Source organism: Ictidomys tridecemlineatus, unplaced genomic scaffold (genome assembly GCF_052094955.1).
Source record: "Ictidomys tridecemlineatus isolate mIctTri1 unplaced genomic scaffold, mIctTri1.hap1 Scaffold_1579, whole genome shotgun sequence".
NCBI classification, from domain to species: Eukaryota; Metazoa; Chordata; class Mammalia; order Rodentia; family Sciuridae; genus Ictidomys; species Ictidomys tridecemlineatus.
This window is the reverse complement of record NW_027521384.1, coordinates 839-70,157: the sequence shown is the minus strand read 5'-3', so window position 1 is coordinate 70,157 and position 69,319 is coordinate 839. Positions and strand designations below refer to the sequence as shown.

General features: G+C 53.0%; 1 pseudogene; it reads right to left on the bottom strand.

Annotated features, from left to right (window-relative positions):
* Window positions 1-44,251: 44,251 nt before the first annotated feature.
* Window positions 44,252-46,655, bottom strand: LOC144372755 (syntaxin-3 pseudogene; annotated as a pseudogene).
* Between the last annotated feature and the right edge of the window lie 22,664 nt (window positions 46,656-69,319).

Genomic DNA, 69,319 nt, shown 5'->3' with positions numbered 1-69,319 from the left:
CATTGAGCTGCTCTTTCTAATAAAGTTGGTATTTCTCATGGAGCTGGTCTCTCTCTTATGGAACTGGTTTCTCAATGGAGCTGATCTCTTTCTCAGGGAACTGGTCTCTCTCACGGAGCTGGTTTCTCTCATGGACCTGGTCTCTTGTCTTGGAGCTGGTATCTCTCTCATGAAAATGATATCTCCCCAGGAGCTCGTGTCCTTCTCTCATCTAGCTGGTCTCTCTCTCTCATGCAGGTGGTTCTCTCTCATGGAGCTGGTCATTCTCATGGTGCTGGTCTCTTTCACTCATGGAGCTCTTCTGTCTCATGGAGCTGGTCTCTGTTTTAGGGATGTGGTCTTTCTAATGGATCTGGTCTCTCTCTCGTGGATCTTGTTTCTCTCATGGAGATGGTCTCACTCTCATGAAGCTTGTCTTGTCTCTCATGGCGCTACTCTCTTTCATGCAGATGGTGTCTCTCTTTCATGGAGCTCGCCTCTCTCATGGAGCTAGTTTCTCTCATGGACAGGGTCTCTCTCCGGGTGCTGGTCTCTCTCTCTGAGAAAGCTCGTCTGTCTCTCATGGAACTAGACACTTAATGGAGCTGGTCTTTCTTTCTCATAGAGCTGGTCTCTCTCTCACAGAACTGGTATCTCTCCAGGAGCTTGTCTCCCTCTCTCATGGACCTGGTCTCTCTCTCATGGAGCTGGTCTCTCTCTCATAAATCTTGTCTCTGTATCTAATGCAGCTGGTCTCTTCTATTGAGATGGTCTCTTTTTCTCATGGAGAAGGTCTCTCTCATGGAGCTGGTCACTCTCATGGAGCTGGTCTCTCGCTCTCAGGGAGCTGGTCTTTCTCATGGAGCTGGTCTCTCTCTCAGGGAGATGGTCTCTCTCATGGGTCTGATCTCTCTCTCTCTTGGACCTGGTGTTACTCTCATTGAACTGGTCTCTCTCATGGAGCTGGTCTCTCTTTCTCCAGAAGCTGGTCTCTATCATGAAGCTATTATATCTGTCAAGGATCTGGTCTCTCACATGAGGGTGGTCTCTCTCTCTCATGGAGCTTATCTCTCTCTCATGGAGCTGGTCTCTCTCTCTCATTATGCTTGCCTTTATGTCATTGAGCTTGTTCCTCTCGCATGGAGCTGGTCCCTCTCTTTCATGGAGCCTATATCTCTCTCTCATGGAGCTTGTCTCTGTCATGGAGCTGGTCTCTCTCTATCATGGAGCTGGTCTCTTTCATTAAGCTGGTCGCTCTCTCTCAAGAAGCTGGTCTCTCTCATGGTGCTCGTCCCTCTCTCTCATGGAGCTTGTATTTCTCTCTCAGGGAGATGGTCCCTCTCATAGAGCTGGTCTCTCTCTCATGGTGCTATTCTGTCTCTCATGGAGCTAATCTCTCCCATGGAGCTGGTCTCTATCTCTCATGGAGCTGCTCTGTCTCATGGAGCTGGTCTCTCACTCATGAAAATTGTATCTTCCAGGGAGCTGGTGTCCTTCTCTCATCTAGCTGGTCTCTCTTTCACATAGAGCTGGTCTCTCTCTCTCATAGATCTGGTCTCTATATCTTATGCAGCTCGTCTCTTCTATCGAGCTGTTCTCTCTCTCTCAAGGAGAAGGTCTCTCTCATGTAGCTCGTTTCTCTCTCTTTCTGGGAGCTGGTTTCTCTCATGGAGATGGTGACTCTCTATCTCTTGGAGCTGATCTCTGTCTCTCATGAAGCTGGTCTTTCTCATAAAGCTGGTCTCTCTCTTTCATTGAGCTGCTCTTTCTCATAAAACGGGTATCTCACGTGGAGCTGGTCTCTCTCTCTCATGGAACTGGTTTCTCCATGGAGTTGATCTCTTTCTCAGGGAACTGGTCTCTCTCATGGAGGGGGTTTCTCTCATGGAGCTGGTCTGTCTCTCTCTTGAAGCTGGTCTCTCTAATGGACCTGGTATCTCTCGAGGAGCGTGTCCCTCTCATGGAGCTGGTATCTCATTCATGGAGCTGGTCTCTCTCTCATGGAGCTGGTCTCTCTCATTGAACCGGTCTCTCTTTCATGGAGCTGGTATTTCCCAGGTAGCTGGTCTTCCTCTCTCATGGAGCTGGTCTCTGTTTCATGGAGCTTGTATCTCTAAGGGTGCTTGTCTTTCTCTCTCATGGAGGTGGTCTCTGTCTCATGGAGAAGGTCTCTCTCATGGAGCTTGTTTTTCTCAGGAAGCTAATCTCTCTCTCATGGAGCTGGTCTCTCTCTCTCATGGAGCTGGTCTCTCTCTCATGGAGCTGGTCTTTCTCATGGAGCTGGTCTCTTTCTCTCACGGAGCTCTTCTGTCTCATGGAGCTGGTCTCTGTTTCAGGGTTCTGGTCTTTCTCATGGAGCTGGTCTCTCTCTCGTGGATCTTGTCTCTCTCATGGAGATGGTCTCACTCTCTCAGGAAGCTTGTCTGTCTCTCAAGGCGCTGCTCTCTCCCATGCAGATGGTGTCTCTCTCTCATGGAGCTCGTCTCTCTCTCATTGAGCTAATATCTCTCATGGAGCTGGACTCTCTCTCTCTCAAAATGCTCGTCTCTCTCCTGTAGCTGGTCTCTCTCATGCAGGTGGTCTGTCTCTCTCAGGGAACTGGTCTGTCTCTCATGAACCTGGTCTCTCCAATATATCTGGTCTTTCTCTCTTATAAAGCTTCTTTCTCTCATGGAGCTCTTCTCTCTCTCTCTCATGTAGCTGGAATCTCTCTCATTGAGCTAATGTCTCTCATAAAGCTGGTCTTTCTCTCTCTCTGGAAGCTGGTGTCTCTCATGGAGCTGGTCTCTCTCTCAGTGAGCTGGTATCTCTAAGGGAGCTGGTCTCCCTCTCTCATGGAGCTGGTCTCTCTCTCATGGAGCTGATTTCCCACTCATGGAGCTAGTCTCTCTCTTTCTCATGGAGCTGGTCTTTTTCTGTCAGGGAGTTCGTCTCTCTTTCTCAGGGAGCTAATCTCTCTCACATGGAGCTGGTTTCTTCCATGGAGCTGGTCTCTCTTTATAATGGAGCTGGTCTCTGTCATGGAGCTGATCTGTCTCACTTGGAGCTGATCTCTCTCTCAATGACCTTGTCTCTGTCATGGAGCTGGTTTTTCTCTGAGAGAGCTGCTCTCTCTCATGGAGCTGGACTTTCACTATCATGGAGCTGATCTCTGTCTCTCATGGAGCTGGTCTCTCTCATGCAGCTGGTGTCTCACTCTCATGGAGCTGATTTCTGTCTCTCATAAAGCTGGTCTCCCTCATGGAGCTGGTCTCTCTCTTTCATGGAGCTGATCTTTCTCATAAAGCTGGTCTCTCTCATACAGCTACTCTCTCTCTAATGGAGCTCGTTTCTCACATGGAGCTGATCTCTCTCTCAGGGAACTGGTCTCTCTCGTGGAGCTTGTCTCTCTCATGGAGATGGTCTCTCTTTCATGGAGCTGGTCTCACTCTCATGGAGCTGGTCTCTCTCATGGAACTGGTCTCTCTCTCTCATGGATCTCTTCTCTCTCTCTCATGGAGCTGGTCTCTCTCTCATGGAGCTGGTCACTCTCATGGAGCTGGTCTCTCACTCTTAGTGAGCTTGTCTCTCTCATGGAGCTTGTCTCTCTCTCAGGGAGATGGTCTCTCTCATGGATCTGATCTCTATCTCTTGGACCTGGTCTTACTCTCATTGAACTAGTCTCTCTCATGGAGCTGGTCTCTCTTTCTCCGGAAGCTGGTCTCTATCATGAAGCTATTATCTCTGTCAGGGATCTGGTCTCTCACATAGGGTGGTCTCTCTCTCTCATGGAGCTGATCTCTCTCTCATGAAGCTGGTCTCTCTCTCTCATTAAGCTTGTCTTTCTGTCATTGAGCTTGTTTCTCTCTCATGGAGCTGGTCCCTTTCTCTCATGGAGCCTAAATCTCTCTCTCATGGAAATGGTCTCAGTCATGGAGCTGGTCTCTTTCTATCATAATGCTGGTCACTTTCATAAAGCTGGTCGCTTTCTCTCAAGAAGCTGGTCTCTCTCATGGTGCTGGTCCCTCTCTCTCATGGAGCTTGTATCTCTCTCTCAGGGAGATGGTCCCTCTCATGGAGCTGGTCTCTGTCTCATGGTGCTATTCTGTCTCTCATGGAGCTAATCTCTCCCATGGCGCTGGTCTCTATCTCTCATGGAGCTGCTCTGTCTCATGGAGTTGGTCTCTCTCTCATGAAAATGGTATCTCCCCAGGAGCTGGTGTCCTCTCATCTAGCTAGTCTCTCTTTCACATGGAGCTGGTCTTTCTCTCTTATGGATCTGGTCTCTATATCTCATGCAGCTCATCTCTTCTATCGAGCTGGTCTCTCTCTCTCATGGAGAAGGTCTCTCTCATGTAGCTCGTTTCTCTCTCTCTCAGGGAGCTGGTTTCTCTCATGGAGATGGTGTCTCTCTCTCTTGGAGCTGATCTCTGTCTCTCATGAAACTGGTCTCCCTTCATAAAGCTGGTCTCTCTCTTTCATTGAGCTGCTCTTTCTCATAAAACTGGTATCTCACATGGGGCTGGTCTCTCTCTCATGGAACTGGTTTCTCCATGGAGCTGATCTTATTCTCAGGGAACTGGTCTCTCTCATAGAGCTGGTTTCTCTCATGGAGCTGGTCTCTCTCTCTCAGGAAGCTGGTCTCTCTAATGGACCTGGTATCTCTTGAGGAGCTTGTCCCTCTCATGGAGCTGGTATCTCATTCATGGTGCTGGTCTCTCTCTCATGGAGCTGGTCTCTCTCATTGAACCGGTCTCTCTTTCATGGAGCTGGTATTTCTCAGGGAGCTGGTCTCCCTCTCTCATGGAGCTGGTCTCTGTTTCATGGAGCTTGTATCTCTCAGGGTGCTTGTCTTTCTCTCTCATGGAGGTGGTCTCTGTCTCATGGAGAAAGTCTCTCTCATGAAGCTTGTTTTTCTCAGGAAGCTAATCTCTCTCTCATGGAGCTGGTCTCTCTCTCTCATGGAGCTGGTCTCTCTCTCATTGAGCTGGTCTTTCTAATGGAGCTGGTCTCTTTCTCTCACGGAGCTCTTCTGTCTCATGGAGCTGGTCTCTGTTTCAGGGATCTGGTCTTCTCATGGAGCTGGTCTCTCTCTCATGGATCTTGTCTCTCTCATGCAGATGGTCTCACTCTCTCAGGAAGCTTGTCTGTCTCTCAAGGCGCTGCTCTCTCCCGTGCAGATGTGTCTCTCTCATGGAGCTCGTCTCCCTCTCATTGAGCTAATATCTCTCATGGAGCTGGACTCTCTCTCTCTCAAAATGCTGGTCTCTCTCATGTAGCTGGTCTCTCTCATGGAGGTGGTCTGTCTCTCTCAGGGAACTGGTCTGTCTCTCATGAACCTGGTCTCTCCAATATATCTGGTCTTTCTCTCTTATGGAGCTTCTTTCTCTCATGGAGCTCTTCTCTCTTTCTCATGTAGCTCGACTCTCTCTCATTGAGATAATGTCTCTCATAAAGCTGGTCTTTCTCTCTCTCTGGAAGCTGGTGTCTCTCATGGAGCTGCTCTCTCTCTCAGGGAGCTGGTATCTCTAAGGGAGCTGGTCTCCCTCTCTCATGGAGCTGGTATCTCTCTCATGGAGCTGATTTCCCTCTCATGGAGGTAGTCTCTCTCTCTCTCATGGAGCTGGTCTTTCTCTGTCAGGGAGTTCGTCTCTCTTGCTCAGGGAGCTGGTCTTTCTTGCATGGAGCTGGTTTCTTCCATGGAGCTGGTCTCTCGTTATAATGGAGCTGGTCTCTGTCATGGAGCTGATCTCTCTCTCTTGGAGCTGATCTCTCTCTCAATGAGCTGGTCTCAGTCATGGAGCTGGTTTATTTCTGAGGGCGCTGCTCTCTCTCATGGCGCTGCTGTCTCTCTCATAGAGCTGGTCTCCCTCATGGAGCTGGTGTCTCTCTTTCATGGAGCTGTTGTTTCTCATAAAGCTGGTCTCTTTCATGGAGCTGGTCTCTCTTTCATGGAGCTGGTCTCTCCCATGGAGCGATCTCTCTCTCAGGGAGCTGGTCTCTCTAATGGAGCTGGTCTCTCTCGTGGAGCTGGTCTCTCTATCTCAAGGAGCGGGTCTGTCTCATGGAGATGGTATCTCTCGTGGAGCTTGTCTCTCTCTTGTGGCATCTCTCTCTCTCATGGAGGTGGTCTCTCTCTCATGGATCTGGTCCCTCTCATGGAGCTGGTACCGCTCATGGAGAATCTCACTCTTTCTCATTAAGCTGGTCTCTCTCATTGAGGTGGTCTCTCTCTTATGGAGCTGGTCTTTCTCATGGAGCTGGTCTCTCTCTTTCATGGAGCTGCTCTCTCTCATGGAGCTGGTCTCCCTCTCATGGAACTGGTCTATCCTAGGGAGCTGGTCTCTCGGTTTAATGGAGCTGGTTTCTGTCTCTTGGAGCTGGTCACTCTCTCATGGATCTTGTCTCTCTATCTGATGCAGCTGGTCTCTTCTATCAAGCTGGTCTCTCTCTCTCATGGAGAAGGTCTCTCTCATGGAGCTAGTTTCTCTCTCTCAGGGAGCTGGTCTCTCTCATGCAGCTTGTGTCTCACTCTCATGGAGCTGATTCTGTCTCTCATAAAGCTGGTCTCCCTCATGGAGCTGGTCTCTCTCTTTCATGGAGCTGAACTTTCTCATAAAGCTGATCTCTCTCATAGAGCTGGTGTCTCTCTAATGGAGCTCATTTCTCCCATGGAGCTGATCTCTCTCTCAGGGAACTGTTCTCTCTCGTGGAGTTTGTCTCTCTCATGGAGATGGTCTCTCTTTCGTGGAGCTGGTCTCACTCACATGGAGCTGGTCTCTTTCATGGAACTGGTCTCTCTCTCTCATGGATCTCTTCTCTCTCTCTCTCATGGAGCTGGTCTCTCTCTCTTATTTATCTGGTCTCTCTCTCATGGAGCTGTTCACTCTCATGGAGCTGGTCTCTCTTTCATGGAGCTGGTCTCTCCCATGGAGCTATCTCTCTCTCAGGGAGCTTGTCTGTCTAATGTAGCTGGTCTTTCTAATGGAGCTGGTCTCTCTATCTCAAGGAGCGGGTCTCTCTCATGGAGATGATATCTCTCGTGGAGCTTGTCTCTCTCTTGGGGCATTTCTCCCTCTCATGGAGCTGGTCTCTCTCTCTCATGGATCTGGTCTCTCTCTCATGGAGCTGGTAACTCTCATGGAGCTGGTCTCTCTTTCATGGAGCTGGTCTCTCTCATGGAGCTATCTCTCCCTCAGGGAGCTGGTCTCTCTAATGGAGCTGGTCTTTCTCGTGGAGATGGTCTCTATCTCTAAGGAAGCTGGTCTCTCTCATGGACCTGGTATCTCTCGAGGAGCTTGTCTCTCTCATGGAGCTGGTCTCTCGTTCATGGAGCTGGTCTCTCTCATTGAACCGGTCTCTCTCTCTCATGGAGCTGGTCTCGCTCATGGAGCTTGTCTCTCTCTCAAAGAGCTGGACTTTATTTTTGCATGAACCTGGTCACTCTCTCATGTATTTGTTCTCTTACTCTCATGGAGCTGGTCTCTCTCTCATGGAGCTGGTCTCTCTCATCAAGCTGGAAACTTTCTCTCACGAAGCTGGTCTCTCTTATCAAGCTGGTCTCTCTCTCATGGAGCTGGTCTCTCTCATGAAGCTGGAAACTTTCTCTCACGAAGATGGTCCCTCTCATTGAGCTGGTCTCTCTCTCATGGAATTGGTCTCTCTAATAGAGCTGGTCTCTCTCTCAGGAACTTGACTCTATTTCTCTAATAGAGGCTGGTCTTTCTCTCTCATGTTGTTGGTCTCTCTCTCTCTCTCAAGTAGTTGTTTTATCTCTCTCTTGTAGTTGGTCTCTCTCTCTCATGGAGCTGGTCTCTCTCTCTCTTGGAGCTGCTCTTTCTCTCTTTGTGTTGTTCTCACTCATGAAGCTTGCCTCACTCCCTCCGGAACCTGGTGTCTCTCATGAAGGTTGTCGCCCTTTCAGGTATCTGGTCTCTCTCATTGAGCTGGTCTCTCTCTCATGGAGCTGGTATGTATCCCATGGAGCTGGTGTCTCACTCTCATGGAGCTGGTCACCCAATGGGGCTGGTCTCTCACTCTCATGGAGCTGGTCTCTGTCTCTCATGGAGCTGGTCTCTCTCATGGAGCTAGTTTCTCTCATGGACATGGTCTCTCTCAGGGAGCTGGTCTCTCTCTCTGAGAACGCTCGTCTGTCTCTCATGGAGCTGGACCTCTTAATGGAGCTGGTCTATCTCCCTCATAGAGCTGGTCTCTCTCTCACAGAACTGGTATCTCTCCAGGAGCTGGTCTCCCTCTCTCATGGACCTGGTCTCTCTCTCATGGAGCTGGTCTCTCTCTCATGGATCTTCTCTCTCTATCTCATGCAGCTGGTCTCTTCTATCGAGCTGGTCTCTCTCTCTCATGGACAAGGTCTCTCTCATGGAGCTAGTTTCTCTCTCTCAGGGAGCTGGTCTCTCTCATGCAGCTGGTGTCTCACTCTCATGGAGCTGATTTCTGTCTCTCATAAAGCTGGTCCGTCATAGAGCTGGTCTCTCTCTTTAATGGAGCTGATCTTTCTCATAAAGCTGGTCTCTCTCATAGAGCTGGTCTCTCTCTAATGGAGCTAGTTTCTCCCATGGAGCTGATCTCTCTCTCAGGGAGATGGTCTCCCTCATGGAGCTGGTCTGTCTCTTTCATGGAGCTGTTCTTTCTCATAAATCTGGTCTCTCTCATGGAGCTGATCTCTTTTTCATGGAGCTGGTCTCTCTCATGGAGCTGTCTCTCTCTCAGGGAGCTGGTCTCTCTAATGGAGCTGGTCTCTCTCGTGGAGCTGGTCTCTCTATCTCAAAGAGCGGGTCTCTCTAATGGAGATGGTATCACTCGTGGAGCTTGTCTCTCTCTTGTGGCATCTCTCTCTCTCATGGAGGTGGTCTCTCTCTCATGGAATTGGTCCCTCTCATGGAGCTGGTACCACTCATGGAGAAGCTCACTCTCTCTCATGGAGCTGGTCTCTCTCATTGAGGTGGTCTCTCTCTTATGGAGCTGGTCATTCTTATGGAGCTGGTCTGTCTCTTTCATGGAGCTGATCTTTCTCATTAAGCTGATCTCTCTCATAGAGCTAGTCTCTCTCTAATGGAGCTCGTTTCTTCCATGGAGCTGATTACTCTCTCAGGGAACTGTTCTCTCTCCTGGAGCTTGTCTCTGTTATGGAGATGGTATCTCTTTCGTGGAGCTGGTCTCACTCACATGGAGCTGGTCTCTCTCATAGAACTGGTCTCTCTCATGGATCTCTTATCTCTCTCTCTCTCTCATGGAGCTGGTCTCTCTCTCTCATTAATCTGGTCTCTCTCTCATGGAGCTGGTCACTCTCATGGAGCTGGTCTCTCTCTTTGAACTGGTCTCTCTCTTTCAGGAAGCTGGTCTCCCTTATGGAGCTGGTGTCTCTCTTTCATGGAGCTGTTCTTTCTCATAAAGCTGGTCTCTCTCATGGAGCTGGTCTCTCTTTCATGGAGCTGGTCTCTCCCATGGAGCTATCTCTCTCTCAGTGAGCTGGTCTCTCTAATGGAGCTGGTCTCTCTCGTGGAGCTGGTCTGTCTATCTCAAGGAGTGGGTCTCTCTCATGGAGATGGTATCTCTCGTGGAGCTTGTCTCTCTCTTGGGGCATCTCTCTCTCATGGATGTGGTCTCTCTCTCATGGATCTGGTCACTCTCGTGGAGCTGGTACCACTCATGGAGAAGCTCACTCTCTCTCATGGAGCTTGTCTCTCTCATTGAGGTGGTCTCTCTCTTATGGAGCTGGTCTTTCTCATGGAGCTGGTCTCTCTCTTTCATGGAGCTGCTCTCTCTCATGGAGCTGGTCTCCCTCTCATGGATCTAGTCTCTCCTAGGGAGCTGGTCTCTCTGTTTAATGGAGCTGGTTTCTGTCTCATGTAGCTGGTCTCTCTCTCATGGAGCTCGTCTCTCTCTCTCATGGAGTTGTTCTCGCACTCTCATGGATCTGGTCTATCTCTCATGGAGCTGGTCACTCTCGTGTATCTGGTCTCTCTCTCTCAGGAAGCTGGTCACCCTCATGGATCTGGGCTATCTCTCATGGGGCTGCTCTCTCCCATAGAGCTGGTCTTTCTGTCTCATGGAGCTGCTCTCCCTCATGGAGCTGGTCTCTCTCTCTCATGGAGCTGGTCTCACTCTCATTGAGCTAATATATCTAATGGTGCTTGCCTCTCTCTCTCTCTCTGGAAGCTGGTCTTTCTCATGGAGCTGGTCTCTCTCTCAGGGAGCTGGTCTCTCTCATGGACCTGGTCTCTCCCTCATCGAGCTGCTCTCTCCCTCTCAGGGAGCTGGTCTGTCTCTTATGGAGCTGGTCTCTCCAAAAGAGCTTGTCTGTCTCTCTCATTGGGCTAGTCTTTCTCATTGAGCTGGTCTCTCCCACTCTCATGGAGCTGGTCTCTCTCTCATTGAGGTAATGTCTCTAATAAAGCTGGTCTCTTTCTCTTTAAATGCTGGTGTCTCTCATGGAGCTTGTCTCTCATGGAGCTGTTCTCTCTCTCTAATGGAGCTCATCTCTCAATCTCATAGAGCTGGTCTCTCTCTCATGGAGCTGTTCATTCTTATGGAGGTGGTAGCTCTCTCTAAGAGACCAAGTCTCTCTCATGGAGCTTGTCTCTGTTTCAGGGATCTAGTCTCTCACATGGAGCTGGTCTCTCTCTCATAGAGCTTGTCTCTCTCTCATGGAGCTGGTCTCTCTCTATCAGGGAGCTGGTCTCTTTCTCATGGGGCTGCTCTCTTTCATGGAGCTGGTCTCCTCTCATGGAGCTGGTCTCTCTCTCATGGAGCCGGTCTCACTCATGGAAAAGGACTCTTTTTCTCAGAAAGATGGTCTCTCTCATGGAGCTAGTCTCTCTCTCATGGAACTGGTCTCTCTCTGTCAGGAAGCTGGTCTGTCTCTCATGGCGCTGCTCTCTTTCATGAAGCTTGTCTCTCTCTCTCATGGAATTGGGCTCTCTCATGGAGCTGGTCTCTCTCTCATGAAGCTGGTCTTTCTCATGGAGCTGGACTCTTTGTTAAGAGCTCGTCTCTCTCATGGACCTGGTTTCTCTCTCATGGAGCTGCTCTATCTCATGGAGCTTGTCTGTCTCTCAAAGAGATAAACTTTATTTTTCTCGTGAAGCTGGTCACTCTCTAATGTATTTGTTCTCTTTCTCTCATGGAGCTGGTCTCTCTCTCATGGAGCTGGTCGCTCTCATGAAGCTGGAAACTTTCTCTCACGAAGCTGGTCTCTCTCATGGAGCTTGTCTCTCTCTCATGGAACTGGTCTCTCTCATGGAGCTGGTCTCTCTCTCGGGAACTTGACTCTATTTCTCTAATAGAGCTGGTCTTCCTCTCTCATGTTGTTGGTCTCTCTCTCTCAAGTAGTTGTTTTATCTTCCTCTTGTAGTTCGTCTCTCTCTATCATGGAGCTGGTCTCTCTCTCTCTTGGAGCTGCTCTTTCTCTCTTTGAGTTGTTCTCACTCATGGAGCTGGTCTCACTCTCTCCGGAACCTGGTCTCTCTCATGAAGGTTGTCTCCCTTTCAGGTATCTGGTCTCTCTCATTGAGCTGGTCTCTCTCTCATGGAGCTGGTATCTATCCCATGGAGCTGGTCTCTCGCTCTCATGGAGCTGGTCTCCAAATGGGGCTGGTCTCTCACTCTCATGGAGCTGGTCTCTCTCTCTCATGGAGCTGGTCTCTCTCATGGAGCTAGTTTCTCTCATGGACTTGGTCTGTCTCAGGGAGCTGGTCTCTCTCTCTCTGAGAAAGCTCTTCTGTCTCTCATGGAGCTGGACTCTTAATGGAGCTTGTCTTTCTCCCTCATAGAGCTGGTCTCTCTCTCACAGAACTGGTATCTCTCCAGGAGCTGGTATCCCTCTATCATGGACCTGGTCTCTCTCTCATTGAGCTGGTCTCTCTCTCATGGATCTTGTCTCTCTATCTCATGCAGCTGGTTTCTTCTATCGAGCTGGTCTCTCTCTCTCATGGAGAAGGTCACTCTCATGGAGCTAGATTCTCTTTCTCAGGAAGCTGGTCTCTCTCATGCAGCTGGTGTCTCACTCTCATGGAGCTGATTTCTGTCTCTCATAAAGCTGGTCTCCCTCATGGAACTGGTCTCTCTCTTTCATGGAGCTGATCTTTCTCATAAAGCTGGTCTCTCTCATAGAGCTGGTCTCTCTCTAATGGAGCTCGTTTCTCCCATGGAGCTGATCTCTCTCTCAGGGAACTGGACTCTCTCGTGGAGCTTGACTCTCTCACGGAGATGGTCTCTCTTTCATGGAGCTGGTCTCACTCACATGGAGCTGGTCTCTCTCATGGAACTGGTCTCTCTCTCTCATGGATGTCTTCTCTCTCTCTCATGGAGCTGGTCTCTCTCTCTCATGGATCTGGTCTCTCTCTCATGGAGCTGGTCACTCTCATGGAGCTGTTCTCTCTTTCATGGAGCTGGTCTCTCCCATGGAGCTATCTCCCTCTCAGGGAGCTGGTCTGTCTAATGGAGCTGGTCTCTCTCGTAGAGGTGGTCTCTCTATTTCAAGGAGCGGGTCTCTCTCATGGAGATGGTATCTCTCGTGGAGCTTGTCTCTCTCTTGGGGCATTTCTCCCTCTCATAGAGCTGGTCTTTCTCTCTCATGGATCTGGTCTCTCTCTCATGGAGCTGGTAACTCTCATGGAGCTGGTCTCTTTTTCATGGAGCTTGTCTCTCTCATGGACCTATCTTTCTCTCAGGGAGCTGGTCTCTTTAATGGAGCTGGTCTCTCTCGTGGAGCTGGTCTCTCTCTCAGGAAGCTTGTCTCTCTCATGGACCTGGTATCTTTCGAGGAGCTTGTCTCTCTCATGGAGCTGGTCTCTCGTTCATGGAGCTGGTCTATCTCTCAGGTAGCTGGTCTCTCTCATGGAGCTGGTCTCTCCCTCATCGAGCTGCTCTCTCCCTCTCAGGGAGCTGGTCTGTCTCTCATGGAGCTGGTCTCTCAAACAGAGTTTGTCTGTTTCTCTCATGGGGCTGGTCTCTCTCATTGAGCTGGTCACTCCCTCTCTCATGGAGCTGGTCTTTCTCTCATTGAGGTAATGTCTCTAATAAAGCTGGTCTCTTTCTCTTTAGAAGCTGGTGTCTCTCATGGAGCTTCTCTGTCTCTCATGGAGCTGTTCTCTGTCTAATGGAGCTCGTCTCTCTGTCTCTTAGAGCTGGTCTCTCTTTCATGGAGCTGGTCTTCTCTCATGGAGCTGGTCTCTCTCTTATGGAGCCGGTCTCTCACATTTAGCTGGACTCTTTTTCTCAGAAAGCTGGTCTCTCTCATGGAGCTGGTCTATCTCTCATGGAACTGGTCTCTCTCTGTCAGGGAGCTGGTCTTTCTCTCATGGCGCTGCTCTCTTTCATGAAGCTTGTCTCTCTCTCTCATAGAATTGGTCGCTCTCATGGAGCTGGTCTCTCTCTCATTCAGCTGCTCTTTCTCATGGAGCTGGACTCTTTGTTCAGAGCTGGTCTCCCTAATGGACCTGGTTTCTCTCTCATTGAGCTGGTCTCTCTCATGCAGCTTGTCTCTCTCTCAAAGAGCTGGACTTTATTTTTCTCGTGAAGCTGGTCACCCTCTCATGTATTTGTTCTCTTTCTCTCATGGAGCTGGTCTCTTTCTCATGGAGCTGGTCTTTCTCTCATGAAGCTGGAAACTTTCTCTCACGAAGCTGGTCTCTCTCATGGAGCTGGTCTCTCTCTCATGGAACTAGTCTCTCTCATGGAGCTGGTCTCTCTCTCAGGAACTTGACTCTATTTCTCTAATAGAGCTGGTCTTTCTCTCTCATGTTGTTGGTCTCTCTCTCTCAAGTAGTTGTTTTATCTCTCTCTTGTAGTTGGTCTCTCTCTCTCATGGAGCTGGTCTCTCTCTCTCTTGGAGCTGCTCTTTCTCTCTTTGAGTTGTTCTCACTCTTAGAGCTGTTCTCACTCTCTCCAAAACCTGGTGTCTCTCATGAAGGTTGTCTCCCTTTCTGGTATCTGGTCACTCTTATTGAGCTGGTGTCTCTCTCATGGAGCTGGTATCTTTCCCATGGAGCTGGTCTCTCGCTCTCATGGAGCTGGTCTCCCAATGGGTCTGGTCTCTCACTCTCATGGAGCTGGTCTCTCTCTCTCATGGAGCTGGTCTCTCTCATGGAGCTAGTTTCTCTCATGGACATGGTCTCTCTCAGGGAGCTCGTCTCTCTCTTTGAGAAAGCTCGTCTATCTCTCATGAAGCTGGACTCTTAATGGAGCTGGTCTTTCTCCCTCATAGAGCTGGTATCTCTCTCACAGAACTGTTATTTCTCCAGGTGCTGGTCTCGCTCTCTCATAGACCTGGTCTCTCTCTCATGGAGCTGGTCTCTCTCTCATGGATCTTGTCTCTCTATCTCATGCAGCCTGTCTCTTCTACCGAGCTGGTCTCTCTCTCTCATGGAGAAGGTCTCTCTCATGGAGCTAGTTTCTCTCTCTCAGGGAGCTGGTATCTCTCATGCAGATGGTGTCTCACTCTCATGGAGCTGATTTCTGTCTCTCATAACGCTGGTCTCCCTCATGAAGCTGGTCTCTCTCTTTCATGGAGCTGATCTTTCTCACAAAGCTGGTCTCTCTCATAAAGCTGGTCTCTCTCAAATGGAGCTCGTTTCTCCCATGGAGCTGATCTCTCTCTCAGGTAACTGGTCTCTTTCGTGGAGCTTGTTTCTCTCATGGAGATGGTCTCTCTTTCATGGAGCTGGTCTCACGCACATGGAGCTGGTCTCTCTCATGGAACTGGTCTCTCTCTCTCATGGATCTCTTCTCTCTCTCTCATGGAGCTGGTCTCTCTCTCTGATGGATCTGGTCTCTCTCTCATGGAGCTGGTCACTCTCATGGATCTGGTCTCTCTTTCATGGAGCTGTTCTCTCCCATGGAGCTATCTCTCTCTCAGGGAGCTGGTCTTTCTAATGGAGCTGGTCTCTCTTGTTGAGCTGGTCTCTCTATCTCAAAAAGGGGGTCCTCTCATGGAGATGGTATCTCTCGTGGAGCTTGTCTCTCTCTTGGAGCATTTCTCCCTCTCATAGAGCTGGTCTCTCTCTCTCATGGATCTGGTCTCTCTCTCTTGGAGCTGGTAACTCTCATGGAGCTGGTCTCTCTTTCATGGAGCTGGTCTCTCTCATGAAGCTATATCTCTCTCAGGGAGCTGGTCTCTCTAATAAAGCTGGTCTCTCTCATGGAGCTCGTCTCTCTTTCTCAGGAAGCTGGTCTCTCTCATGGACCTGGTATCTCTCGAGGAGCTTGTCTCTCTCATGGAGCTGGTCTCTAGTTCATGGAGCTGGTCTCTCTCTCATGGAGCTGGTCTCTCTCATTGAACCGGTTTCTCTTTCATGGAGCTGGTATTTCTCAGGGAGCTGGTCTCCCTCTCTCATGGAGCTGGTCTCTGTTTCATGGAGCTTGTATCTCTCAGGGTGCTTGTCTTTCTCTCTCATGGAGGTGGTCTCTGTCTCATGGAGAAGGTCTCTCTCATGAAGCTTGTTTTTCTCAGGAAGCTAATCTCTCTCTTATGGAGCTGGTCTCTCTTTCTCATGGAGCTGGCCTCTCTCTCATGGACCTGGTCATTCTCATGGAGCTGGTCTCTTTCTCTCACGGAGCTCTTCTGTCTCATGGAGCTGGTCTCTGTTTCAGGGATCTGGTCTTTCTTATGGAGCTGGTCTCTCTCTCGTGGATCTTGGCTCTCTCATGGAGATGGTCTCACTCTCTCAGGAAGCTTGTCTGTCTCCCATGGCGCTGCTCTATCCCATGCAGATGGTGTCTCTCTCTCATGGAGCTCGTCTCTCTCTCATTGAGCTAATATCTCTCTTGGAGCTGGACTCACTCTCTTTCAAAATGCTGGTCTCTCTCATGTAGCTGGTGTCTCTCATAGAGGTGATCTCTCTATCTCAGGGAACCGGTCTGTCTCTCCTGGACCTGGTCTCTCCAATAGAGCTGGTCTTTCTCTCTTATGGAGCTTCTTTCTCTCATGGAGCTCTTCTCTCTCTCTCATGTAGCTGGACTCTCCCTCATTGAGCTAATGTCTCTCATAAAGCTGGTTGTTCTCTCCCTCTGGAAGCTCGTGTCTCTCATGGAGCTGGTCTCTCTCTCAGGGAGCTGGTATCTCTAAGGGAGCTGGTCTCCCTCTCCCATGGAGCTGGTGTCTCTCTCATGGAGCTGATTTCTCTCTCATGGAGCTAGTCTCTCTCTCTCTCATGGAGCTTGTGTTTCTCTGTCAGGGAGTTCGTCTCTCTTGCTCAGGGAGCTGGTCTCTCTCGCATGAAGCTGGTTTCTTCCATGGAGCTGGTCTCTCTTTATAATGGAGCTGGTCTCTGTCATGGAGCTGATCTGTCTCTCTTGGAGCTGATCTCTCTCTCAATGAGCTGGTCTCTGTCATGGAGCTGGTTTCTCTCTGAGGGAGCTGCTATCTCTCATGGAGCTGGACTCTCCCTATCATGGAGCTGATCTCTGTCTCTCGTGGAGCTGGTCTCTCTCTTGGAGCTGGTCTCTCTCTTTCAGGAAGCTGGTCTCCCTCATGGAGCTGGTGTCTCTCTTTCATGGAGCTGTTCTTTCTCATGAAGCTCGTCTCTCTCATTGAGCTGGTCTCTCTTTCATGGAGCTGGTCTCTCCCATTAAGCTATCTCTCTCTCAGGGAGCTGGTCTCTCTAATGGAGCTGGTCTCTCTAGTGAAGCTGGTCTCTCTATCTCAAGGAGCGGGTCTCTCTCATGAAGATGGTATCTCTCGTGGAGCTTGTCTATCTCTTGGAACATCAGTCCCTTTCATGGAGATGGTCTCTCTCTCATTAATCTGGTCACTCTCATGGAGCTGGTACCACTCATGGAGCAGGTTACTCTCTCTAATGGAGCTGGTCTCTCTCAATGTGATGGTCTATCTCTTATGGAGCTGGTCTTTCTCATGGAGCTGGTCTCTCTCTTTCATGGAGCTGCTCTCTCTCCTGGAGCTGGTCTCCCTCTCATGGATCTGGTCTATCCTAGGGAGCTGGTCTCTCTGTTTAATGGAGCTGGTTTCTGTCTCATGGAGCTGGTCTCTGTCTCATGGAGCTCGTCTCTCTCTCTCATGGAGTTGTTCTCTCACTCTCATGGATCTGGTCTATCTCTCATGTAGCTGGTCACTATCATGTAGCTGTTCTCTCTCTCTCAGGAAGCCGGTCTCTCTCATGGAGCTGAGCTATCTCTCATGGCGCTGCTCTATCCCATAGACATGGTCTTTCTCTCTCATGGAGCTGTTCTCCCTCATGGATCTGGTCTCTCTCTCTCATGGAGCTGATCTCTCTTTGATTGAGCTAATATATTTAATGGAGCTTGCCTCTCACTTTCTGGAAGCTGGTCTTTCTCATGGAGCTGGTCTCTCTCTCAGGGAGCTGGTCTCTCTCATGGAGCTTGTCATTCCCTCATCAAGCTGCTCTCTCCCTTTCAGGGAGCTGGTCTGTCTCTCATGGAGCTTGTCTCTCCAACAGAGCTTGTCTGTCTCTCTCATGGCGCTGGTCTCTATCATTGAGCTGGTCTCTCCCACTCTCATGGAGCTGGTCTCTCTCTCATTGAGGTAATGTCTCTAATAAAGCTGGTCTCTTTCTCTTTAGAAGCTGGTGTCTCTCATGGAGCTTGTCTCTCTCTCATGGAGCTGTTCTCTCTCTCTAATGGAGCTCGTCTCTCAATCTCATAGAGCTGGTCTCTCTCTCATGGAGCTGTTCATTCTCATGGAGCTGGTTGCTCTCTCTCAGGGACCATGTCTCTCTCATGGAGCTGGTCTCTGTATCAGGGATCTAGTCTCTCACATGGAGCTGGTCTCTCTCTCATAGAGCTTGTCTCTCTCTCATGGAGATGGTCTCTCTCTCTCAGGGAGCTGGTCTGTTTCTCATGGCGCTGCTCTCTTTCATGGAGCTGGTCTCCTCTCATGGAGCTGGTCTCTCTCTCATGGAGCCGGTCTCTCTCATGGAGCTGGACTCTTTTTCTCAGAAAGCTGGTCTCTCTCATGGAGCTGGTCTCTCTCTCATGGAACTGGTCTCTCTTTGTCAGGGAGCTGGTCTGTCTCTCATGGCGCTGCTCTCTTTCATGAAGCTTGTCTCTATCTCTCCTGGAATTGGTCTCTCTCACGGAGCTGGTCTCTCTCTCATGAAGCTGGTCTTTCTCATGGAGCTGGACTCTTTGTTCAGAGCTGGTCTCCCTCATGGACCTGGTTTCTTTCTCATGGAGCTTGTCTCTCTCATTAAGATTGTCTCTCTCTGAAAGAGCTGGACATTATTTTTCTCGTGAAGCTGGTCACTCTCTCATGTATTTGTTCTCTTTCTCTAATAAAGCTGCTCTTTCTCTCTTTGAGTTGTTCTCACTCATGGAGCTGGTCTCACTCTCTCTGGAACCTGGTCTCTCTCATGAAAGTTGTCTTTCTTTCAGGTATCTGGTCTCTCTCATTGAGCTGGTCTCTCTCTCATGAAGCTGGTATCTTTTTCATGGAGCTGGTCTCTAACTCTCATGGAGCTGGTCTCTCCAATGGGGCTGGTCTCTCACTCTCATGGAGCTGGTCTCTCTCATGGAGCTAGTTTCTCTCATGGACATGGTCTCTCTCAGGGAGCTGGTCTCTCTCTCTGAGAAAGCTCATCTGTCTCTCATGGAGCTGGACTCTTAATGGAGCTTGTCTTTTTCCCTCAAGGAGCTGGTCTCTCTCTCACAGAACTGGTATCTCTCCAGGAGCTGGTCTCCCTCTCTCATGGACCTGGTCTCTCTCTCATGGAGCTGGTCTATCTCCCATGGGTCTTGTCTCTCTATCTCATGCAGCTGGTCTCTTCTATCGAGCTGGTCTCTCTCTCTCATGGAGAAGGTCTCTCTCATGGAGCTCATTTCTCTCTCTCTCAGGGAGCTGGTTTCTCTCATGGAGATGGTGTCTCTCTCTCTTGGAGCTGATCCCTGTCTGTCATTAAGCTGGTCTCCCTCATAAAGCTTGTCTCTCTCTTTCATTGAGCTGCTCTTTCTCATAAATCTGGTATCTCTCGTGGAGCTGGTCTCTCTCTCATGGGACTGGTTTCTCAATGGAGCTGATCTCTTTCTCAGGGAACTGGTCTCTCTCATGGAGCTGGTTTCTCTCGTGGAGCTGGTCTCTCTCTCAGGAATCTGGTCTCTCTCATGGACCTGGTATCTCTCGTGGAGCTTGTCTCTCTCTTGGGGCATCTCCCTCTCTCATGGATGTGGTCTCTCTCTCATGGATCTTGTCCCTCTCATGGAGCTGGTACCACTCATGGAGAAGCTCACTCTCTCTCATGGAGCTGGTCTCTCTCATTGAGGTGGTCTCTCTCTTATGGAGCTTGTCTTTCTCATGGAGCTGGGCTCTCTCTTTCATGGAGCTGGTCTCTCTCATGGAGCTGGTCTCCCTCTCATGGATCTTGTCTCTCGTAGGGAGCTGGTCTCTCTTTTTAATGGAGCTGGTTTCTGTCTCATGGAGCTGGTCACTCTCATGTAGCTGGTCTCTCTTTCTCAGGATGCTGGTCTCTCTCATGGAGCTGGTTTATCTCTCATGGCGCTGCTCTCTCCCATAGAGCTGGTCTCTCTCTCTCATGGAGCTGATCTTTCTCATGGAGCTGGTCACTCTCTCATTGAGCTAATATATCTAATGGAGCTTGCCTCTCTCTTTCTGGAAGCTGGTCTTTCTCATTGAGCTGGTCTCTCTCTTAGAAAGCTGGTCTCTCTCATGGAGCTGGTCTCTCCCTCATCGAGCTGCTCCCTCCCTCTCATGTAGCTGGTCTCTCTCTCTCAAGAAGCTGGTCTTTCTCATGGAGCTGGTTTATCTCTCATTGCACTGCTCTCTCCCATAGAGCTGGTCTCTCTCTCTCATGCAGCTGCTCTCCCTCATGGAGCTGGTCTCTCTCTCATGGAGCTAATATATCTATTGGAGCTTGCCTCTCTCTTTCTGGAAGCTGGTCTTTCTCATGGAGCTCGTCTCTCTCTCAGGGAGCTGGTCTCTCTCATGGAGCTGGTCTCTCCCTCATCGAGCTGCTCTCTCCCCCTCAGGGAGCTGGTCTGTCTCTCATGGAGCTGGTCTCTCCAACAGAGCTTGTCTGTCTATCTCATGGGGCTGGTCTCTATCATTGAGCTGGTCTCTCCCTCTCTCATGGAGCTGGTCTCTCTCTCATTGAGGTAATGTCTCTAATAAAGCTGGTCTCTTTCTCTTTAGAAGCTGGTGACTCTCATGGAGCTTCTCTCTCTCTCTCATGGAGCTTGTCTCTCTCTCATGAAGCTGTGCTCTCTCTCTAATGGAGCTTGTCTCTCAATCTCATAGAGCTGGTCTCTCTCTCTCATGGAGCTGTTCATTCTCATGGAGCTGGTTTCTTTCTCTCAGGAACCATGTCTCTCTCATGGAGCTGGTCTCTGTTTTAGGGATCTAGTCTCTCACATGGAGCTGGTCTCTCTCTCATAGAGCTTGTCTCTCTCTCATGGTGCTGGTCTCTCTCTCTCAGGAAGCTGGTCTGTTTCTCATGGCGCTGCTCTCTTTCATGGAGCTGGTCTCCTCTCATGGAGCTGGTCTCTCTCTTATGGAGCCGGTCTCTCTCATGGAGCTGGACTCTTTTTCTCAGAAAGCTGGTCTCTCTCATGGAGCTGGTCTCTCTCTGTCAGGGAGCTGGTCTGTCTCTCATGGCGCTGCTCTCTTTCATGAAGCTTGTCTCTCTCTCTCATGGAATTGGGCTATCTCATGGAGCTGGTCTTTCTCTCATGAAGCTGGTCTTTCTCATGGAGCTTGACTCTTTGTTCAGAGCTGGTCTCCCTCATGGACCTGGTTTCTCTCTCATGGAGCTGGTCTCTCTCATGGAGCTGGTCTCTCTCTCAAAGTGTTGTACTTTATTTTTCTCGTGAAGCTGGTAACTCTCTCATGTATTTGTGCTCTTTCTCTCATGAAGCTGGTCTCTCTCTCATGGAGCTGGTCTCTCTCATGGAGCTGCTCTCTCTCTCATGGAACTGGTCTCTCTCCTGGAGCTGGTCTCTCCCTCAGGAACTTGACACTATTTCTCTAATAGAGCTCGTCTTTCTCTCTCATGTTGTTGGTCTCTCTCTCTCAAGTAGTTGTTTTATCTCTCTCTTGTAGTTGTTCTCTCTCTGTCATGGAGCTGGTCTCTTTTTCTCTTGGAGCTGCTCTTTCTCTCTTTGAGTTGTTCTCACTCATGGAGCTGGTCTCACTCTCTCTGGAACCTGGTCTCTCTCATAAAGGTTGTCTCTCTTTCAGGTATATGGTCTCTCTCATTGAGCTGGTCTCTCTAACATGGAGCTGATATCTTTCCCATGGAGCTGGTCTCTCGCTCTCATGGAGCTGGTCACTCCAATTGGGCTGGTCTCTAACTCTCATTGAGCTGGTCTTTCTCTCTCATGGAGCTGGTCTCTCTCATGAGGTAGTTTCTCTCATGGACACGGTCTCTCTCAGGGAGCTTATCTCTCTTTCTGAGAAATCTCGTCTGTCTCTCATGAAGCTGGACTCTTAATGGAGCTGGTCTTTCTCCCTCATAGAGCTGGTCTCTCTCTCACAGAACTGCTATCTCTAAAGAAGCTGGTCTCTCTCTCATAGAGCTTGTCTCTCTCTCTCTCATGGAGCTGGTCTCTCTCTCTCATGGAGCTGGTCTCTCTCTCTCAGGGAGCTGGTCTGTTTCTCATGGCGCTGCTCTCTTTCATGGAGCTGGTCTCCTTTCACAGAGCAGGTCTCTCTCTCATGGAGCCGGTCTCTCTCATGGAGCTGGACTCTTTTTCTCAGAAAGCTGGTCTCTCTCATGGAGCTGGTCTCTCTCTCATGAAGCTGGTCTTTCTCATGGAGCTGGACTCTTTGTTCAGAGCTGGTCTCCCTCATGGACCTGGTTTCTCTCTCATGGAGCTGGTCTCGATCATGGAGGTTGTCTCTCTCTGAAAGAGCTGGACTTTATTTTTCTCATGAAGCTGGTAACTCTCTCATGTATTTGTTCTCTTTCTCTCATGGAGCTGGTCTCTCTCTCATTGAGCTGGTCTCTCTCATGGAGCTGGAAACTTTCTCTCACGAAGCTGGTCTCTCTCATGGAGCTGGTCTCTCTCTCATGGAACTAGTCTCTCTCATGGAGCTGGTTTCTCTCTCAGGAACTTGACTCTATTTCTCTAATAGAGCTGGTCTTTCTCTCTCATGTTGTTGGTCTCTCTCTCTCAAGTTGTTTTTTTATCTCTCTCTTGTAGTTGGTCTCTCTCTCTCATGGAGCTGGTCTCTCTCTCTCTCTTGGAGCTGCTCTTTCTCTCTTTGAGTTGTTCTCACTCATGGAGCTGGTCTCACTCTCTCTGGAACCTGGTCTCTCTCATGAAGGTTGCCTCTCTTTCAGGTATATGGTCTCTCTCATTGAGCTGGTCTCTCTAACATGGAGCTGATATCTTTCCCATGGAGCTGGTCTCTCGCTCTCATGGAGCTGGTCACTCCAATGGGGCTGGTCTCTAACTCTCATGGAGCTGGTCTTTCCCTCTCATGTAGCTGGTCTCTCTCATGAGGTAGTTTCTCTCATGGTCATGGTCTCTCTCAGGGAGCTTATCTCTCTTTCTGAGAAATCTCGTCTGTCTCTCATGAAGCTGGACTCTTAATGGAGCTGGTCTTTCTCCCTCATAGAGCTGGTCTCTCTCTCACAGAACTGCTATCTCTAAAGAAGCTGGTCTCTCTCTCATAGAGTTTGTCTCTCTCTCTCATGGAGCTGGTCTTTCTCTCTCATGGAGCTGGTCTCTCTCTCAGGGAGCTGGTCTGTTTCTCATGGCACTGCTCTCTTTCATGGAGCTGGTCTCCTTTCACGGTGCAGGTCTCTCTCTCATGGAGCCGGTCTCTCTCATGGAGCTGGACTCTTTTTCTCAGAAAGCTGGTCTCTCTCATGGAGCTGGTCTCTCTCACGGAACTGGTCTCTCTCTGTCAGGGAGCTGCTCTGTCTCTCATGGCGCTGCTCTCTTTCATGAAGCTTGTCTCTCTCTCTCATAGAATTGGTCTCTCTCATGAAGCTGGTCTCTCTCTCTCTCATGGATCTCTTCTCTCTTTCTCATGTAGCTGGTCTCTCTATCTCTCATGGATCTGGTCTCTCTCTCATGGAGCTGGTCTCTCTCTCATGGAGCTGCTCTCTCTCTCATGGATCTTGTCTCTCTATCTCATGCAGCTCGTCTCTTCTATGGATCTTGTCTCTCTCTCTCTCATGGAGAAGGTCTCTCTCATGGAGCTAGTTTCTCTCTTCAGGGAGCTGGTCTCTCTCATGCAGCTGGTGTCTCACTCTCATGGAGCGGATTTCTGTCTCTCATAAAGCTAGTCTCCCTCATGGAGCTTGTCTCTCTCTTTCATGAAGTTGATCTTTCTCATAAAGCTGGTCTCTCTCATAGAGCTGGTCTCTCTCTAATGGAGCTCGTTTCTCCCATGGAGCTGATCTCTCTCTAAGGGAACTGGTCTCTCTCGTGGAGCTTGTTTCTCTCATGGATATGGTCTCTCTTCTATGGAGCTGGTCTCACTCTCATTGAGTTGGTCTCTCTCATGGAACTGGTCTCTCTCTCTCTCATGGATCTCTTCTCTCTATCTCATGTAGCTGGTCTCTCTATCTCTCATGGATCTGGTCTCTCTCTCATGGAGCTGGTCACTCTTGGAGCTGGTCTCTCGCTCTCAGGGAGCTGGTTTCTTTCATGGACCTGGTCTCTCTCTCAGGGAGATGGACTCTCTCATTGATCTGATCTCTCTCTCTTGGACCTGATCTTACTCTCATTGAACTGGTCTCTCTCATGGAGCTGGTCTCTCTTTCTCCGGAAGCTGGTCTCTATAATGAAGATATTATCTCTGTCTGGTATCTGGTCTCTCACATGAGGGTGGTCTCTCTCTCTCTCATGGAGCTGATCTCTCTCTCATTAAGCTGGTCTCTCTCTCTAATTATGTTTGTCTTTCTGTCATTGAGCTTGTTTCTCTCTCATGGAGCTGGTCCCTGTCTCTCATGGAGCCTATATCTCTCTCTCATGGAGCTGGTCTCTGTCATGGAGCTGGTCTCTCTCTATCATGGAGCTGGTGTCTTTCATGAAGCTGGTCGCTCTCTCTCAAGAGGCTGGTCTCTCTCATGGTGCTGGTCCCTCTCTCTCATGGAGCTTGTATCTCTCTCTCAGGGAGATGGTCCCTCTCATGGAGCTGGTCTCTGTCTCATGGTGCTATACTGTCTCTCATGAAGCTAATCTCTCCCATGGGGCTGGTCTCTATCCCTCATGGATTTGCTCTGTCTCGTGGAGCTGGTCTCTCTTTTATGAAAATGGTATCTCCCCAGGAGCTGGTGTCCTTCTCTCATCTAGCTGGTCTCTCTTTCACATGGAGCTGGTCTCTCTCTCTCATGGATCTGGTCTCTATATCTCATGCAGCTGGTCTCTTCTATCGAGCTGGTCTCTCTCTCTCATGGAGAAGGTCTCTCTCATGGAGCTCGTTTCTCTTTCTCTCAGGGAGCTGGTTTCTCTCATGGAGATGGTGTCTCTCTCTTTTGGAGCTGATCTCTGTCTCTCATGAAGCTGGTCTCTCTCATAAAGCTGGTCTCTCTCTTTTATTAAGCTGCTCTTTCTCATAAATCTGGTATCTCTCTTGGAGCTGGTCTCTCTCTCATGGAACTGTATTCTCCATGGAGCTGATCTCTTTCTCAGGGAACTGGTCTCTCTCATGGAGCTGGTTTCTCTCATGGAGCTGGTCTCTCGTTCTTGGAGCTGGTATCTCTCTCATGAAAATGGTATCTCCCCAGGAGCTGGTGTCCTTCTCTCATCTAGCTGGTCTCTCTTTCACATGGAGCTGGTCTCTTCTATCGAGCTGGTCTCTCTCTCTCATGGAGAAGGTCTCTCTCATGTAGTACGTTTCTCTCTCTCTCAAGGAGCTGGTTTCTCCCATGGAGATGGTGTCTGTCTCTTTTGGAGCTGATCTCTGTCTCTCATGAAGCTGGACTCCCTCATAAAGCTGGTCTCTCTCTTTCATTAAGCTGCTTTTTCTCATAAATTTGGTATCTCTCTTGGAGCTGGTCTGTGTCTCATGGAACTGGATTCTCCATGGAGTGATCTCTTTTTCAGAGAACAGGTCTCTCTCATGGAGCTGGTTTCTTTCATAGAGCTGGTCTCTCATTCATGGAGCTGGTCTCTTTCTCATAGAGGTAGCCTCTCTCATTGAACCCGTCTCTCTTTCAAGCAGCTGGTATTTCTCAGGGAGCTGGTTTCTCTTCTCATGAAGCTGGTCTCTGTTTCATGGAGCTTGTATCTCTCAGGGTGCTTGTTTTTCTCTCTCATGGAGGTGGTCTCTGTCTCATGGAGAAGGTCTCTCTCATGAAGTTTGTTTTTCTCAGGAAGCTAATCTCTCTCTCATGGAGCTGGTCTCTCTCTCTCATGGAGAAGGTCTCTCTCATGTAGCTCGTTTCTCTCTCTCTCTCAGGGAGCTGGTTTCTCTCATGGAGATGGTGTCTCTCTCTTTTGGAGCTGATCTCTGTCTCTCATGAAGCTGGTATCCTTAATAAAGCTGGTCTCTCTCTTTCATTGAGCTGCTCTTTCTCATAAAGCTGGTATTTTTCGTGGAGCTGTTCTCTCTCTCATTGAACTGGTTTCTCCATGGAGCTGATCTCTTTCTCAGGAAACTGGTCTCTCTCATGGAGCTGGTTTCTCTCATGGAGCTGGTCTCTCTCTCTCATAAAGCTGGTCTCTCTCATGGACCTGGTATCTCTCGAGGAGCTTGTCTGTCTCATGGAGCTGTTCTTTCGTTCATGGAGCTGGTCTCTCTCTCATGGAGCTGGTCTCTCTTATTGAACCAGTCTCTCTTTCATGGAGCTGGTATTTCTCAGGAAGCTGGTCTCCCTCTCTCATGGAGCTGGTCTCTGTTTCATGGAGCTTGTATCTCTCAGGGTGCTTGTCTTTCTCTCTCATGGAGGTGGTCTCTGTCTCATGGAGAAGGTCTCTCTCAGGGTGCTTGTCTTTCTCTCTCATGGAGGTGGTCTCTGTCTCATGGAGAAGGTCTCTCTCATGAAGCTTGTTTTTTTCAGGAAGCTAATCTCTGTCTCATGGAGCTGGTCTCTCTCTCTCATGGAGCTGGTCTCTCTCTCATGGAGCTGGTCATTCTCATGGAGCTGGTCTCTTTCTCTCACGGAGCTCTTCTGTCTCATGGAGCTGGTCTCTGATTCAGGGATCTGGTCTTTCTCATAGAGCTGATCTCTCTCTCGTGGATCTTCTCTCTGTCATGGAGATGGTCTCACTCTCTCAGGAAGCTTGTCTGTCTCTCATGGCGCTGCTCTCTCCCATTCAGATGGTGTAACTCTCTCATGGAGCTCGTCTCTCTCTCATTGAGCAAATATCTCTCATGGAGCTACACTCTCTCTCTCAAAATGCTGGTCTCTCTCATGTAGCTGGTCTCTCTCATGGAGCTGGTACCACTCATGGAGCAGCTCACTCTCTCTCATGGAGCTGGTCTCTCTCATTGAGGTTGTCTCTCTCTTATGGAGCTGGTCTTTCTCATGGAGCTGGTCTCTCTCTTTCATGGAGCTGCTCTCTCTCCTGGAGCTGGTCTCCCTCTCATGGATCTGGTCTCTCCTAGGGAGCTGGTCTCTCTGTTTAATGGAGCTGGTTTCTGTCTCATGAAGCTGGTCTCTCTCTCATGGAGCTCGTCTCTCTCTCTCATGGAGTTGTTCTCTCACTCTCATGGATCTGGTATATCTCTCATGGAGCTGGTCACTCTCATGTAGCTGGTCTCTCTCTCTCAGGAAGCTGGTCTCTCTCATGGAGCTGGTCTATCTCTCACGGCACTGCTCTCTCCCATAGAGCTGGTCTCTCTCTCTCATGGAGCTTCTCTCCCTCATGGAGCTGGTCTCTCTCTCTCATGGAGCTGGACTCTCTCTCATTGAGCTAATATATCTAATAAATCTTGCCTCTCTCTTTCTGGAACCTGGTCTTTCTCATGGAGCTGGTCTCTCTCTCAGGGAGCTGGTCTGACTCTCATGGAGCTGGTCTCTCCCTCATTGAGCTGCTCTCTCCCTCTCAGAAAGCTGGTCTGTCTCTCATGGAGCTGGACTCTTAATGGAGCTGGTCTCTTTCTCTCACGGAGCTCTTTTTCTCATGGAGCTGGTCTCTGTTTCAGGGATCTGGTCTTTCTCATGGAGCTGGTCTCTCTCTCGTGGATCTTGTCTCTCTCATGGAGATGGTCTCACTTTCTCTGGAAGCTTGTCTGTCTCTCATGGCGCTGCTCTCTCCCATGCAGATGGTGTCTGTCTCTCATGGAGCTCGTCTCTCTCTCATTGAGCTAATATCTCTCATGGAGCTGGACTCTCTTTCAAAATGCTGGTCTCTCTCATGTAGCTGGTCTCTCTCATGGAATTGGTCTCTCTCTCTCAGGGAACTGGTCTGTCTCTCATGGACATGGTCTCTCCAATATAGCTGGTCTTTCTCTCTTATGGAGCTTCTTTCCCTCATGGAGCTCTTCTCCCTATCATGTAGCTGGACTCTCTCTCATTGAGCTAATATCTCTCATAAAGCTGGTCTTTCTCTCTCTCTGGAAGCTGGTGTCTCTCATGGAGCTTGTCTCTCTCTCAGGGAGCTGGTATCTCTAAGGGAGCTGGTCTCCCTCTCTCATGGAGCTTGTCTCTCTGTCATGGAGCTGATTTCTCTCTCATGGAGCTAGTCTCTCTCTCTCTCATGGAGCTGGTCTTTCTCTGTCAGGGAGTTTGATTCTCTTGTTCAGGGAGCTGGTCTCTCTCACATGGAGCTGGTATCTTCCATAAAGCTGGTCTCTCTTTATAATGAAGCTGGTCTCTGTCATGGATCTGATCTGTCTCTCATGGAGCTGATCTCTCTCTTAATGAGCTGGTCTCTGTCATGGAGCTGGTTTTTCTTTGAGGGAGCTGATCTCTCTCATGAAGCTGGACTCTCACTATCATGGAGCTGATCTCTGTCTCTCATGGAGCGGGTCTATTTCATGGAGCTGGTCTCTCCCATGGAGCTATCTCTCACTCACAGAGCTGGTCTCTCTAATAGAGCTGGTCTCTTTCGTGGAGCTGGTCTCTTTATCTAAAGGAGCGGGTCTCTCTCATGGAGATGGTATCTCTCTTGGAGCTTGTCTCTCTCTTGGGGCATCACTCTCTCTCATGGAGGTGGTCTCTCTCTTGGATCTGGTCACTCTCATGGAGCTGGTGCCACTCATGGAGCAGTTCACTCTCTCTCATTGAGCTGGTCTCTCTCATTGAGGTGGTCTCTCTCTTATGTAGCTGGTCTTTCTCATGGAGCTGGTCTCTCTCTTTCATGGAGCTGCTCTCTCTCATTGAGCTGGTCTCCCTCTCATGGATCTGGTCTCTCCTAGGGAGCTGGTCTCTCTGTTTAATGGAGCTGGTTCCTGTCTCGTGGAGCTGGTCTCTCTCTCATGGGGCTCGTCTCTCTCTCTCATGGAGTTGTTCTCTCACTCTCATGGATCTGGTCTATATCTCATGGAGCTGGTCACTCTCATGTAGCTGGTCTCTCCATCTCAGGAAGCTGGTCTCTCTCATGGAGCTGGTCTATCTCTCATGGCGCTGCTTACTCCAATAGAGCAGGTCTCTCTCTCTCATGCAGCTGCTATCCCTCATGGAGCTGGTCTCTCTCTCTCATGGAGCTGGTCTCTCTCTCATTGAGCTAATATATCTAATGGAGCTTGCCTCTCACTTTCTGGAAGCTGGTCTTTCTCATAGAGCTGGTCTCTCTCTCAGGGAGCTGTTCTCTCTCATGGTGCTGGTCTCTTCCTCATCAAGCTGCTCTCTCCCTCTCAGGGAGCTGGTCTGTCTCTCATGGAGCTGGTTTCTCCAACAGAGCTTGTCTGTCTCTCTCATGGCGCTGGTCTCTCTCATTGAGCTGGTGTCTCCCTCTCTCATGGAGCTGGTCTCTCTCTCATTGAGGTAATGTCTCTAATAAAGCTGGTCTCTTTCTCTTTAGAAGTTGGTGTCTCTCATGGAGCTTCTCTCTCACTCATGGAGCTTGTCTCTCTCTCATGGAGCTGTTCTCTCTCTCTAATGCAGCTTATCTCTCAATCTCATAGAGCTGGTCTCTCTCTCATGGAGCTGTTCATTCTCATGGAGCTGGTTGCTCTCTCTCAGGGACTATGTCTCTCTCATGGAGCTGGTATCTGTTTCAGGGATCTAGTCTCTCACATGGAGCTGGTGTCTCTCTCATAGAGCTTGTCTCTCTCTCATGGAGCTGGTCTCTCTCTCTCAGGGAGCTGGTCTGTTTCTCATTGCGCTGCTCTCTTTCATGGAGCTGGTCTCTCTCTCATAGAGCTTGTCTCTCTCATGGAGCTGGTCTCTCTCTCTCAGGGAGCAGGTTTGTTTCTCATGGCGCTGCTCTCTTTCATGGAGCTGGTCTCCTCTCATGGAGCTTGTCTCTCTCTCATGGAGCCGGTCTCTCTCATGGAGCTGGACTCTCTCTCACGGAACTGGTCTCTCTCTGTCATGGAGCTGGTGTGTCTCTCATGGCGCTGCTCTCTTTCATGAAGCTTGTCTCTCTCTCTCATGGAATTTGTCTCTCTCATGGAGCTGGTCTCTCTCTCATTCAGCTGGTCTTTCTCATGGAGCTGGCCTCTGTTCAGAGCTGGTCTCCCTCATGGACCTGGTTTCTCTCTCATGGAGCTGGTCTCTCTCATGGAGCTTGTCTCTCTCTCAAAGAGCTGGACTCTATTTTACTCGTGAAGCTGGTCACTCTCTCATGTATTAGTTCTCTTTCTCTCATGGAGCTGGTCTCTCTCTCATGGAGCTGGTCTCTCTCATGAAGCTGGAAACTTTCTCTCACGAAGCTGGTCTCTCTCATGGAGCTGCTCTCTCTCTCATGGAACTGGTCTCTCTCATGAAGCTGGTCTCTCTCTCAGGAACTTGACTCTATTTCTCTAATAGAGCTGGTCTTTCTCTCTCATGTTGTTGGTCTCTCTCTCTCAAGTAGTTGTTTTATCTCTCTCTTGTAGTTGGTCTCTCTCTCTCATGTAGCTGGTCTCTCTCTCTTGGAGCTGCTCTTTCTCTCTTTGAGTTGTTCTCACTGATGGAGCTGGTCTCACTCTCTCCGGAACCTGGTCTCTCTTATTAAGGTTGTCTCTCTTTTAGGTATCTGGTCTGTCTCATTGAGCTGGTCTCTCTCTCATGGAGATGGTTGCTCTCTCATGGAGCTGGATTCTCTCTCTCTCATGGAGCTGGTGTATCTCTCGTGGAGCTCGTCTCTCCCCTGTAGCTGGTCTCTCTCTCTCATGGAGCTGATCTTTCTCATGGAGCTAGTCTCTGTTTCTCATGGAACTGGTATGTCTACGGGAGGTGGTCTCCCTCTCTCATGGAGCTCGTCTTTCTCTCATGGAGCTGGTCTCTCTCTCATGTATCTGGTCTCTGTATCTCATGCAGCTGACCTCTTCTATCGATCTGGTCTCTCTCTCTCATAAAGAAGGCCTCTTTCATTGAGCTAGTTTTCTCTCTCAGGGAGCTGGACTCTCTCATCTAACTGGTCTCTCTCTGAGAAAGCTGGTGTCTCTCATGGAGCTGGTTACTCTCATGGAGCTGGTCTCTCTCTCTCTCTCTCTCTCTCTCTCTCTCTCTCTCTCTCTCTCTCAGAACGCTGGACTCTCTCTCATGGAGCTGATCTCTCCCATGCCACTGATCTCTCTCTCATGGAGCTGGTCTCTCTCATGGAGCTGGTCTCCAACATGGAGCTGGTCTCTCTCTCTCATGGATCTAGTCTTTCTCATTGAGCTGGTCTCTCTCATGGAGATGCTCTCTCACTCAAAACGCTCTTCTCTCTCATGGAGCTGGTCTCTCTCTTTTTGAGCTGGTCTCTCTCTTATGGAACTGGTCTCTCTCACTCATGTAGCTCATCTCACTCATGGATCTGGTCTCACTCTCTCATTTATCTGGTGAGTCTCATACACCTGGTCTCTCTCTCTCACGGAGCTGGTCTCTCTCTCATGAAGCTCGTTTCTCTCATGGAGCTGTTCTCTCTTTCATGAAGCTGTTCTCTCTTTTATGGAGCTGGACTCTTTCATGGAGCTGGTCTCTCTCTCATGGAAATGGTCTCTCCTAGAGAGCTGGTCTCTGTATCTCATTGAGTTGGTCTCTCTCTCTCTTCTGGAGATTGTCTCTTTCTCATGAAGATGGTCTCTCTCTTATGGAGTTGGTCTATCTCTCTCATCGAGCTGGTCTCTCTCTCTCATGGAGCTAGTCTCTCTCATGGAGCTGTTCTCTCTCTCTCATGTTCTGTCTCATGGAGCTGATCTCTCTAATGGAGCTGGTCTCTCTCTCTCATGGAGCTTTTCTCTGTCTCATAGATGTGGTCTCTCTCTTATGGAGTTTGTCTCTCTCTCTCATGGAGGTGGTCTCTCTGTCTCATAGAGCTGGTCCCTTTCATGGAGCTGGTCTCTCTCATGGAGCTGGTATCTCTCTCTCACGGTGCTGGTGTCCAACATAGAGCTTGACTCTCTCTCATGGAGCTGGTCTCTCTCATGGAACTGGTCTCTCTCATAGAGCTGCTCTCTCTCTTGGAGCTGGTCTCTCTCATTGAGCTGGTATCTCCCTCATGGAGCTGGTTTCACTCATTGAGCTGGTCACTCTTTCTCATTGAGCTGGTCTCTCTCATGGAGCTTGTCTCTCTTTCTCATGGAGCTGGTATCTCTCAGGGAGCTGGTCTCCCACTCTCATGACACTGGTCTCTCTCTCATGGAGCTGGTCTTTCTCTCATAGAGCTGTTCTCTCTCTCTCCAGGAGCTGGTCTCTCTCTCTCTCATAGTGCTTGTCTCTGTCTCATGGACCTGGTCACTCTCATGGAGCTTGTCTCTCTCTCTCAGGGAGCTGGTCTCTCTCTCAGGGAGCTGGTCTCTCTCATTGAGCTGGTCTGTCTCTCATGAAGCTGGTCTCTCCCATGAAGCTGGTCTCTCTCTCTCATGTACCTGGTCTCTCTCATGGACCTGGTTTGTATCTCATGGAGCTTTTCTGTCTCATGGAGCTGGTCTCTCTCTAATGGATCTGGTCTCCCTCATGAAGCTGATCTTTCTCTCATGGAGCTGATCTCTCTCATAGAGCTGGTCTCTCTCTCATGTAGCTGGTCTCTCTCATGGAGCTCGTCTCTCCCATCGAGCTGGTCTCTCTCTCTCTCATGGAGATGGTCTTTCTCATGGAGTTGGTCGCTCTCTCTCAGGGAGCCTCTCTCTCTCGTGGAGTTGGTCTCTCTCATGGATCGGCTCTCTCTCATGGAGCTAAATTCTGTCTCTCATGGAGCTGGTCTCTCTCAAGGAGCTGGTCTCTCTGTATGAGGAAGCTGGTCTCTCTTATGGAGCTGGTCTCTCTCTCTCATGGAGCTTGTCTCTCTCCATTGGAGCTGGTCTATCTATTACGAAGTTCCTCTCTCTTACATGAAGCTGGTCTTTCTTTCTCATAGTGCTGGTCTCTCTCATGGAGCTGGTCTTTCTCATGAAGCTGGTCTCTCTCTTGGAGCTGGTGTCTCTCAGTTGGAACACTCTTCAATCTCATGGAGCTGGTCTCTCTCTCTCTTGGAGCTGGTCTCTCTCGTGGAACTGGTCTCTCTCACACATGGAGCTGGTCTCACTCATGGATCTGGTCTCACTCTCTCATGGAGATGGTGTCTCTCATTAAGCTGTTCTCTCTCTCTCACGGAGCTGGTCTCTTTTATGGAGGTGGTCTCTTTCTCATGGAGCTGGTGTCTCTCATGGAGCTAGTCTCTCTTATGGAGCTGGTCTCTCTCTCAGGTAGCTGGTCTCTCTCATGGAGCTGGTCTCTCAGGGAACTGGTCTCTCTCATAGAGCTGGCCTCTCTCATGGATCTGCTCTCTCTTTTTCATGAAGCTGGACTCTCTCATGGAGCTGGTCTCTCACATGGAGCTGGTCTCACACCCTCATGGACCTGGTCTCTCTGTCTCAGGAAGCTTGTTTCTTTCATGGAGGTGGTCTCTCTCTTATGGAGCTGGTGACTCTCATGGAGCTGGTCTCTCTCTCTCTCAGGAAGCTGGTCTATCTCATTGAGATTGTCTCTCTCTCATGGAGCTGATCTCTCTCATGGAGCTGGTCTCTCTCTCTCATGTAGCTGGTCTCTCTCTCATTAAGCTAATATCTCTCATGAAGCTGGTCTCTCTCTCTCAGGAAGCTGGTCTCTCTCATGGGTCTGATCTCTCTCTCGAGGAGCTGGTGTAACTCATGGAGCTGCTCTCTCTCTCCATGGAGCTGGTCTCTCTCATGAACCTGTTCTCTCTCTCATGGAACTGGTATCTCTCTGGGAGCTGGTCTTTTTCTCTCATCGAGCTGGTCTCTCTCTCTCATGGAGTTGGTAACTCTCATGGAACTGGTCTCTATCTCTCAGGAAGCTGGTCTCTCTTATCGAGCTGGTCTCTCTCTCTCATGGAGCTGGTCTCTCTCTCATGGAGCTGGTGACTCTCATGGAGCTGGTCTTTCTCTCTCAGGGAGCTGCAGTCTCTCTTGTAACTGGTCTCGCTCTTAGGGAGATGGTCTCTCTCATGGAGTTGGTCTCTCTCATGGAGCTGGTATCTCTTTTATGAAGCTGGTCTCTCTCTCTCTCTCATGGAGCTGTTCTCCCTCATGGAGCTGGTCTCTCTCTCTCATGGAGCTTGTCTCTCTCTCATAGGGCTGGTCTCTCTCTTATGGAGTTGGTCTTTCTCTCTCATGGACCTGGTCTCTTTCTCTTGGAGCTGGTCTCTCTCTCATAGAGCTGGTCTCTCTTACTCATGGAGCTAGCCTCACTCATTGATCTCGTCTCAATCTCTCATGGAGCTGGTGTATCTCATGGAGCTGGTCTCTCTCTCTCTCAGGGAGCTGGCCACTCATGCAGCTGGTCTCTCTCTCATAAAGCTGGTCTCTCTCATGGAACTGGTCTCTCTCTCATGGAGCTTGTCTCTCTCTCAGGGAGATGGTCTCTCTCATGGACCTGGTCTCCCTTTCATGGAGCTGGTCTCTCTCATTGAGCTGGTCTCTCTCTCATGGAACTGGTCTCTCTTAGGGAGTTGGTTTCTGTCTCTCATGGAGCTGGTCTCTCTCTCATGGAGCTTGTCTCTCTCTCATGGAGCTGTTCTCTTTCTCCCATGGAGCTGGTCTCTCTCTCTCACAGAGCAGTTCTCTCTTTCATGGAGCTGGTCGTTCTCATGGAGCTGGTCGCTCTCTCTCAGAGAGCTGGTCTCTCCATGGAGCTGGTCTCTTTTTCAGGGATCTGGTCTCTCTCATGGAGCTGGTCTCTTTCTCATGGAGCTTGTCTCTCTCTCATGTTGGTTTGTCTCTCATGGCGCTGCTCTCTCCTATGGAGCTGGTCTCTCTCTCTCATGGAGCTTTTCTCTCTCATGGAGCTGGTCTCTCTCTCATGGAGCTGGTCTGTCTCTCATTGAGCTAATATCTCTCATGGAGCTGGCCTCTCTCTTTCCGGAAGCTGGTCTCTCTCATGGAGCTGGTCTCTCTCTCAGGAAGCTGGTCTTTCTCATGGAGCTGGTCTCTCTCTCATAAAGCTGGTAACTCTCATGGAGCTGGTCTCCCTCTCTCATGGAGCTGGTCTTTGTCTCATAGAGCTGATATCTCTCAGTGAGCTGGTATCCCTGTCTCAAGAAGCTGGTCTCTATCTCATGGAGATTGTCTCTCTCATGGAGCTGGTCTCTCTCTCTCAGGAAGCTGGTCTCTTTCTAATGGAGCTGGTCCCTTTCTTATGGAGCTGGTCTCTCTCATGTAGCTGGTCTCTCTCATAGAGTTGGTCTCTTTCTCATCAAGCTGGTCTCTCTCTCTCTCAGGGAGCTGGTCTGTCTCTCATGGAGCTTGTCTCTACAATAGAGCTGGTCTGTCTCTCTCATGGAGCTGGTTTCTCTCATGGAGCTGGTCTCTCTCTCTCATGGAGCTGGTCTCTCTCATGGAGCTGGTCTCTCTCTCAGGAAGCTGGTAACTCTCATGGAGCTGGTCTCCCTCTCTCATGGAGCTGGTCTTTGTCTCATAGAGCTGATATCTCTCAGTGAGCTGGTATCCCTGTCTCAAGAAGCTGGTCTCTATCTCATGGAGATTGTCTCTCTCATGGAGCTGGTCTCTCTCTCTCAGGAAGCTGGTCTCTTTCTAATGGAGCTGGTCCCTTTCTTATGGAGCTGGTCTCTCTCATGTAGCTGGTCTCTCTCATAGAGTTGGTCTCTTTTTCATCAAGCTGGTCTCTCTCTCTCTCAGGGAGCTGGTCTGTCTCTCATGGAGCTTGTCTCTACAATAGAGCTGGTCTGTCTCTCTCATGGAGCTGGTTTCTCTCATGGAGCTGGTCTCTCTCTCTCATGGAGCTGGTCTCTCTCTCTTTGAGCTAATGTCTCTCATAAAGCTGGTCTCTCTCTCTCTCTCTCCAGAAGCTGGTGTCTCTCATGGAGCTGGTCTCTCTCTCAGGGAGCTGGTCTCTCTCATGGAGCTTGTCTCTCTCTCATGGAGCTGGTATCTCTCAAAGAGCTGATCTCCCTCTCTCATGGAACTGGTCTCTCTCTCATTGAGCTGATCTCTCTCTCTCATGGAGCTGGTCTCTCTCTCTCATGGAGCTTGTCTCTCTCTGTCAGGGATCCCTTCTCTCTCACTCATGGAGATGGTCTGTCTCGCATGGAGGTGGTCTCTTCCATGGAGCTGGTCTCTTTCTCTCATGGAGCTGGTCTCTCTCATGGAGCTGATCTCTCTCTCTCTCTCTTGGAGCTGGTCTCTCTCTCTCATTGATCTGGTCTCTCTCATGGAGCTGGTCTCTCTCTCTCATGGAGCTGATCTGTGTCTCTCATGAGATGGTCTCTCTCTCTCATGACGCTGGTTTCTCTTATGGAGCTGGTCTCTCTCTCTCATGTAGCTGGTCTCTCTCTCTCAGGAAGTTGGTCTCTCTTTTGAAGCTGGTTTCTCTCTCTCATAGAGCTGCTCTTTCTCATGAAGCTGGTCTCTCTCTTTCATGGAGCTGGTCTTTCTCATAAAGCTGGTCTCTTTTATAGATCTGGTCTCTCTCTCTCATGGAGCTGGTCTCTCCCATGGAGTTGATCTCTCTCTCAGGGAGCTGGTCTCTCTCATGAAGCTCATCTCTCTCATGGAGCTTGTCTCTCTCAGGGAGCTGGTCTCTCTCATGGAGCTGGTATCTCTCGTGGAGCTTGTCTCTCTCATGGAGCTGGTCTCTCTTTCATGGAACTGGTGTCTTTCTCATGGAGCTGGTCTCTCTCATGAAGCTGTTCTCTCTGTCTCATTGAGCTGGTCTCTCTCTCATGGATCTGTTCCCTCTCGTGGTGCTGGTCTCTCTCATGGAGCTGCTCTCTCTCTCTCATGGAGCTGGTCTCTCTCATGGATGTGGTCTCTCTCTTATGAAGCTGGTCTCTCTCATGGAGCTGCTCTCTCTCTCATGGAGCTGGTTTTACTCTCATGGAGCTGGTCTCTCTCTCAGGGAGCTGGTCTCTCTCATGGAGCTTGTCTCTCTCCCATGGAGCTGGTCTCTGTCTCATGGAGCCTGTCTCTCTCTCTCATGGAGCTTGTCTGTCTCTCATGGAGCTGATCTCTCCCATGGAGCTGGTCTCTCTCTCTCTCATGAAGCTGGTCTCTCTCTCATGGAGCTGGTCTCTCTCTCTTTCATGGAGCTGGTCTCTCTCTCATGGAGCTGGTCTCTCTCTCTCTCAGGGAGCTAATCTCTCTCTCATGGAGCCGGTCTTTCCCATGGAGCTTATCTCTCTCTCATGGAGCTCGTCTCTCTCATGGAGCTTATCTCTCTCTCATGGAGCTCATCTCTCTCATGGAGCTGGTCTCTGTCTCTCATGGAGCTGGTCTCTCTCTCTCATGGAGCGGGTCTCTCTCATGGAGCTGGTCTCTCTCTCTCAGGAAGCAGGTCTCTCTCATGGAGCTGGTCTCTCTCTCTCATGGAGCTGGTCTCTCTCATTGAGTTGGTCTCTCTCTCATGGAGCTAGTCTCTCTCATGGTGCTGGTCTCTCTCATGGAGCTGGTCTCTCTCATGGAGCTTGTCTCTCTTTCATCAAGCTGGTCTCTCTCTTGTGGAGCTGGTCTCTCTTGTGGAGCTGGTCTCTCTCTCATGTAGTTGGTCTCTTTCTCTCATCTATCTGGTCTCTCTGTCTCATTGAGCTGGACTCTATCTCTCTTGTGGAGCTGGTGTCTCTCTTGGATCTGTTCTCTCTCATCGAGCTGGTCTCTCTCTCTCATGGAGCTAGTCTCTCTCTCATGTAGCTGGTCTCTCTCTCTCATGGAGCTTGTCTCTGTCTCATGTAGTTTGTCTTTCTCTCATGGAGCTGTACTCTATCTCTCTTGTGGTTTGTATCTCTCTCTCATATAGCTGGTCTCTCTAGGGGAGCTGTCTCTATCTCATGAATCTGGGCGCGTCTTGGGACATGACCAGTGCCTCAGTGTGATGTGCTGCAGAGGGCAAGAGGCCTTCTCTAGAGGACGAACCAAGAAGCCTGCCCAAACTTAGAGTCTGGCCCTCTAGGACTGTGAGCTAGTTAAACCTCTTCTTTATATGAAGTAGGCCACCTCAGGTATTTTGTCACAGGAACAGGGAATAGACGGAGACCACACATACCTTGCCGCCCCTGCTGTTGCAGTTGCCAGGTCACAATACGTCCCTCCTTTTTCTAAACTCTGAAATGCCTTGCTGGGATGTGTGACAAGCCATTTGGTCTGGCAGGTGTTTCTGTGTTTCACCTGAAAACTTGGTCAGGGAAGAGACCTTGCCTCATTCTGCACACACCAAATGCACTTCCCCTGTTTTAAACTCCATTCAGTTCCGTTCTTTTTCTTTTATTTCCAATTTTTTATTACTTTTTTTAACTGGAAAATTTTACTTTTTTAACTGGAAACCTGGAGTCCAGGTGTAAAGGAGTGTGGTGGAGTCTTTGGCCATGGTGTTGTGCCGCTGGCCTAGCTCCTAGCACATGTGCTGTGTGAGTGTGTGAGGTGTGTGCTTCCTGCACGTTTTCACTGGCTGAACCACAGACCAGGTGCTGTGCACTTCTGAGAGCGGATGTCGGATGAGGGGACCCTGGGGTGGATCCTAGAAGGGCACATCTCTGTGTCTCTCCTGCTCTCTGATTTTCTCTCCTCTCTGTCTCTCCTGCTCTCTGACCCTGTCTCTCCTCTCTTTCTCTCTCTGTCTGTCTGTCTCTCTCCCTGTCTTGGTCTCTCTCAAGACTGACCTCTGAGGCTACCGCCTACCCGAGGACTGTGTCCTGCTTCCCCCCACCCCCCCCCCGTGGGCCGCTGCCATCCACACAGTCCAGAGAGTCTCTTGTGACGCTTTCTGACCAGCCACAGGGTGGGACACAGGGTGGGAAGGAGCCCATTGCCCCTCAACCTGCCGACGTCCTGTCAAGGCTGGCCCTGCAGAAGGGCTTGCGGTGTGTGCCAGGCTGGGTAGAGGGGGGGGTCCAGGCATCAGTGAGAAGTGCCCCCTGAGCATCGGAGTGTGCGGGGGCTGGGACCCTCTGAGATGGTGTCTGTTTTGGTGGGGAAGAGCCAGGGGAAGAGGGAGGGAGGGGCGGCTGGTGACCAGGCTCCCAGGCACCTGCTCAGTATCTCTGTAGTGACGTGCCGAGATCTTGGGCACTGTCCATTTGGCAGGCTGAAAGGGCCAGGGCACCCAGAGTCAGGCCCTCTGGTGGGCACACAGCTGGTGTGGGGCTGGAACTCCCCTTGGCCCTCGCCCTGCTCTGGGAGGGCAAACATCCCCCAAGGTTCCTGCCCGCACTGTGCAGGGTCCCCTAGTCAGAAGGTACCTGGCCACCACCTGCCACACCCCAGGGCCTTCTGCACGTGAGCACCACAGTGATGCATGGACACCTGGTCCACAGCCTCTGGCAGCCACCTGTGCCCCGGGTCTCCAAAGACCAGCACTGGTCAGGGGAGATTTGTCCCTCCTAATCCAACCACAGATCACCTGAGACAAACAGACATGTGCCTGTCCCTGTGCCTGACCACCAAATCCCAGACTGGCTAGGGTGGGCCACATACCACCGGGACCCTTGTGAGATGCTGTGTAGACCACGTGCTGTGTAGACCACTCTGTGGGGACCACACTCTGTGGAGACCATTTGCTGCAGATGGTTTGGAAGTAAATTGTCCCCAAGGGCTCACGTGTGGAAGGCGGGTCCCCAGTGCAGAGAAGTGACCCGTCACGAGAGCTCTGACCTCGTGAGTGGAACAGTTAGTCCAGGAGTTCATACTGATGAAGTCACTGGAAGGTGGTGGGAACCAGGCCCTGGGCCTCGCTGGACGAGTGGGCTCCGGGATGTGTCTTAGAAGGGCTGTTCCCGCCTTGCCCCACCGCCCCCCCTTTCTCCTTCCTCCCCACTCCCTGGCCTCCAGGAGGGGCAACTCTCCTCTCCCATGCCCTCTCTCCACCATGTTTTACTTGCCACCAGCCCAACACAACGGAGCCAGCCAACTCTTTGGGAGACCTCTGAACCGCGAGCCCATGTCACTCTCCCCTCCTGTAGGAGAAGTTTCCTCCGGTATTTTGTCACAGCAGTGAAAAGCTGGCTAATGCACCATGCTCTGTGTAGACCAGGCTCTTGGACCACTCTCTGTGTTGAGCACTCTCTGTGTAGACCACGGTCTCGTCCATAGCCCAGGTGTGGTAGGGAAGTGGGAGGCCAAAGTGCCAGAGGCAGCCTGTGAGACAGATTTATTGGGGAGCACTTACTAGACATCAGTGACTGCCCCAAGAAGAGTTTGATGGCAGCAGACTGAAGGGCAGCACATCTGTCCCTCGCGGTGTTTTTCCAAGGACACCAGCAGGATGAGTGACACCTGTCCTCACCCAGTGCCTGCAGGTCTGCCCACTCACCACGGGGGAGGGCTGTCCTCACGGGCATCAGCTTGCTTAGTCTGCTGGTGTGACCATCATCCCGAGGAGCAGCTGTCCTGGGCAATGCAGGAAAGTGGCTTTCTCCAGGGGACACTGACTGGCCCTGGTTCCCACTGTAAGAGGGAAGGCAGTCCTTCAAGACGGTGTGTGTCCGACACTGCAGCCCAGGCTTGCCCTGTGTCCCTTGACTCGGCAGGTTTTGGGAGAAGAGAAGGGGGGTGTTCGGGGACATGTCTTCTGTCTCCCTCCTCTTTAGGGAAGATGCACCACATTTGGGTACATACTCACTGGGTAGACCCTGCTTTGTGCAGACCACTCCTCACCTTGACCTCAGGCCCCGCTTCTCTGCAGCCTTTTAGCTCTAAGCTGTGGTTTGTGCAGAGCTGACACCCTCTCTTGGGAAGTTATTTGTCTTTATTTCATCTTATTAATAACTTGTTATCTTTCTTCTTCTTTTTTCTGGTTTGGGAATGGAACCCAGCTCCATGATTGAGATACATCTCAGCCCTTTTAAAAGTTATAAAATTTTGAGGCAGGGCCTCACTTGTTGCCCAGGCTGTCTTTGAAGTTGTAATCCCCCTGCCTCAGCCTCCTGAGAAACTCTTTTTTTTTTTTTTGGTATCAGAGATCAAACTCAGGGGCCCTTGGCCACTGAGCCACATCTCCTGCCCTATTTTGTATTTTATTTAGAGACAGGATCTCACTGAGTTGCTTAGTGTCTCACCATTGCTGAGGCTGGCTTTGAACTCGAGATCCTCCTGTCTCAGCCTCCTGAGCTGCTGGGACTGAGTAACTCATCTTTCTTTTACAAAATGCTTCCCAGTCCTTTGTGTTTTGTGGTTTAGATGTGAGGTGTCCCCAGAATTTAATGTGTGAGACAATGTGGGAAGGGGCACTGATTGGGTTGGAGAGCCTTATCCTGACCAGGGCACCAATCCTCTGATGGGGTTGACAGGTGGTAGCTGTGGGCAGATGGGGTGTGGCTGCAGGAGGGGGTCCCTGGAGGCAGGACTCAGGGGCTTCTGTGGGTTCCTTGTTGAGCAGGGCTCTCTCTCTGCTTCCGGGGTGGGGCTCAGGCAGCTTCCTCTGCCGCACACTTCCACCGCGACGTGCTACCTCACCTGGGCCTAGAGCGATGGAGTTGGCCGTCCACGGACTGAGACCTCCAAAACCACGGACCCCAAATCAACTCTTCCTCTTGTAATTGTCCTCGTCAGTTTTCTTGGTCGGAGTGGTGAAAAACTGAGTCGTGGTGTCTCGTGCTGTTTGTCACCAGGGCACGAAGTGGGGGTTCTGCCACGAGCCCCCATTGACCCATCCTGACCTGAGGCAGCCCCTCATGACATGGCTTACGGTGTTAAAATAGTTTCACTGAAGAAGTTGGCACCGTCCTCTGCAGGTGTTGGCCAAGATGAAGTCCCTGAGGACCCCTGCACTCCTCGTGTGTCCCCTGGCTTCAAGCAGACTTGTGAGCGGCCCTTTCTCCAGCTGGGAGGGTGAAGGGAAGGGGTGCCCCGCAGGGCCAGCTGCTCCTCCAGTCAGAGCCCGACTTCCTCAGAACCCTCGTCTCCCGCCTCCGAACCCCAGAGCGTGGGGCTGCCTGCGTGGCGACCTGAGTGCTGAGTGCCCTGGTGATCCTGACAAAGGGACCTTCCAACAGTGGGGTGGGCCCACTGAGCCCCCCACAGACAGGAGGGTTGCAGCATAGAAAAACGTTTTGTTTGTGTGTTTATTTTCAAAGACAAGAAGATTTAGTGCCTTTAGGATTGATCAAGAGGGTGTGAGTTACTTGTTCCAAAGTCTTCCAATCATTGCCTTTTTTAAAATCGCTGTGGATGTCACGAGAGGCCCGGTCAGAGGGGACCACTGACAGGTCACCAGCTGAAGTCCCGTCAGAAGGAGAAGCCAGAGGCACACGGGCTCTTGGCTCTCGAAGAAGGGGAAGGGGATGATGGGGACAGGGCCTCTCTGTGAGCCCTTCTTAGATACAGTGACTAGGCCAGAAGTGCAGGTGCGGCCATTCTCAAGTCACATCTGGATCACTGCTCACCCGCTCACCAGGCAAACTGCACTGCGACGTCCTGGTCACTGCTGTCCTTGGAAAGTGACAGCAAATTGTGCCCTCATTTCTCTCTTGGGTGAGATTATTCCCCATCTGAGTGGATCAGGCTGAGGGCAAACACTATCCCCAGTTGCTGGTCCACCGTGGGTGACAGGTCCCTCGTGAGCAGGGCAGGCCCAGTGGTGGAACGGGATTTTGTGTGTGTGTGTGTGTGTGTGTGTGTGTGTGTGTGTGTGTGTGATTGTGTGGGTGGGGGTCTGGCCATGAGATTTTTTTCCAGACAAGCTGTCATTTTTCTGCATTAAAATAATAGCCTGATTAATTTTAATATTTGCCTGACTGCATCTAAGTCTGTGTCACAGGGGGAAATTACTAATAGGTCAGTGCCAATCGACAGTGTGGAGCTTTGTGCTCACCCCACCACGGGGGGATCACCAGCAGCCGATCACTCCAGCAGCCTCCAGACAGCTCCTCAGAGGCTATTGAAATTCCAGTCATTTCCACAGCCCTTCCCACCTAGGTAATTGTCAACTGGCCCTTATCATTATTTATTATGCAAAATTGGATTTTTTTGAAGCATGAAAATGAAGTAATTTCGTATGCCAACAGTTAAAACTCTCATGTGTATTCTGATGACGTCCGTGTTGATAAATTCACTTATGATGAGTGACAGTGTGAGATTCCAGGGTCAGGGGGTCAATCTGTGGAAGGCGTTGATGGAAATGATAAACGAAATACCAGAAGAGCACGTGCCCTCGGGCGGGAGGTGCCCAGGCCCTGCCTGGCCGCGCTGTTAACACCGGGCTGTGGCTGTGTGTGACGAGGACCCCCTCATCCTGAGGGGGCTGCTGTGTGTCTGGCCCTCCAGATGTTGTTGCTGCTTAGAAATTCCTATTGCCCTTTTGCTGGTCAATGCAGAATGACCTTCTCAGACCCTGAGGCTGTCGAGACCCCGATCATTCCTAGCACCCAGACAGGCAGGGCGCCTTTCCTCCTAGCAGGCAGAGGCTCTGTCCTTTGCCACCGTCCAGTATCCTCTCTCTTCACCACTGGGCCCTTAGGGACAGGCTGTGCAGCTGGGCCCACAAGATGGCTGAGGTGGCTGCTTCTCATCCTGTGGTGGGTGTGGCCGAGGAGCCGAGGAGCCTTTGCACAGGAGCTAGTGGGCAGGCCTGGACCAGGTGCTCTCTTTGCCTTAGCTTTACAGTCAAAGCTGAGACACAGCGACACCCAAGTCAGGGAGCCTGGCAGAGATCTAAGGCTACCCACGGCTTAGCAGCCACTACACGAAGATTTCCTGGATGCTGCTTCCTCTGTGCCAAGAACTGTGGAGCCAAGGACTTGTCAAGCTCCTTCACCCAGTGGCAGGTAGTCCTGGGTCTCTCCCAACTCACCCAGCCCACAGCAGGACACCCCTAGGTCACGTGGGTTGCTGTGGGATGTCCCAGGGGAGCCAAGCAGAGGCAGCTGGTAGGGAAAGGTGTCAGGATCCACTCTACCTGCTGCACAGAAACCGGAAACCAGCTCAGTCCTCAGTCTGCATATCTCATTTGATTCTCCCAGTTTTCTTCTAGAAAACAACTTTGTGGATGACATAAGAGGATCCTATTTCTACCATGATTCATTTGTAGGTAAAAAAATGCAACTTACCTAATTTTTAGTCTAGCTCAAAAAAAGTTTTTTTTTTAAATTTTTATTTATTTATTTATTTTTTCTGAGGTCATAGTATCTTCCTTCTCTAGTTTCCTATTTCCTGAGAAGCAGGCACATATACGTTCATGCACCTCACATACACACTTCTAAAAATACCCCTGAACACATGAGTGACTGAACACTCAGCCTTACGAGACCTTTTCAGAGTCTGAGATTCTAGCACCTTGGCCCCAGCCCAATTTTAAGTCCCTGGTTGATTTTGGCTTCACAAAGAGTCACTCCAAAGGCAAAAAGCCATTTCCCAAACTCACAGGGAAACAAGTATTCCAAATCCTCAGACTTTGAAAATGGCCACGTCAGAAGACGATCATCCTGGTCCCTCTTTGAGTAAACGTGAGAACATAACCTAAAGAAAGACCAAATTGGCCCCCAGGTGGATCCTACTAAAAGCTTGATTTGAAGTTTAATTTCAAGCAAGTCAACCTTTTGAACCCAAATGGCATCGGCCAACCACTCAGGTTTTCAGGACCGACAGGACCGGCATCCTGCCACGCAGAGTCTCCCATCTAACCCTCCTGCTGCCAAATCTAGGAGCATCCCTCTGCTTTGTTAAAGATACTCCCCTAGAAAAATGCCTGTCGTTTCTGGGAGAATCCTCCGTGGGGTAGAAGACGCAGCACTTGGGACCGTCTCTTTCCAAGGTGCAAGGCTTAATCGGGCACAGCCAGGAGGGAAAAAGCTGGGTCAGTCCTGGGGCCCAGGAGGAAAGGCCCTTCAGTTGCTGGGGCAGGAGTGGGTTTGGAGGAGAACTCGGGGTTCATCAGGCAGGTAGATTCTTCCAGGGCTGGACTGACTGTAGGTCAGCCTCAGGAAGGCCGTTCAGACTCCATTCCCATCTGAAGACAAAGGTGGTCCCGCAAGGCTGCAGTGAGATCAGGTGATCTCGGAGCAGCAGCCCCGCAGGCCACTCACGCAGCCCAACGGAAAGTCCAGGGATGGAGGCTAAGGTGCCCAGCAGCACGACCACCATCACAGTGATGGTCATCGATTTCTCCCGGGCCTGACTCTGGTAGTTCACAGCTCTTGGAGTTTTGTCTCGTGCCTTCTCACACCGTCCACTGTGTTCATGACGTCCAGCTCTAGGCCATCTAACCTCTGGCACTGGTCCTCCACCAGCGTGGCACTGTCCATACACGTGTCAGGCAGTTCTTAAGGCTGCTCTGCAGCCTCCCAATGTCCTTATGCCCACCCTCGGTCTCCCTGACGGCTTGCTTGGGAATCTGGGAGTCGGTGATCCCAGAAGTTAGAGGGCAGGCGGCCACTTGGCAGCATCTCCTCCGCTCCTCTGCCTTGTCTTGTTGCCAGTCATCACCAGCTGCCTGGGTTCGCCCTTGGCTGTGTTCCCAAAGTCCCCCTGAGCCTCATTGTACCTGGTCCTCGCCTCCACAGACTTCCGAGAGAGAAGGCCTGCTGATGAGCGGACCCCACCTCTTCACTGTGCCTCTCCAGCTCTTCAGTTTGTTCCCGACACTGTTGGCCCTTTTCTTGGTCTCCATTGTGAGCTCCTCAAGGTCATCCTTGGTGTTTGGCTCTGGAATTGGTGCAGAGAGGATGATACTCTAGAGTTTCTTTGCTTCCTCCACGTGCTCTGATATCTTGCCAATGTTGAGCCGCGTCTCCTCGATCTCAGAAAGAATCCAGCCGTGAAAGCCGTGTTGACAACCGCGACCTCCACCCCCTGGGCCTCATGGTCCTGGGTCAGCCGCTTCGCCTTCAGTGCTCCGGCTGGTCCTTCATCCTGGGGTCCAGGTGCCCAGAGGCAAGTAACGTGTGGAACCGCTGGAAGTGGCGGCCAGTCTCTTCGGGGCCAGGGAGCTCCAGGTGGGGCGGGCAGCGGGCCTCGTTAGGAGGAGCGTCCCAGGCCACTGAGGCTCTGCGCGCTGCCTCCTCCACCCCCTGCCTCCTCCGAGCGCTGAGAACCGGGCTCCCTAACAGACCTTCTTAAGTTTATCTCAGCAACGTCACGTAGTGTTTAGAGTGTAGGTTTTACGTTCCTTCTGTTAGATTTATCCCTATGCATTCTTTTTTGATGCTATTGTGAATGGATTTATTTATTTATTTTGGTTCCAGGTATTGAACCCAGGGGCACTTGACCACTGAGCCACTCCCCCAGCCCTACTCTGCCTTGTATTTAGAGACAGGGTCTGCCTCACTGAGTTGCTTAGCACCATGCTATTGCCGAAGCTGGCTTTGAACCTGGGATCCTCCTGCCCCAGCCTCCAGAGCCCCTGGGGCCGCAGATGTGACACTTGCCCGGCTAGTGTCTAACTTGGTGTCTGTGTTGCCGTGGCAGGTGTGCAGAGACTCAGCCCGTCTTTACATGTCCGTTTGCTGCTGACGCCTCCTCACCTGCCGTTTCCTTCCTTGGGGCCACATCCCTCCTGAGGAGAAGGCGAGATCCTGGGGACCAGGGGATGAGGGGGAAGGGGGCAGGATTCGGCCGAGAGGCAGGCTGAAGAAAGACCCCCAGGCGCAGGACCCCCGGCAGCCCCCACAGCCCTGGGCTTTGGCTCTCTGGCCCTTCTGTGCCATTTGCAGAGCGGAAAGGTGAGCATCTGCCTGGAGGAGGCGGGCCAGAGAGCAGCCTGCAGGAAGCAGTGAGCACACTAGGGGGAGGACGGCAGCCACGGACAGCCAGAATGACACTCCTCAGCAGGAAGGGGACACGGAGAGCCTCGTGGCTCTCAGGAGAGTGACTTGTGGTGACAGCAATCTGACCCTCAGTGCTCCCTGGCTTCCTGTCTGATAGTGTGATCTCTCTCCTTCTTGTGCTCACACCCAGGGGCTCTCATCAGAGGCTCTTCTGCACTTTCAGCCTCCAAGACTGAGAGCTAGACAAGCCTCTGTTCTCTGTAAAGTTACGCTGCCTCAGATATTCTGTTACAGTAACAAAAATTTACTCATGCCCACAGACAGTTCTAGAGTGAGGCATCTGAGCAGAACCACATCCGACCTCCTCCATGGCACCACGACTCGCTGCTGTGTGAGCCCCCAGGTCGCGAACCAGCCGTGAGTCCTTCTGGGACCTGGGCAGTTCAGGTAACTCAGTGGCCGATTTCTCAGAAGCCATAAAGAGACACTGACTTGACATTGGGCTTCCCAGCTCCAGGGCCACCGCGTCCAGACACATGCTGCACCACATCGACGGCCAGTACATACGCCATGTCCAGTCCTCCTGAGGCAGCCATTCCTGGGCACTGCTGGTGCCCAGGTGCCCGGCGGGGCTGCTCTATCATCGGGAGGCTCCCCCATCTTGGGCTGGTCTGGCCCAGACCTTCCTCCTTGGAGGGGTCTCCTGGCCCATCACCAGACCTCCTCCAAGCGTGGCCCAGGTAGGCTCACAGCTGGGACAGCCCACTGCCCAGGGCAGGCTTCAGTATAGTATTCTCAAGGAAGAGCCTCAGTGCGGAGAGCAGAAGGTTCTGGGCGAGGCGGAGCCGGCCCCTCACTCAGGCCTGCTTGGGTTGTGGGAGGTGGCCGGGCCTGAGAGGCTGGGTTGCCCGCTGCGCTCAGGCCTGGGCCTCCCCTGGGCCTGCTTTCTTAGGGCTCCTCTAAGACCAGCAGCTGGGAGCCAGTGCTGTGCTCCATCCTTTCCTGGGGGCAGTGCGTCCAATTCCAGGCCTGGGGCTGGGAAGCCCAAAGGCCGGTCCACGTCTCCTTATGACTGCTGAGGAATCGGAGGCCCGTGAGGTACCTGACCTCCCAGAACTCGCCGCTGGGGGAGCCGCTCAGCCTCCGCCCAGTGGAACGGCCTTCCTTGACCGCCATGCCAAGTGGGAATCCAGGGGACACCTTCTGTGAGGGGCTCTTGATCAGCCCTGGGGAAGTGAGGAGGTGGGGGAGACGGAACTTGCATTCTGGGGCAGGTCTCTCTTTTCATTTATTTGGTTCTGGGATTGAGCCCAGGGTCACTGACCATTAAGCCACTTCCCAGCCTTTTATTTTTTACTTTCGATGCAGTCTCACTAAGATGCTTAGGGCTTCACTAAGTTGTGAAGGCTGGCCTTGAATTCCTCATCCTTCTGTCTCAGCCTCCTGAACTGTTGGGATTTCAGGCGTGTGCCACAGTGCCTGCTTGGAGGCTCCTTTTCAAAGAGGGGGTGAAGGCTGCTTTGGCCACAGTCTTCGTCCGAGGTACACACACGTGTGGGTGGATCTTACTTTTATCCACGCCACTGCAGCAATCGGCAGATTCTGGGCTTCCTGAGAAGGCTGATGTGGAAACTCTGACCTTCGTGGGCGGAATCCTTTCCTGGCGCTTCAAGCTGAGTAGATACTGGTGACTGGGAGGACGAATCCTTCCTTTGAAGCCTCTGGTTCTTCTGGCCAACCCAGAGTCCCAGGAAGTCCATCTCTGTGAATCCTGATCAAAGCCGCCTAGATCCTTGGGAAAGAGATGAAAATAAAACCCAGGTGGGAATCCAGTGCTGGGCACGGGAAAGGGATGTCCCCACATTCAGGGAACGTTAGTGGACCTTCTGCCCTGTGCAGACCGAGGACACCGGGAGGACCCAGGGACGAGTCCTGCCTGACACTGCTCCGGCTGTGAAAGGCGTGAGGAGCCCACAGGCCCCAGCCGTGAGCCAGGTCTGCCCAGCGGTTCAGCCATGGGCAATGCCGGCTGGAGGTTGAGGCAGCCACACCTGAGCAGGACGCCAGTGGTCAGTGTGTGGCCCCGAGGGACGGGATGATGCTGCTGGCACAGCACAGCCCTGAGAGAAGATGTGATTCGGTGTGCCCCCAGGGGAGCGGGCTCAGGCACAGGCGAGGGGAGCGGGCAGAGGGCTGAGGTTCAGAGAGGCCGGCAAACCTACAGGAGGGGGAGCCTGGGGGTGGAAGTGACATCAGACCAGCCTCTGAGGAGGGGTTGTGGCTGAGGGCGTGGGACAGGGGCAGGGGCAGGGGCAGAGTCAGGAGGCGGCTTCGGCAGACCACGGGGAACCCGGCTGGGCCCGGCTGCCGAGGATGGGGGGCAGTCGGGGAGGGTGAGAGAACTAGGGGTGGAGGCAGGATCTGGGGGTGGGGAAGGAAGACGGGACCCAGAGGGAAACTGGGCGACGGGCGTGGGCAGAGGGAAGCCCGGGCCGGCCCCAGCTCTGACGCTGAGCTGAGGGCCTGGGATCTCGGGGAAGGTGGGCCTGCTGGGTGGGGCTTCCAGCGTCCACAGCCTATGGTGCTGGAGCAGGCCCCGCAGGGAGTCACGGAGTCTGTCGCTCAGTGGCCTTCCTCTGGCCCAGCGCTGTGGCCAGGGGCTTCCTCACAGGCTGCGGCTTGCAGGGTCCTGGGGGAGGTGGCTCTGCTGGGGAGGTGGCTCTGCTCCGTCTCTGGTGAGGGCTGTTCATTTCGGGACGCTCTTCAATTCTCACGTGTCCTATGTCCAGGATGCAACCTCAACATGAGCACAGAGTGACCTCTGGCCGTGGCTGCAGCGCTCTGTGTCCACCCCCAAAGGGGCAGTGTCTGCACACAGATCTGAACTCGCCGAGTGGGCTGACCGGTGGCTTGCGGTCGATGACCCTCGGTCAGGGATGGGCAGCGGGCGCCTGCCGGACAATGGAAAGCAGTGCATGGAGAGGACCTGTTGAGGCTGCAATGCCTTCGATGACATGGACACAGAGGCACATGGGTGCCAGGTCTGTCTGTGTGGCACAGGGAGCCCCATCATGGGAAGATGCTTTGGGGCCTTGGGGACACTGTGCAGGACGAGTCAGGCCCAGGCACGGGCTCCCTGCTGCTGGTGGCTGGTGTGGGCTCCATTTGGCCCCAGAAGCTCTGACACCCGCAGCCTGGTGTGGCCAGCCTCCTGTGCTGGCTGCAGCCCGTCATCCCCAGGGCCAGGGCTCCTGAAGCGGGCAGAGCACCCCATCGCCCCGCTGCCCGGGTCTGCTGACCTTGCCCAACATGCACCTCTTCCCTGCTCTCTCCCCGACCTTCCTTCTAGGGGCCGGCCTCTTCCTGAGTGCCTGTTGTTTGCAGTAATGGGCTGGCGGCTCGGTTAAGAGGAACACACACTTACAAAGGCTGTGAACTGGCTGTGTGCGGAGCGTGTCTGCCCAGCTGGTTGGAGGCTCTGGTTTGGGGATGTTCTGGGCTTGCTGCGTGGCCTGTTAGGGCCTCTCACGGGGGACTCTGGGCTCCTGCCGTGCCTTAGGGTTGGCTCCCAGGGCCCTTGTGTAACTGCAGGTTAACATGCAGGAGCCCCGACACCTGCAAGCACGAGTGTCCCCAGGAGCCTCTGCAGGAGTGCCCAGCTGCTAAGAGGCAGTCCCCTGTTCCTGCTCCCTGAGGGCCATGCGTCCTGTGCTTTGAAGGATCTTGAGGGAAAGTAGATGGCAACTCTGTGAGAGGCAGACCCTGCCGAGAGTCTGCTTTGGAGCCTTTGTCCTTCGGGGGGTGAACATTTTGGGGTGAGTGGGCATGAGGAAGAGCACTCTGCTCACTGGCTGAGAGCTCGATCAGCTGTGGTCTGGGGTTCCTCAAGGAGCAGGTGGCCTGGCCCTTTCCGAGCCTTGCCAGGTGCCTTGGGGCCCGCACGTTGTGAATGGAACCAGATTGCACTGGGGTCAGGCTGGCGAGGCTGGTGCTGGGCAGGGCTGGAGCTTCCTGGCCCAGGCTGGTCAGCAGCATCAAAGCATGCAGTCCCATTTGAAATGCCTGCTCCCCTCCCAGCTCCTGAAGCTGAAGCCCAATGTGGATCCCACCAGAGCTGGGGAGGAGCTGGGGAGGACTCAAAGTGTGCTGGGGAGGAGCTGGGGAGGAGCTGGGGAGGACTCAGGATGGAGCTGGGGAGGAGCTGGGGAGGACTCAGGGTGGAGCTGGGGAGGAGCTGGGGAGGAGCTGGGGAGGACTCAGGGTGTGCTGGGGAAGATCTGAGGAGGAGCAGGGGAGGATCTGGGGAGGAGCTGGGGAGGACTCAGTGTGTGCTGGGGAGGAGCTGGGGAGGAGCTGGGGAGGACTCAGGGTGTGCCGGGGAGGATCTGGGGAGGAGCAGGGGAGGATCTGGGGAGGAGCTGGGGAGGACTCAGGGTGTCCTGGGGAGGAGCTGGGGAGGAGCTGGGGAGGACTCAGGGTGTGCTGGGGAGGAGCTGGGGAGGAGCTGGGGAGGAGCTGGGGAGGACTCAGGATGGAGCTGGGGAGGAGCTGGGGAGGAGCTGGGAAGGACTCAAGGTGTGCTGGGGAGGAGCTGGGGAGGAGCAGGGGAGGATCTGGGGAGAAGCTGGGGAGGATCTGGGGAGGAGCTGGGGAGGACTCAAAGTGTGCTGGGGAGGAGCTGGGGAGGAGCTGGGGAGGACTCAGGGTGTGCTGGGGAGGAGCAGGGGAGGAGCTGGGGAGGAGCTGGGGAGGACTCAGGGAGGAGCTGGGGAGGAGCTGGGGAGGACTCAGGGTGTGCTGGGGAGGAGCAGGGGAGGAGCTGGGGAGGAGCTGGGGTAGAGCTGGGGAGGAACTGGGGAGGAGCTGGTGAGGAGCTGGGGAGGACTCAGGGTGGAGCTGGGGAGGACTCAGGGAGGAGCTGGGTGGAGCTGGGGAGGAGCTGGGGAGGAGCTGGGGAAGACTCAGGGAGGACTCAGGGTGGAGCTAGGGAGGACTCAGGGAGGAGCTGGGTGGAGCTGGGTGCCCATGGTGCAGGCTGGCTGCTCATCCGGTGGGGAGAGTCTCCTGTCTCAGCCCTGACCCCCTGCCCATCCTGAGCAGCAGCACACCTGCTTCTCCCTGGACCTGGTTCCAGAGGCCTTCGAGCACATGATCCTCCCTGGACCAGAAGAGGCTCTGGGGCCTTCTGGGGTGAGGACTGGCCTCTTGCTCTCCCTGGAAAGCCCTTCTGCACCTGAAGATGCTCAGTGCAGCCCCCATGGTGTGTCCCCCTGCCCTCCATCAGTCTTGACACCAGTACTCCCTTTGTGCTTCTGGGGCAGTCAGAGGAGAGCAGGCAGGAGCGAGCGTCCTCTCAGCAGCATTCATAGCGTAACTGTGTCTCTGCTGCGTCAACAGCTGCTCCCTGGCGCCAACCCATAGGCAGCCTATTCAGCCACCGGAGACCCACGTCTGTGCGCGGCCACAGCAGTGGCAGGAAGGGCAGGGAGTCAGGCCCAGGTTCCAGCCACGCCCGCCACCCACTCGCCCAACAAAACCACAGCAAAAAACGGAAGAGTGAATGGAACTGGTCATCACTCAGACCTCGGGCCTCAGTGGAGTGACCTTTGGAGACCATGGGAGCCTTTCAGAGAGGGCAGCGGCACCAAATGCAGTCACCCTGGTGTGTGCTGTGGGATCTCCTGGCTCAGCCCCATGTCCTCAAGTGTGGTCATCCTGTCGGGTGCCGTGGGGACTCGGGGCTCAGCCCAGTGTCCAGCACTGTGCCTGAGCCACTGAAAAGCTGTGGGACCGTAGTTCCTGGTCTCCACTGGCAGAGGAGAACACTTGGAGAAGGGAGGGGGGTGTGCACTTCCACGTCTATGGGTCGTGGGGGCAGCAGGGCAGCTCAAGGAGCCTGCTGATTCCTGCTCAGGGCAGCCCGTGGTGGGGGAAGACGAAGTCCAGGTTTTCCTCCGAGGTGTGCGCCAAATAGAGCAGGGCCCCAGTGTAATCCCCAGCCTTGGACACTGGCCAGCCTTGGACACTGGTCCTCCCTACAACCTGCAGCACAGAGGACTCAGAGGAACACACCTTCCTCAGCAGAGTTCCTGAGGAGGACCTTTCTGGCTCTGCATTGGCAGTGAGCAGAGAGAAAGCCCCAGCCCAGGTCAGCAAAGTGACCAGTTGAAGGGGCACCTCCCCAACACCCTTAAAACAAGCCCCTGTGTTCCTGCAGTGGCTAGCCACAGGGATACAGGGTGGAGAGACAGTGACAGAGTACTGGTGCTGGGGCCAGACACGCCTGGGTCATGTGCTTGGCTGACCATATGCTTTGGCCAAGCCCCTCACCTCCTTCCATTTTCTCATCTATAAAATGAGATGGCAGCCAGACATGGGGGTGCACACCTATAATCCCAGTGACTCAGGAGGCTGAGGCAGGAGGATCCCAAGGTCAAGGCCAGCCTTAGCAACTCAGCAAGACCCTGTCTCAAAATAAAAAAAAAATGAAGGGGCTGGGGATGTGGCTCAGAGTACAAAACTCCTGGGTTCAATTCTAGTCTCTCTGTCTCATACACACACACACACACACACACACACACACACACACACACACTGACAGATGGAGGTGCCTAGATCAGGGCCTGCATGTGAAGGCTTTCTTTTCTGGTGGACATGTGTCTCTTGGACACTAATGGCTTCCAAGGGCCTTTCGGTGGGAAGCAGGTGTGGGAGAACTGGGTGTGCTGGGGGCCAGGAGCAGTTGTGGTGGTCATTTGCACATTAACTGGCTCATTTCTGCTTCTGTAAAAGCATGTCATCGCTCACCCATTTTCCATGAGACAGGTGACATGCAGCTGCAGAGCCACAGTGTGGGGGCTCATGGGCAGCTCTGGGCGGCTTCTCCCAACCTGTCCCAACAAAGGGGAGTATGTAGCCTTTTGGCTGTGCATGTGTGTGCACACCATGTATGTGCATGACCGCAAGGGCCTGTGTGTGCATCCATACGTACATATGCATACGCATGACTGTGCACACATGGCTGCATGTGACTGTGTGTGTGCACATGGACACACATATACGTGCATTCCAATGCCCAACACACCTGTGTGTGTAATGACGACACACACATGTGTACTATGTATAAACATCACTGTGCACACATGGGCCTGTGTGTGCATGCATGACATACACATGTGTACTATGCATACATGTCACTGTGCACATGTGGGCCTGTGTGTGCATGCATGACATACACATGTGTACTATGTATAAACATCACTGTGCACACATGGGCCTGTGTGTGCATGCATGAGATACACATGTGTACTATGTATAACCATCACTGTGCACAAGTGGGCCTGTGTGTGCATGCACAACACACACATGTGTACTATGTTTAAACGTCACTGTGCACATGTGGGCCTGTGTGAGCACGCATGACACACACATGTGTACTATGTATAGGTGTCACTGTGCACACGTGGGCCTGTGTGTGCATGCACAGCACACAAACGTTTACTATGTATAAACGTCACTGTGCACACGTGGGCCTGTGTGTGCATGCACGATATGCACATGTGTACTATGTATAAATGTCACTGTGTACATGTGGGCCTGTGTGTGCATGCATAACATACACATGTGTACTATGTATAGGTGTTATGTGCACATGTGGGCCTGTGTGTGCATGTGTGACATACACATGTGTACTATGTATAGGTGTCACTGTGCACATATGGTCCTGTGTGTGCATGCATGACGTGCACATGTGTACTATGTATAAACATCACTGTGCACACATGGGTCTGTGTGTGCATGCATGACATACACATGTGTACTATGTATAGGTTTCACTGTGCACACGTGGGCCTGTGTGTGCATGCATGACACACACATGTGTACTATGTATAAACATAACTGTGCACACGTGAGCCTGTGTAAGCACGCACGACACACACATGTGTACTATGTATAGGTGTCACTCTGCACACATGGGACTGTGTGTGCATGCATGACACACACATATGAACTATGTATAAATGTCACTGTACACACGTGGGCCTGTGTGTGCATGCGTGACACGCACATGTGTACTATGTATAAATGTCACTGTGCATACGTGGCTGCATGCATGCATGTGTATGCCCACGTGTGACACATACACATGTGCATGTCCACGTGGGCCTGTGTGTGCATGTGTGCGTGTTATGTGTGCATGTGGCAGAGGAGAGGGACTGTGGAATGGGGTGGAGAGAGATGATGTCTAAAGATCTCCTGGATCAGTCCACCATGGGGTCTAGGCTCTCTTTCACCTCATTGATTTAAAGCAATCAACACTGTGTGTCGAGTGCCTCTCCCGCATGGGCACTGTCCTAGGAGCCCGGGGCTCCACTGTGAACTGTCAGGTCCTGCCTTTCTGGGCCCCTTCTGGGCCCACAGCAAACTTGTGCCTTCCCTCGCCTGTGTCCACTGCCCTGCTCCTTCTGGCATCTGTCCCCCCGCCAGGGCCTCAGGCTGCACCCATGTCCACCACGAGGGCAGCTCAGGCTCCATGGGCCACATGTCCCTGCAGCAAGTCCCCAGATGAAGGTGACAGGGAGTGGCCAGTGACAGCAGCTTCAGCCTGGGTGCGGGGGTGCTGTCCATCTCTGCCTGGCTGGGAGGCAAAGCGTGCAGACCCCGCGAGCTCTTCTGGGCTTCGTGTTCCACATCAAGGATGGAGAGATGCTTCCTCTGGACAGCGAGCAGAGACCAGCCTCTGAGACACAGAGCCACACTGGCCAGGGTGCTGGGGGAGCTGGCCATGGCTTAGCCTCACACTTCCTTTTAAGGCCATAGCAGGGGGCAGGGGGGGCTGGAGAGGCACAGTGGGTGTCTGTGTCAGGGCTGTCCCTGCAGGAATGGTGGCACATCTATCTCTACTGCCACCATCGGCCCCTGCTTTGGTGCAGCGCGCACTGCGTGGGGGGTTGCCTAGGGTTTTGGAGTGTGTTGACCCCTGGGCTTCCTGCCAGCCTGGGCTTCAGCAGGGCCCTGGAGTCTGACGCCCTGAGGGTTGACGGGGTGCCGAGCCGTGCACACCCTCGCCCGAGGAGATCCCAGCGCTGGCGGTGGGTATGTCCCTCCTGAGCTCCTAGCAGCTCCTCCTACGTGAACCGGGCAGGAGAAGGGCACTCCAGTTAGATGGTCGGCCACATGTCACACACAAGTTTCAGAGAATCAGAATGGAGGGCGCCTCGCCTCCACACAGGAAGCATGCCCATCAGCCAGTCGTGCGACAGTCACAGTGAATTTCCCACAAGAGGAGGTCACATGGGAACCCCAGCTGCCTTCCAAGGCCTGTGGCCGTGGAAAATGATGCAGCTGAGAAGGCAGGAGGGCCATGAGTGGTTTCTATCCCAGGGTTCAGACAAAGGGCGTCTGCGGCAGGGCTTAGGGACGCCCAGAGGACTTGGCACAAAAGGGCCTGGTAAGACAGCTCCTGGTCACGACTCAGGGTTTAGGGATGGCTCTGCCTGACGAAGGTGTATAGTTAACTTTATTCTTGGATTTTCTGGCAACCCTCAGAGAGCTTTTCGTTGTTGTTGTTGTTACTATAGATTGCACCCAGGGGCACGTTGCCACTGAGCTGTGTCCCCAGGGTCTCGCTAAGTTGCTGAGGCTGGCCTAGAAGTTGCGATCCTACTGCCTCAGCCTCCGAGCCCCTGGGATTACAACTGTGTGCCACTGTGCCTGGCAGTAATTTTGTGATGTAGAGGGAGCAGAAGGGAAGGGGCTGGGAGCACAATGTGTCACCCAGAGTGAGGTGGAGGAGAGGCCCCAGCGCCATGGAGCAGGCGGACACTCTGCAGAGCCAGCAAGACGAGCACCAGGGAGGCCTCTGGGGCCCCTGCTGGGCACAGAGGATTTGCTGCTCCTCCTCTGGGGTCCACTGGGCCCTGACTGACCTCTGGCCAATAGAAAGTGGGTGAGAGCCCATCATCATGTCCAGGCCTGGCCCTAAACACCTGACACTCCCAGGCTCTCTCCTCTCTGCACAAGACGAGGGCTGAGAGGGAGGCGGAGTCACTGTGTGGAGAAGAGCGTGGGCCACCTCCTCCCTCACACCGGTTCATGGTTTACAGGAGACGCCCCAGCAGCCCACGTGTGAGCCACGGAGAGGGTTCTGAGGTGAAGCGATTGGGTGATGCGAGCCTGGACCTGGGGAGGACTGACCCACTGGGAGCTCTGCCCCCGGGGAGTAGCTTAGGCAGGCACGGTGCAGCTGGAGCGGGTGGTCACTGTGGTGCCTTTGGGGTTTGTCCCTGGTGAGCAGAGCTCTCTGCTTCCGGGTGCCATGTCTGAGCAGCTCTCCTCCGCCACGCCCTCTGTCATGGGGTTCTGCCTCCCTGGGCCCAGGGCAAGGGAGTCGGCTACCTGTGGACTGAAATCCATGAGCCAAAATAGACTCCTCCTCCACTGTGTGGTCCTTGGCAGGTTTTGGTCACAGCTTGGGAAACGCTGACTCAGACCCTTCGCAGGAGCAGGAGGAAGCCTTCTTTGTCAGTTCAGCTCCAGTGACTCACCCTCTTGCTAGCAGAGGGACAAGGGGCAGACAGCAGGGAGCGAGGTCACAGGAGCTGCCACAGCTGGCCCCCCATGGCCTGCTGAGACCAGGAGGAAAGGGAGGAGACCCACAGGCCTCCAGGGGAAAGCAGGGGGCAGCAGGAGGCCTCCCGTGGGGGTGCTCAGAGGGCCGAGCTCTGCCTCTTCCTGATGTTGAAGTGCTGTTCCTGTATCAGCCCTGCCCCTTCATCAGCCCTGGGGCCAGCAGGGCACTGGACACCCAGTCTAGGGAAGAAATAGCCAGCAGGCAGACGTGGCCGGTCTCCAGGGGGAGGACTCACCTGGAAGTCCTGTGGAGTCCAAGTGCTCTCTGAGCATGTGAGGCCCCTGGGCCCACAGGCCCTAGTGAATGTGAGTGACTCTTGTTCAAAAATGCAGGAGGCAGATTGTGGCTGCTCTGCTGGGCTTTGAGGTCAGATGGGATGGGGCCTTTGGGTCCTGCCTCCTACTGCGGCAGAGGGGAATTGAGCTCACCAGTGGTCTGTTTCCATGGAGGAAAGGGGAGTCCATTTCTCGCCTCTGAGGGTGCATGAGCATTCCTGGAAGTGACGTGTGACAGGTGCAGGGTCTGGATGTCACTGGAAACCAGAACCTCAGGCTGAAGGCCCGGGAGGTCCGATCTGGCTCACTCCTCTCGAGGTGCTCCTCCCAGTGACCCTGCTCAGCAGAGCATCTGCTGTTCCCAGAGCCCTTGGAACTGTGGGTACCGCCTCCCTGGAAGTGCCACATGGTGACCTGAGGTCATCAAGATCCAGTGCCCTTCATTGAACACTTTGCATGTGCTGACACTGGCTTCCGGCCCAGAGTCTGCGCTGTCCTGCTGAACAGACCCTGAGCAGATGGGGGAAGGAGCAGCCCAGTGCAGCACAGGCAAGCACTGGCCTCTGAGCCACACAGGCTCGTGCGTGTCTTGCTGGGTCTTCTTGCTGAGGAGTGTTGCACTCTGGCCGGGCTGTGAGGCCATCTAGGTCTCCCTGCAGCTCTGTGGATGTCTGTACCGTGTATTGTTTAGTTTTGAGGCAGGTCTTGCTGCGTTGTCCAGGCTGGCCTCCTACCCTGTGCTCGGTGATCCTTCTGCCTCAGCCTCCGGGGAAGCTGGGACTGCTACTCTGCCTCAGCCTGTCCCCCCTGGAGCTGACGGAGCTGCCAGGCACTCGCATGCTGGCCACCTGCGAGGACCTTCTCCTCCTTTCATATATGTTCAACCTAGTGTCTTCATGATTCAAGGGGATCTCTTGTGGACAGTGTGTAGTTGGATCTTGCTTCTTCAGAAGGCCCTGGCTGACCACCTCTGCCCCTGAGTGCTGGTGTGTCGACATTCTGTTACCTGTGGCTGAACTGCCGTCTGTCTGTCATTGCTTGGCGTGTCCTGTTGGGCCTCTGGCCTCTGCCCTCCTTCACTGGAACTGGCTTCAGATCTTCCAGCATCCTGTTCTAGAGCTCAGGCTTCTGGGCACTTTTTGGAGCAGATTCCAGGGAATCAACTCTGCTTCTGTGGCTCCTGTGGGGCCTGTTGGAATCACTGCCCCATGAGGGGCGTGACCCTTCCAGCAGGATAGGTATTTGCTTCCGCCCTCCATCTCTGAGCTGCAGGCGCCAGGGGCACCATGTCCATATGCCCTGCCGACTCATGGGAAGTGCTGTGACTTTGCCCTAAACAGGCAGATGCATCCTGAGGACGTCGAAGGAAGGCCTCTGTGTCCACCAGGTCTTGCTGCTGCTGCTCCTGCTGCTGCTTCCCAGAGGCCCATGGGTCAGCTTCCCTGAGCCCTGCACACTCCTGGTCTGGGAGCCTGTGGAGGAAAAGGAGCTTCACACTGTTGGTGGGCTGTACATCCGTCCAGCCAGGGTGACCTCAGCAGGTTACTCCTAGGCCGGCCTGCAGGCTGCAGGCACCCAGCTCTGCCACTTCTCAGCTCTGTCAAAAAGAGCCAGGGTCAGCTGTGACAGGGCTGTGTACCCATCAGTGTCCACGGTAGGACAAGAGCAACCCTGTGGAACCAGCCTAAGTGTCCGCCAGCAGATGAATGAGCAAACAAAACATGGTGCACACAGGACTGAGGCTTCTTCAGCCACAGGGAGAACGGGATTGCGGACTTGCTGCTAAGTGGATGGACCTGGGGGGCGCCATGCTGAGTGAGAAGCCAGAGTCAGCCTCCAGGGTCAAGGGTCCAGTGCTTTCTCCCAGATGTGGGAGGTACAGGGAATAAAGGAATGAAAAAGGTGAGGAATCTCAGGAAAATACAAGGAGCAGTGGGGCAGGAGGGAGGGGTCATGGATAGGGAGGGGGAGAGGGAGGAGCAGTGGAGAAGGAAGAGGCGTCCTGGGGAGGGAGGGGGAGAGGGAGGAGCAGTGGAGAAGGAGGATGGGGTCCTGGGGAGGGAGGGGGAGAGGGAGGAGCAGTGGAGAAGGAGGAGGGGTTGCTAGGAGGGAGGGGGAGAGGGAGGAGCAGTGGAGAAGGAGGAGGGGTGCTAGAGAGGGAGGGGTAGAGGGAGGAGCAGTGGAGAAGGAGGAGGGGGTCCTGGGAGGGAGGGGAGAAGAAAGAGCAATGGAGAAAGAGGAGGGGGTCCTGGGGAGGGAGGGGGAGAGGGAGGAGCAGTGGAGAAGGAGGAGGGGGGCCTGGGGAGGAAGGGTAGAGGGAGGAGCAATGGAGAAGGAAGAGGCATCCTGGGGAGGGAGGGGGAGAGGGAGGAGCAGTGGAGAAGGAGGAGGGGGTCCTGGGGAGGTAGGGGGAGAGGGAGGGGCAGTGGAGAAGGAAGAGGCGTCCTGGGGAGAGAGGGGAGAGGGAGGAGCAGTGGAAAAGAAGGAGGGGTTCTGGGGAGGGAGGGGGAGAGGGAGGAGCAGTGGAGAAGGAGGAGGGGGTGCTAGGGAGGGAGGGGGAGAAGAAGGAGCAGTGGAGAAGGAGGAGGGGGTGCTAGGGAGGAGAGGTAGAGGGAGGAGCAGTGGAGAAGGAGGAGGGGGTCCTGGGGAGGGAGGGGGAGAGGGAAGAGCAGTGGAGAAAGAGGAGGGGGTCCTGGTGAGGGAGGGGGAGAGGGAGGAGCAGTGGAGAAGGAGGAGGGGGGCCTGGGGAGGGAGGGGTAGAGGGAGGAGCAGTGGAGATGGAAGAGGCGTCCTGGGGAGGAAGGGGGAGAGGGAGGAGCAGTGGAGATGGAGGAGGTGGTCCTGGGGAGGGAGGGGGAGAGGGAGGAGCAGTGGAGAAGGAGGAAAGGGTCCTGGGGAGGAAGGGAGAGAGGTAGGAGCAGTGGAGAAGGATGAGCGGGTCCTGGGGAGGGAGAGGGAACTCAGCTGCAGGAAGAGAGGAGGGAGACCCCTGTGTAGACACCCTGAGCTGCTAGGCTCGGCCCACGCTGGTCTCCCAGAGCGTCCCCTTGGCCTCCAATAAACCTTTGCTTTGTTTCTTGCTCAGGCCTTTGTTCAAGACCCCTGGGTACCCCTTGCCCAAGTGCCCAGTGACACTGCTCACTCCCGGAGACTTTTGTAGCCCTGAACTCTGGTGTCTGCTTTTTCCGGTGACAAGGACTTGTTGAGCAGGCAGTTTTCCACCAGGACAGCAACCCCCGAGATAACTTCCGGCACAGAGTAGGCCTTGCTGTGGCCACAGGTGGAGGTTCCCATCCCCAACCAGGTGGCATGTCACGGCAGGACCACGTGGTGGAGGACATTCATGGCCAGGAAGCAAAGAAAAGATGAGGAGGGGCTGGGGTCCACAGTCTCCTTTGATGGCACACCCCCAGGTCCTGAGGACCACCCGACAGGCCCGGCCTTCTGAGTCAGTCACCTTCCCACAGTGCCACCTGAGGACCTTTACATGTGGGCCTAGGGGGCACTTGGTGGCACTGACCAACTTGTCCTTCCATGAACCAGAGCAGCAAGGAGCTCCCTGTGCCACCTGTGGCACTGGGGACAGCACAGAGGGCATGGTCACACCGTGCACAGGCCTGCAGCCAGGACTCACACCACACGCCCCTAGAGCCACACCTAAGTGAGCATGGCCTGGCTCCTTCTGCGCTGGGTCACTTTGCTTTGCAGAATCCTCCAGGCTTGTCCCCCTCCTGTGAGTGATAGGGTCTCCTTCTTTTTAAAGGCCAGATTAGAAATAAAATAAAATAAAATGCACTCCACATGCAGTACTGGGGATCAAGGGGGGCGTTTACAATGGCTGCTTTTACTTTAATATTGAGAGAGGGTCTCCCTAAGTTGCCCGGGCCAGGTTAAACCTCTTGTCAAGCTGCAATGTGGTTGGGGTTACAGGTGTGGCCACTGTGCCCAGTGGTTGGATGACATTCAACTACCCGTGGACACTGGGGTGGGCCTCATATTTTAGCCACTGTGAAGAGCACTGTGGAGATCAGGGCATGCAGAAGAATATGGTCTCCTCCCTGCACACTCAGAGGTGGGGTTGCCCGGCCAGCTGACAGCTGCATTCCAAGCCTCTCAAGGAACCCTCTGTCTGCACCAGGTGCACTCCTACCAGTGTGTATGCGAGGCACCCTTTGTATGTACCAGGGTGTGCTCCTACCATGTGTGCGAGGCACCCTCTGTCTTCACCAGGTGCACTCCTACCAGTGTGTGGGAGGCACCCTCTGTCTGCACCAGGTGCACTCCTACCAGTATGTGTGCTAGACACCCTCTGTCTACACCAGGTGCACTTCTACCAGTGTGTGTGCTAGGCACCCTCTGTCTGTACCAGGGTGTGCTCCTACCATGTGTGCTAGGCACCCTCTGTCTGCACCAGGTGCACTCCTACCAGTGTGTGTGCTAGGCACCCTCTGTCTACACCAGGTGCACTCCTACCAGTGTGTGCTAGGCACCCTCTGTCTGCACCAGGTGCCCTCCTACCAGTGTGTGTGAGGCACCCTCTGTCTGCACCAGGTGACCTCCTACCAGCATGTGCTAGGCACCCTCTGTCTGCACCAGGTGCACTCCTACCAGTGTGTGCTAGGCACCCTCTGTCTGCACCAGGTGCCCTCCTACCAGTGTGTGTGAGGCACCCTCTGTCTGCACCAGGTGCCCTCCTACCAGCATGTGCTAGGCACCCTCTGTCTGCACCAGGTGCACTCCTACCAGTGTGTGTGCTAGGCACCCTCTGTCTGCACCAGGTGCACTCCTACCAGTTTGTGCTAGGGACTCTCTGTCTGCACCAGGTGCACTCCTACCAGTGTGTGTGCCGCACCCTCTGTCTGCAGCAGGTGCACTCCTACCAGTGTGTGTGCTAGGGACTCTGTCTGCACCAGGGTGTGCTCCTACCATGCGTGCTAGGCACCCTCTGTCTGCACCAGGTGCACTCCTACTATTGTGTGCTAGGAACCCTCTGTCTGCACCAGGTGCACTCCTACCAGTGTGTGCTAGGAACCCTCTGTCTGCACCAGGTGCACTCCTACCAGTGTGTGTGCTAGGAACCCTCTGTCTGAACCAGGGTGCCCTCCTACCCGTGTGTGCTAGGCACCCTCTGTCTGCACCAGGTTCACTCCTACCAGTGTGTGTGCTAGGCACCCTCTGTCTGCACCAGGTGCACTCCTACCAGTGTGTGTGCTAGGCACCCTCTGTCTGCACCAGGTGCACTCCTACCAGTGTGTGTGCTTGGCACCCTCTGTCTGCACCAGGTGCGCTCCTACCAGTGTGCGTGCTAGGCACCCTCTGTCTGCACCAGGTGCGCTCCTACCAGTGTGTGTGTGAGGCACCCTCTGTCTGCACCAGGGTGTGCTCCTACCATGTGTGGGAGGCCCCTCTGGGGAGATGTGTAGATCTCCCTCCACAGCTGGAGGTGACCCTGGCAGGTGGAGTCCTCAGTCTGCCTGGCCTTCCTGGGAACTGGGTGGCTCTGTCCATCAAAGACCCTGCTCTGTTTGAGTCCAGCCTCAGGCAGACGCTGTCTCTGTTGGAGCTAGAGAAATACCGGAGTTCACTGCATGCAGAGAGGTGATGAGGTTTTTTTAAAAGATGGATAACTTAGCTTAGATACGAGTTTAAAATCGCTCAGTCTGAAAAAACGTCTGTTGAACCAGGGCTCAATTTTAGCCAACAGTTCTATACTGAGTACTCACCAGGCACCCCCCATCCCGCCCCATAACAGGAGATTGCTGGGGCAGGTTTCTGGAGGACTCTCCCCTGGAGAGCCGGCCCTGGCCCTGCTTGCCTCCTAGGGAGGCAGGTGCTCTCAGCAAGGTGGGCTGGACCTCCACCTCCTGCCATCGGCTGGCCAGTGCCTGGGGTCCTGCAGGAAGGATGGCACAGGAACAAGGCAGGTGCCACTTGGGCGGCCGGGCCTATATGCCCTGGCTGGCTGAGGGTGCTGGGGAGAGCAGGGAGGTGCCTGGGTGGGCTGCTGCGTGTCCAACCAGAGAGCGAGGGAGCCTTGGCTGCACAGGGCCTGCGGCAGAGGAGCCTCCGCAGCCACTCCAGGGCCTGGCTCCCTGGTGGCGCTGGTGTCCTGGGAGGCCTGCTGGGGGCCAGGCTGGAGACCAGAGGTCTGAGGCTGCTGGCCAGTGTCCAGGATGCTGACTCCACCTGGCCCATAGCCACTGTGCCTTCTCAGCCACCGGAGCCAGGGCTATGGACAGATCCCAGAAGAAGGGGCGAGATGGGCAGGGGCTGCCCCCACAGTACCGTGTCCCCTGTGCATGCACAGAGCCTGAGGAGGAACAGAGGCCTCCGCCAGCGTGTCCTGGGATCACTCCCTGCCCCTCACTGCAGCCGAAGAGGCCTCCCTGGCCGGCCCAGGCCCAGGGTGGCCTGGAGCTACTTTGCCACACTGTGGTATCTGGCAGCCTGGGGCAGAGCCGGCCTGCCCAGGCTGAGATAGGTGGCTTTGTGTCCCCCAGTTCTGCCGGCCAAGGCTAGCATTAGTACTGGGCAAAGTTTCCATCTTCTCCAATCTGAGACTAGCCAGGGAGCATGGTTTCGAGACAGCTGGGCCAGCCCGGGCCATTCCCCCACAGAGAGGCCCAGGGAACGCTGGCCACACCTTGGCAGCTGACATGGGGCCCGCAAGAGGACAGCCTGGCTTTCTGATGCCTCGTGGGCACCTCCTCTGCTCTCCACGCCGTGGCAGTTCTGCCCCCCGAGGGCCCCTGGCCACCCGCCTCATCTTCATCTCCCTCCTGGCCTTAGCTGCCTCTCCGTGACTGAGGAGCCCAGATTCCCACCAGGGACGGAGGGGGACCAAAGGACGTGGGTGCCTGACTGCTTGCCTGCCTTGGGCAGAGGAAAGGGGATGACCTGTGGGGGATGCTTTCTTCTCTCATGCGCAGCCGAGGGCCGCTGCCCTGTAATCTGCCTCCCCTCCAGGGTGCCAGGCCTCTTGAGTACTGCTCCTGCCACGCACAGTGCTCACAGGCACAGCCTGCTGCCGCGGCAGACACCAGGAAGGGAGGGGGACCAGAGTCAGGGGTCAGCACTGCAGGCTGCAGCCCAGGGGAGGGGGCTTTCCTCTTTGTCCCCAGTCTTGCATGTGACCTCAAGGTGACGTTTTCTCAGATGCAGGCAGACATGAATCTGGAGTGTTTCCTGTTTGTGGAATTGTGAAACAGCAAAGGTAGCATCCGGCTCCTGACTTGTCCCCAAAGGTTGGAAAGTATCTGCAGAGGGGACCCCTGCAGCTCCCAGGGCTGCAGGGCCTGGGCCACCACATGACCAGCCCCCGGCTGAGCCTCTGCCCTCAGGTTTCCAACTCCCAAGTTCCCTGCCTCTTCCAGGACCCCAGCCACGCCTCCGGCCTCACCCCTGCTTTTCTTGCCATGTGGAAGATATTAACAAGTGGCTCCGGGTGGGTCGACAGCTCTCAGGATCCTCCTTGGTGTGGCAGCAATGTGACATCTAAAGCATCGTTGCGTCTGCAGCTGTCCCCATGTTGGGAACCAAGTGGTCACTAGCCCAGTAGGCCAGCTCAAAGGCCTCTTCTGTTCCCTAGTGGGGAGGCCGGTCAGGAGGGATACTGCCCTCCAGATGATGGAGTGACTTGGGGATGTGGCGGTTGCTGTGAGTCCTGATGTTCACCCCACCGTAGATGATGGGGGTCCCATAGCAGAGGCTGGCTCTTTCCTAAGGTGCAGAGTGACCCTGCACCCAGTGCCTGGCTCCTCGGCTCTGGCAGGTGGCTAGAGGCCTCTTATGCACCTTGACATTCCTTCTGTCCTGTCTACCCTCCAGCTCATCCCTGTCACTGGCTAATGGCCTGTGACCTGTGTCTCCTTGTGGCAGGAGGGGTGCACTGGGAGGCTGGGACTGGAGGATGGAGAAGTGATGACTGTTTCCTGGACTCTTTCGAGGCTGTTTGAGTTTCGCCTTTGTGTCCAGATCGGGGAAGTGTTTGACTCTGTGTCTCTCTTCACGCTGTGTTTGGTGGTGTCACAGCACCCGTGTTTCATAAAGCTGGTCTCTCTCTCTCCGGTAGCAGATGTCTCTCATGGAGCTTCTCTCTTACTCATGGAGCTTGTCTCTCTCTCATGGAACTTTCCTCCCTCTCTCTCATGGAGCTGGTTTCTCTCTCTCATGGAGCTGGTCTCTCTCTCATGGAGCTTTTCATTCTCATGAAGCTGGTCGCTCTGTCTCAGGTATCTGGTTTCTCTTATGGAGCTGGTCTCTGTTTCAGGGATCTGGTCTCTCTCATGGAGCTGTTCTCTCTCTCATGGAGCTTGTCTATCATGGAGCTGGTCTCTCTCTCTCAGGGAGCTGGACTTTCTCATGGAGCTTGTCTCTCTCATGGAGCTGTTCTCTCTTGGAGCTGGTTTCTCGCTCATGGAGCTGGTTTCTCGCTCATGAAGCTGGTCTCTCTCACTCATGGAGCTGGTCTCAATCATGGAACTTGTCTCACACTATTATAGATATGGTGTCTCTCATGGAGCTTGTCTCTCTCTCTCAGGGAGCTGGTCCTTCTCATGGAGCTGGTCTCTCTCTCATTAAGCTGGTCTCTCTCATGGAGCTGGTATCTCTCTCTAAGGAAGCTGGTCTCTCTCAGGGAGCTGGTCTCTCTCTCATGGAGCTGATCTCTCTCATGGAACTGGTCTCTCTCATGGAGGTGCTCTCTTTCTCTCTTGGAGCTGGTCTCTCTCATGGAGCTGGTATCACTCTCAGGAAGCTGGACTCTGTGATGGAGCTGGTCACTCTCTCGCCTTGAGCTGGTCTCTCACTCTCATGGAGCTGGACTCTTTCTCATGGAGCAGGTCACTCTCATGGAGCATGTCTCTCTCTCTCAGGGAGCTTGTCCCTCTCATGGAGTTGGTCCCTCTCTCAGGGATCTGGTCTCTCTCATGGAGCTGGTCTCTCTCTCATGGAGCTGCTCTCTGTCTCATGGAGCTGTTCTCTGTCTCATGGAGCTGTTTTGTCTCTCATGGAGGTGGTCTTTCCCATGGAGGTGGTCACTCTCTCTCATGGAGTTGGAGTCTCTCATGGAGCTGGTCTCTCAATTATAGAACTGGTATCCCTCCAGGAGCTGCTCTCCCTCTCTCATGGACCTGGTCTCTCTCTCATGGAGCTTGTATCTCTCTCATGGATCTGGTCTCTCTATCTCATGCAGCTGGTCTCTTCTACAGTCTCTAACATCTGCTTTCTGTATAAGTCCTGCACCCCAGTCTCCAAAATCTGCTCTCTGTAACAGTCCTTCTGAACCTCAGTCTCCAAACTCTGCTCTTTGTAACAGTTCTTTTGCACACGAGTCTTCAATCTCTGCTCTCTGAAACGATCCTTCTTCACCCCAGTGTCTAAACACTGCTCTCTGTAACAGTCCTTCTGTACCACAGTCTTTAACCTCTGCTCTCTGCAACAGTCCTCCTGCACCCCAGTCTCCATCTCTGCTCTCTGCAACAGGGCTTCTACACACCAGTCTCAAACCTCTGCTCTCTGTAAGATACTTCTGCACACCTGTATCCAAACTCTGATCTCTGTAACAGTCCTTCTGCACCCCAGTCTCCAAACTCTGCTCTCTTTATCAAACATTCTGCACCTCAGTCTCCAAGCTCTGCTCTCTGCAACGGTCCTTCTGCACCTAGGTCTCCAAACTCTACTCTCTGCAACAGTGCATCTGCACCTCAGTCTCCAAACTCTGATCTGTGTAAGATCCTTCTGCACCCCAGTCTCCAAACTCTGCTCTCTGTAACAGTACTTCTGCACCCCAGTCTCCAAACTCTGCTCTCTGTAACAGGCCTTCTGCACCCCAGTCTTCAACCTCTTCAGTCTTTGTCAGTCCTTCTGCACCCCAGTATCCAACATCTGCTCTCTGCAACAATCCTTCTGCACCCTGTCTCCAACCTGTGCTCGCTACAACAGTCATTGTTCACCAAGTTTCCAACACCTGCTCTCTGCAACAGTTCTTCTGTACCTCAGTCTGAAAACTCTGCTCTCTGAAACAATTCTTCTGCACCCCAGTCTTCAAATTCTGCTCGCTGTAACAGTCCTTCTGTACATCAGTCTCCAACCTCTTCTTTCTGTGAGACCCTTCTGAAACCCAGTCTGCAAACTATGCTCACTGAAACAGTCTTTCTGCACCCCAGTCTCCAAACTCTGCTCTCTGTAACAATAATTCTGCACCTCAGTCTCCAACCTCTGCTCTCTGCAAAGGTGCTTCTGCACCCCAGTCTCCAACCTCTGTTCTCTGCAACACACCTTCTGCACCCCATTCTCCAACCTCTGCACTCTGTAGCAGTCCTTCTTTACTGGAGTCTCCAAAGTCTTCTCTCTTTATCCGTTCTTCTGCACCCCAGTCTTCAACATCTGATTTCTCAATAAGTCCTTCTGAACACACTCTCCAACCTCTATTCTCTTTAACAGTCTTTGTGCACCTCAGTCTCTAACCTCTGCTTTCTGTAACAGTCCTCCTGCACCCCAGTCTCCAACCTCTGTTCTCTGAAACATTCATTTTGCAACCCAGTCTTCTACCTGTGCTCTCTGTAAAAGTCCTTCTGCACATCAGTCTAACCTCTTCTCTCAGCAACTGTCCTTATGCACCCCAGTCTCCAACTTCTCTTCTCTGCAACTGTCCTTCTGCACCCCAGTCTCCAATCTCTGCTCTCTGTCAGAGGCCTTCTGCACTCCAGTCTCCAACCTCTACTCTCTGTAACAGGCCTTCTGCACCCAAGTCTCCAAACTCTGCTCTCTTTAACAGTCCTTCTGCACCCCAGTCTCCAACCTCTGCTCTTTGCAACAGTCTTTCTGCACCTCAGTCTCCATACTTCGCTCGCTGTAAGATGCTTCTGCACACCAGTCTTCGAACTCTGCCCTCTGTATCAGTCCTTCTGCACCCCAGTCTCCAATCTCTGCTCTCTGCAATAGTCCTTCTGCACCTCAGACTCCAAACTCTGTTCTCTGTATGATGTTTCTGCACCCCAGTCTACAACCTCTGCTCTCTGTAACAGTCCTTCTACACCCTTGTCTCCATGATCTGCTCATCAACTGTCCTTCTGCACCCCAGGCTACAACCTATGCTCTCTGTAAGATAATTTTGCACACCTGTCTCCAACCTCTGCTCTCTCTAACACTCCTTCTGTACTGCAATCTCCAACCTTTGCTCTCTGTAACGATCCTTACGTACACGAGTCTCCAAACTCTGCGTTATGTATCAGTCATTCTGCACCCCAGTTTCAGACCTCTGCTCTTTGTAAGAGTCCTTCTGCACCTCAAACTTTAACTTTTGTTCTCTGCAAAAGTCCTTCTGCGCCCCAATCTCCAATCTGTTCTCTTTGCAACAGTCGTTCTGCACCTCAGTGTGCAAACTCTGCTCTCTGTAAGATCCTTCTGAAACCCAGTCTTCAACCTCTGCTCTCTGAAATGGTCCTTCTTCACCGAAGTCTCCAAACTCTGATCTATACAACAGTTATTCTGCACCCCAGTCTAAAACCTCTGCTCTCTGTAACAGTCCTTCTGTACCGCAGTCTCCAACCTCTGTTCTCTTTAAGGGTCCTTCTGCACCACATTCTCCAACCTCTGCTTTCTGTATCAGTCCTTCTGCACCACATTCTTGAAACTCTGCTGTCTGTATCAGTCCTTCTGCACTTCAGTCTGCAACCTCTGCTGTCTGCAATAGTCCATATGCACCCCAGTCTCCAAATACTGCTCTGTGAAACATTCCTTCTGCACCCCAGTCTCCAACATCTGCTCTCTGCAACAATCCTTCTCCATCCAGGTCTCCATCCTCTGATCTCTGCAACAGTCCTTCTGAACCCCAGTCTCCAACATCTGCTCTCTTTAACAGTCCTGCTGCACCTCGGTCTACAAACTCTGCTCTCTGTAAGATCCTTCTGCAACATTGTCTAAAAACTCTGCTCTATGTAACAGTCTTTCTGCACCTCAGTCTCCAACCTCTGTTCTTTGACACACTCCTTCTGCACCCCAGTTGCCAACCTCTGCTCTCTGTAACAGTCCTTCTATACCACATTCTCCAAACTCTGCTCTTTGTAACAGTCCTTCTGCACACCAGTCTCCACCTCTGCTTTCTGTATCAGTCCTTCTGCTCCCCAGTCTACATACTCTGCTCTCTGTAGCAGTCCTTCTGCACCTCATATCCAACTCTGCTCTCTGCAACAGTCCTTATGCACCCCACTCTCCAACCGCTGCTGTCTGCAACATTCTTTCTGCACCCAAATCTGCAACGTGTGCTCTGTGTAACAGTCCTTCTGCAGCCAAGTCTCCACCTCTGCTCTCTGCAACGATTTTTCTG